Source organism: Rhamphochromis sp. 'chilingali', assembly GCF_963969265.1.
Source record: "Rhamphochromis sp. 'chilingali' genome assembly, chromosome: 4".
In the NCBI taxonomy this organism is placed as follows: domain Eukaryota; kingdom Metazoa; phylum Chordata; class Actinopteri; order Cichliformes; family Cichlidae; genus Rhamphochromis; species Rhamphochromis sp. 'chilingali'.
Window position 1 is genome coordinate 31,304,817 of NC_137948.1, and position 68,620 is coordinate 31,373,436.

At 41.1% G+C, this 68,620-nt stretch overlaps 3 protein-coding genes across 5 annotated transcripts; 1 reads left to right on the forward strand and 2 right to left on the reverse strand.

Moving 5' to 3' along the window:
* Window positions 1-1,567: 1,567 nt before the first annotated feature.
* Window positions 1,568-20,094, forward strand: sh2d3a (SH2 domain containing 3A). Of its 2 annotated transcripts, XM_080880206.1 has the most exons (20): window positions 1,572-1,779; window positions 1,992-2,083; window positions 2,205-2,322; window positions 3,525-3,554; window positions 3,644-3,705; window positions 3,824-3,972; window positions 10,522-10,561; window positions 10,708-10,824; window positions 11,449-11,592; window positions 11,975-12,264; window positions 12,353-12,438; window positions 13,133-13,252; window positions 13,330-13,487; window positions 13,621-13,821; window positions 14,716-14,877; window positions 15,039-15,154; window positions 15,486-15,657; window positions 15,771-15,882; window positions 18,426-18,611; window positions 19,119-20,094. In XM_080880206.1, exons 2-20 carry the CDS (start codon window positions 1,994-1,996, stop codon window positions 19,292-19,294), a joined length of 2,529 nt encoding a protein of 842 aa, XP_080736332.1. In that variant the 5' UTR covers window positions 1,572-1,779; window positions 1,992-1,993; the 3' UTR covers window positions 19,295-20,094. The 2 variants fall into 2 exon arrangements, with proteins under 2 accessions (XP_080736333.1, XP_080736332.1); XM_080880207.1 differs by lacking the exons at window positions 18,426-18,611; window positions 19,119-20,094 and adding an exon at window positions 17,745-18,394 and having other exon boundaries at window positions 1,568-1,779.
* A 16-nt stretch (window positions 20,095-20,110) lies between these two features.
* Window positions 20,111-40,155, reverse strand: trip10b (thyroid hormone receptor interactor 10b). Of its 2 annotated transcripts, XM_080880208.1 has the most exons (15): window positions 39,864-40,155; window positions 33,611-33,726; window positions 33,437-33,490; window positions 32,420-32,567; window positions 32,197-32,259; window positions 31,734-31,838; window positions 31,330-31,458; window positions 31,005-31,151; window positions 30,089-30,250; window positions 28,720-28,743; window positions 23,413-23,522; window positions 22,812-22,944; window positions 22,649-22,716; window positions 22,014-22,135; window positions 20,111-21,925 (listed from the first exon to the last, which is right to left on the reverse strand). In XM_080880208.1, the coding sequence occupies exons 1-15, from the start codon at window positions 39,885-39,887 to the stop codon at window positions 21,780-21,782; spliced, it is 1,551 nt and encodes a 516-aa protein (XP_080736334.1). In that variant the 5' UTR covers window positions 39,888-40,155; the 3' UTR covers window positions 20,111-21,779. The 2 variants fall into 2 exon arrangements, with proteins under 2 accessions (XP_080736334.1, XP_080736335.1); XM_080880209.1 differs by lacking the exon at window positions 28,720-28,743 and having other exon boundaries at window positions 39,864-40,154.
* A 2,990-nt stretch (window positions 40,156-43,145) lies between these two features.
* On the reverse strand, window positions 43,146-46,067 carry LOC308395407 (microfibril-associated glycoprotein 4-like). Its single transcript, XM_080880252.1, has 5 exons — window positions 46,038-46,067; window positions 45,044-45,241; window positions 44,614-44,710; window positions 44,276-44,443; window positions 43,146-43,798 (listed from the first exon to the last, which is right to left on the reverse strand). The coding sequence occupies exons 1-5, from the start codon at window positions 46,044-46,046 to the stop codon at window positions 43,527-43,529; spliced, it is 744 nt and encodes a 247-aa protein (XP_080736378.1). The 5' UTR covers window positions 46,047-46,067; the 3' UTR covers window positions 43,146-43,526.
* Window positions 46,068-68,620: the final 22,553 nt, after the last annotated feature.

Sequence of the window (68,620 nt, forward strand, 5' to 3'; positions counted from 1 at the left end):
TACTATGACCTGGATGACTGAAACTATGGTAAATGATAACCTTTACTCCACTGAAGATTAGGAAGTTTACCACCTAAACAGAATTTAATGCTGTCGAGTCACAAGACTACAACTTTTTCCTGATCCCTGGGGTGTAACCGTATCAGTAATACAATATCGTTAAAACTGAGTTTTTCCTTCCTACTGTCACCATGTGCTTGCTCAAAGGGGCTCATCTGATTGTGGAGGTTTTCTCTGTATTATTGTAGGGTGTTTACCTTAAAATCTCAAAAAGCACTTTGAGATAAATAATTGAACTAAATTCTCACAGGATGTTAAAAGTAAAAAACAACTCACAGGATGATTTCAGCCTGAGGAAATGAACTACTGTGAAGTCTGGTGGTACAGTGGCAGATTGTGGCTCTTGGTATTCTTTGGGCTCACCTCACTAAAAGTCATCCATACTTAAAAGACAGATGTGTTCAATGTAACCCTTTCAGTCTTGGTTCGTACACACGCAACAATAGAGGGGGATGTTTCCTGTCAAGAACCTGGCACTGTACCACCATCATGGAAGATGTTGAAATCCCTTAAGTTCCCCTTTATGAATCAAAAAGCGAGGAGGGTTCTCGATCAAACACTGATACAGCCTCCCTTACATATGCGCCTTTAAACATCCTCGCTGGGAGGAGCTACGGTGAGAGAAAGAGATGAGAGGGAGGGAAACAGGAAGACATGCTGGTTTAATGAAAAGCACCCGGCTCAGCAGGGATTTCAAACCTTTATGTTGAGAGGCCAAACAGCTTCAAAAGTCTTGTTCTAATAAGACATTAATCCTGCACTGTTTACTTTCCCCCTTTGCAGGTAGCCTTTCACTTTCCAACAACTATTCTGGCTCTGTATTGGCCAGCATTGGCCTTGCTGAATGCAATCAGCCTTATCAGCAAACAAGAACACACTCAGTGGTGCCAGTTGCCAAGATAATTATCTGTGCCAAATCAATATTGCACCATATGATGATATAACACGATCACATCAAAGTCATATCAAAAACAAAACAGCATTTTGTATGAAACTTCAAAAATACTTAATGCTCCATAGTGTCTGTAGAAAAAGTAAACACCCAAACTGTCCCCATTTAATTTCCTTAGTTACTGACACTCTTTACTTTCAGATTAACATACTGCGGCTTTACATATGCTGAGCACTTGCCATCAAGTTGAGTAAATTGCCTTTTGTTGTATAAAACTGGCAGGTCTGTGTCACTTTTCACTTCAACACTGGGTGTCACCCTCATGCAAAGCACCAGTATTCCTGCAGGGACTGTATCTCACAACATGCTACCTTAACAGACAGTCAGACAGGTTGGAAGACATACCGCTGGGCCTGCATGCCTATCTCTGACTTGACATGCTGACAGCTGCCTAACATTTAATATCCCCCTTCTTGTTTTTTGGAACTCTGTATCTATCTCACGGCATGTCTCTACCTGCGCTCTCCACCTACCGAGAACTCAAGAGGATTCCTGTGATGTGATTTGCCGTTTTGGGCAGGGTGCTGTGTTCCCAGTGTAAAATCTGATTGGCTTTCTGTTGACCCCGCAGGTTTGAGGGGGAGCGGGCTTCCACTGTTACCACAAACAGAAAGTGAGAGGCAGACTTAATGATATAAGAAACTTTGACAAGGACTACTCAAAGAAGGGAGGAAAAGTAAGGAAAGAAAAAAGCAGAATGAAAGAGAGATATTAAAAAGAGAAGAGAGAGAAGACTCCCAGAGTGAGACGGGGGACCCAGTAAACAGGTAGGCGTTGCATACTGTAGCTGCTGCAAGGCAAACTGGACTGTCTGCTTGTGTTTCTAGCTGGCTGCTTTCTGGAAGTAAGCTGATAATCAGGCTGATCCTTCATTTGTGTTTCTTCTAAAACTCTTATGCACAGAAACATGTGCAAGCATGTGCGTGTTTGCATATGTGCTGGTATGTAATCCGTATCTTCCCCCCAACTTGCTGTTCAGACATGAATAATCGCTCCATCGCCTGGTGGCTGAGACAGATTGGCCTGCCCCAGTACACCAAGATACTTGAAAATGAATATTATGGTCTGGAGGTATGAACAGTAAATATTCAAAATGCATATTTTTTCTTTTTTTTTCTTGTACCCTAATCATTGCCTTTTTTTAAATGATGTTCCCCGGCCTGACTTTGTTTGTTTGTTTACTTGTTTACAGGGTTTGCTGAATGTGACGGACGGAGAGTTGAAGGATGCAGGGATAGAAGATGCAACACACAGAGAAACCATCCTCAACCAGCTTTCAAAACAGAGAGAGCGAATGGACCCACACTACGGTGACATGCATTCGCTAGATGCATTTGCACGTACACACAAGGGCTGGGAAGTTTGGAGATTATGTATAAATATGCTGATTAAATATTGAAACGTACTGGACGACAGCATATAAAGTGGAGCATTATCACATCACAGATTACAGTTTTGTCAGGCTTTCTTTTGGTAAATCATGTATTTCAATAGTTTATCCCACTCCACTTATATCCTGGAAGATTTTGGTTCATACTGACATGACAAAAGTAAATGTGGTCATGGATGTGCAGCCAATAAACATGCAGCACATCCATGACCACATTTCCCGTTTCATCACATCCTACAACATGCTCTATTGGATGCATCCATGCTTGCATCCATGTCTTTTTATGCCAAATTCTGACCTTGCATCCAAGCAAAAATCAAGACTCATCAGACCAGGCAATGTTTTTTCTAATCTCCTACTATCCAATTTTGGTGAATTCAAGCGCACTGTAGGCCTCAGTTTCCTGTTCCTAGCTAAATAGAGTAGCACCCTGTGTGGTCTTGTGCTCTGAAGGGATTTAAGGTTTGACATGTGTGGTCAGAGATGCTCTTCTGAGTACCTCGCCTCTAATGTCTGGTTATTTGAGTTACTGCTGCCTTCCTATCAGCTCAAAGCTGTTTGGCCATTCGCTCGTGACCTCTGACATCAACAAGTCGTTTTCACCCAGAGAACTGCCACTTGTAAATTCTTGAGATAATTGTGTGGAAAAATCCCAGGAAATCAGCAGTTTCTGAAATAATCAGACCAGCCTGGGAGGCAGCGACCACGCCGTGCTATATATGCATCAACATGTGTACCTAACAAAGTGGCCAGTGAGTGTATGTCTCTGTTACGAAAGAACACAGACAGAAAGATAACATCTTATCTTGGGTTGATTCATCCTTAACTTTCAGAGAGCAGAATCTGTTAGAATAATTAACGCAGTGCGTGACGAGTCGGTTTATGAAGTCAAATGTTATCTTTTTGGGGTTTTTTCTGGCTCTTGGTGCTTAGTATAAATGAAAGTAGGTGAAGATCTCTGAACGAATGATGAACTCACAACTTATTTAATATCTGGCACAGTGCATGCTTGGAAATAAACAAATATGCTGAACAGTTCTGTGGATGAAAAGACAAAAACTAACAGACTTTAATCACCAATTAATTTAAATTAACATTGACTATGTTTTTTTTAAATTCCAGCTTCAATTCTAACGGACAGTCAAGACAGCGGTACGGATCTTGTCTTCTTCAACTCTTCTTTAACTCTGTTTTCCAGCATGTCAACCTGTGCCATTAAAAATGTCCTTCTGTCCTCTGAGGTGGGCAAGTCATAAAGCGCAGAGTGAGCCGAAAATATTCGCTGGGATCGTCCATGGATCTGGTGAGCTCGCAAAGTTTGCACTGCAAGCTGTGAACATCACAAAACAGCTGAAGTCCTAACGCAATGCAGACAGCTGCTCCAGAGGCAACACTAACTGGGGATTTGCCTTTGCGTGCAGGAGAGGCCGAAGGATCTGTTTCGTCAGAGTGTTCTGCCCCGCCTCCAGCGCGCTGACAAGAAACATCGCCTGTCGGCCTCCTGCTCGCAGCTCCGCCCCCTGGACGAGGACAACATCAGTAACAACACCTGTCAGGACAGCAAACACAGGTAAAGTGACCCCCGCCTCCACCTTCTGGCTAATGATTACATTTGACCTCACAAAGTCTAACTCAGAGTTTGTAAGGCGGGGCAAACAATCAGTTATCCATAAATGGGCCTGAAAAGACATTACGAATGAAAAGCCTTTATGAATATTAAATGACAGGATGTTACGCTGCACTGAGTCCCACCTCCCACTGACGAAGGTCAAGAACTCAGTGACAAAGTGAAAGTACGCGTCTGCAAGTGTTCAATCCTTACAGTCCAAACAATTACAAAGAAGAAGATTTAGCTCCAGACTATCTCCAGCAACAAAATCCAGTTCATTCAAATTACAAAAAGCATGTATTTTCACTCTATTCCTGGTAAGTGGCAACCTTGACCAAGTCATGTCCTTCCTAAACCCATTGTTCCAGTTTGTTTGAATCATCCAGAGACCTTATGAAGAAGATCTCCATAAAAGAATCAGTTAACTGTTATTTTCTCTCAAAACAGGCAGCGATGGAGTTTTTCAGCAGATCTGAGATGGACAAACAATAGTTTAGCATCCTATGTCTGAGGGCAGCTGTAAATGTGGATATTTGAACATTTGAGCATGTAAAACCAAACCCACCTGCACGGCTAAATACAGCTTCAAGTGTGTGTGAAAAGATAGTTTTATAATGTGTGAAGTGACCGTTTACATATTAGCATATCACCTCCTCTCTATAGGTCTGCTCATCACCTCACCTGTAATCAGTTTTACTGATCCAAAGGCTATTTATATCCAATATATAACATCCAGTCATGCACTTACTTTTTAAATTTTGAGATGCCTGTGTGTAAGGTTTCTGTTGCTCCTCCTCAGTGGATGTGACAGGTCAGGAGCAATTTATCTTTCTATTATCAACATCTGTTAAAGTATAAAGAGGCATAAAACAAACAGCATTTGTTGTGCTGAAGAAAGACTTAGTAAAATCTGTTGATGAGGAAAGCATGTGCAGGAGTGCTACAATAGCAGGGTGATCGGTTTCCAATAAACTGAATGTGGGGCAAACACTGTGTCTGTGTGGGACAAAGTGGGACATGTCAACAATGCTGAGAGACAGACAGGTACATAGACAAGGTATGCTACTCTATCTATCCATAGACTAGCATACCTTGTTTTGAGCAATATCTGACAGTTTTAACCATTTTCATCCAAGAATGAACACATATACTACGTTTACGTTATTTTTTCCCCATCATATTCAACAAAAAAGCTTTTTGGTGACTTGTAGCGTTCCCTGATGGTACTAGACAGGATAAGCTTCTTCTGACTAGAAAAGTGCATGACCTGCAAAAACAAGTCAAAATGAGGGACAATGCTTCATGATGTTCCTAGGACTAGGGACAAACATGTTGTCCACTCCCACATAAAGAGGCAAATCTAGTTACTCCACGTAACACTGGTTACTAAATACTGCTTAGATTATTCATATAAAATATAAACTCAGTAATCATGCCAGATTGTAAAAGGTACCAGCTACTCAGCAGTATATAAAGTAAATAAAACAAACAGCAGCTGCAACATTGTGAACTGCTCTGTTCTTTATACTAACTATGTTTAGGCCATATTTGGATGCTATTGCTTTTCTATGCAGGGACTTTTACTTGTGCAAATATTATAGACTGTAGTGCAGTAATGTGTATGTTTTGGTAAATCGTCTTAACACTTCTTTCACCCCAATTCCAAATTATTGCTTAGGTCATTTTTCATGCAATACTATTAGCAAATTTCCATTTGTTTCTTCTTCTTCTAATAATAATAATAATAATAATAATAATAATAATAATAATAATATCTATTTTCTACTTTAATTTTTTTTTACATTTCTATTCATGGTAACCCCCCAGCCTTCAACTGCTTCTTTTGTTTTTAAATCCTATGCTCGCCCTTGACCGTGTTTTGCCCAATACCGACCTTCAGTTTGTGTGATAAAATAAAATGTTGGCCAAGTTGACATCTAAACCAGCTCCACATGTAGCATATACCCCCATACAGCTCCCCACCTTCCTGTCGTCCCAGGTGCTGCTGTGTCAGCTCACCTTGCGTCGGTATCCGAGGAATGCCAGACAGATAGCGGCGTTTCAGCACCGGGGCCAGGGGCGGGGAGGAGGAGAGCTGAGGGCAACTTGTGGGAACTCGTACTGAGCACGACTCAGGCAGGAGGGAGAAGAGAGGAGGGGGGAGCTGGGAGGGACCGCAGCACAGACGGACACAACGTTAAACTTCCCAGCTGTTGTTTGTTGGTGTGAACTCGGACCGCAAACAGTAAAACATGTCCGCGGAGAGTGAGCTGTGAGTCGGGCTGACAGGTAGGACGGACCGCTGACCGCCGTCAGTGCCGTTTTTTTTAAACAACGAACAACTTTAACTAACGCGAGATGTTGGAGGTTAAGACGGGTGTTTTCTCAACAGTTAATTTACCTTTTATTGCGGATTGTGCAAGGCTTTCTGGACATTTTCTGAACATGCAGTACTCAGAACTCAGCACACGAAGTGGTAAAGCTAGAACCAAAAAGTCGAGAGTGGTTACTTTTGGGTTGTTGTTACCTGTACCTCTGCCAGCGAACTAACGACCTGTTGCACAATTTTAAGGCACTGGCAAGTTTAGACGCTGTCGAAGAATGTTCAGGTTGACAACAAGAGCTGTTAGAGGATATAATGGCAGCTGTCTCCTCTGGTGTGCCAAATTTCCAGAGAACTTTAATAAAATTGTATCAAACATAGAAATATGTGGTGTCAGGTTACATTTCTCAATAGCTGGCTGTCCAGCGCGTTGTACAGGTGTTTCTGCCCAGACCAACGCCCCTCAGACCGGATGTTGAACTAAGAACCACACAGAAAATCTTACAACTGTGATTTATTCGGATGTCCTTCAATTTTAGTTTTTTACCCCCCGGTTTTATTTATATAGCGCCAAATCGCAATAGCAGTCATCTCAAAGCACTTTATATTGTGAGGTAAGGACCTTGCAATAACAAAGAGAAAACCCCAGCAAGTAAACGACCCCCTATGAACAAGCACTTGGCGACAGTGGAAAGGAAAAACTCCCTTATAACAGGAAGAAACCTCCTTCACTCTGTTCAAAATGTCCATTATTATTATTATTGTTGCTGTTGTTGTTTTTATTATCAACATGGGACACCCCTCAACATAACTCGTATATTACACTAAACCTGCTACCTGTACGAAGGCTGTGATGGTGTTACGGTTCTAATGCTTCCCTGACCTGAATCCATTTGAAAGCCTCTGGGATGTCATGTATCGGTGACTCCACCGAATAGACCCACACACCGAGGTTGTTGTGGGTTTGCACAGCCAATACACACTACCGTGACACATTACGACAATACAGGGAGTGCAGAATTATTAGGCAAGTTGTATTTTTGAGGAATAATTTTATTATTGAACAACAAGCATGTTCTCAATGAACCCAAAAAACTCATTAATATCAAAGCTGAATGTTTTTGGAAGTAGTTTTTAGTTTGTTTTTAGTTTTAGCTATTTTAGGGGGATATCTGTGTGTGCAGGTGACTATTACTGTGCATAATTATTAGGCAACTTAACAAAAAACAAATATATACCCATTTCAATTATTTATTTTTACCAGTGAAACCAATATAACATCTCCACATTCACAAATATACATTTCTGACATTCAAAAACAAAACAAAAACAAATCAGCGACCAATATAGCCACCTTTCTTTGCAAGGACACTCGAAAGCCTGCCATCCATGGATTCTGTCAGTGTTTGGATCTGTTCACCATCAACATTGCGTGCAGCAGCAACCACAGCCTCCCAGACACTGTTCAGAGAGGTGTACTGTTTTCCCTCCTTGTAAATCTCACATTTGATGATGGACCACAGGTTCTCAATGGGGTTCAGATCAGGTGAACAAGGAGGCCATGTCATTAGTTTTTCTTCTTTTATACCCTTTCTTGCCAGCCACGCTGTGGAGTACTTGGACGCGTGTGATGGAGCATTGTCCTGCATGAAAATCATGTTTTTCTTGAAGGATGCGGACTTCTTCCTGTACCACTGCTTGAAGAAGGTGTCTTCCAGAAACTGGCAGTAGGACTGGGAGTTGAACTTGACTCCATCCTCAACCCGAAAAGGCCCCACAAGCTCATCTTTGATGATACCAGCCCAAACCAGTACTCCACCTCCACCTTGCTGGCGTCTGAGTCGGACTGGAGCTCTCTGCCCTTTACTAATCCAGCCACGGGCCCATCCATCTGGCCCATCAAGACTCACTCTCATTTCATCAGTCCATAAAACCTTAGAAAAACCAGTCTTGAGATATTTCTTGGCCCAGTCTTGACGTTTCAGCTTGTGTGTCTTGTTCAGTGGTGGTCGTCTTTCAGCCTTTCTTACCTTGGCCATGTCTCTGAGTATTGCACACCTTGTGTGCTTTTGGGCTCTCCAGTGATGTTGCAGCTCTGAAATATGGCCAAACTGGTGGCAAGTGGCATCTTGGCAGCTGCACGCTTGACTTTTCTCAGTTCATGGGCAGTTATTTTGCGCCTTGGTTTTTCCACACGCTTCTTGCGACCCTGTTGACTATTTTGAATGAAACGCTTGATTGTTCGATGATCACGCTTCAGAAGCTTTGCAATTTTGAGACTGCTGCATCCCTCTGCAAGATATCTCACTATTTTTGACTTTTCTGAACCTGTCAAGTCCTTCTTTTGACCCATTTTGCCAAAAGAAAGGACGTTGCCTAATAATTATGCACACCTGATATAGGGTGTTGATGTCATTAGACCACACCCCTTCTCATTACAGAGATGCACATCACCTAATATGCTTAATTGGTAGTAGGCTTTTGAGCCTATACAGCTTGGAGTAAGACAACATGCACGAAGAGGATGATGTGGACAAAATACTCATTTGCCTAATAATTCTGCACTCCCTGTAGTGTGTCAGCCTGTGGTTTCAGTTTTTATCTCAGATTTTTGGTTTGATTGTGGTTCCAACCTTCAAGGGGTTAATGATTAATCGTCCCAACTGACCACTGTGACATCATTTTGTTCTCTTTGAATTACTCAGTGTATGTCAGTAAAGATTTTCAGTTTGAGTATTTCCTTCATCAAACGCTGATGTGTGATTTACAATAGAGAACAGAATGCTTTTATTGTCACCATCCAGATGTGCAATGAGATACAGAGCGTCTCCTCCTCAGTGCAAACATGTGGGAGATTTAAGTGTTTCCTTTCTTTTTTTTTTTAAAGTGTACTTATCCACTGCCACAGGGTTTAGACACAGACTGAAACTACCTCTTAGCACAATTAAAGGCTATTTCTCTGGCCTGTGTTTTGGATTGAGCTTCATACCCAGTTAATTAATTGTTTTTAGATCTTTGCAGCTTCTCAGTTTGGGGGATTTGCTGTTTTGCTTTGTGTTATGTGGAAGTTGGATTTTTGGCTTTAGGAAAGTGTGATTACTATTATTATTATTTTGCCATTTTGTAAAATTTATAGATCAAATGACAGGTGGATTAGTTAATAAGAAGAAAACTCCTGAGTGGAATATTTAAAAGGCATACAGGATGAAGATTTCTGATGTTACAAAATTGTTCAGGGAGCAAGTTTTCAAGGGCTGCTGTCAGTCTGGTGGACGCCTGCTCTTGAATTCAGTGAGGACAAACATGGAAGAGAAAGCTGCTGTCAGGCTTCATTGCTAGTGAAAGCAGGTAGGATGAGCGGCACTGAGGACTCTGAGGTCATGGAGGTCATATGATTTTTTTTTCTGGAAGGTTGGTGGACTTTTTTTTAACAACCGTTGAATAACTCTCGTGTTAAAGACTTAGTTGTCATTTAAAAATATGCATATTCTAGTTTTTTAGATTATATGTCTGAAAAGAACATTTTTGGTGATTTGGGGATATAAAATTATGACTTGTTTGCAAAGGTTTTTGCAAAGGTATAGATCTGAAAATAAAGACTCAGTTTGATGAGGTTAATTTAACAGTAAACTGAACAAACAATTAAAAGACACAAAACAGGACTCATCAGAACAATTGCACTCGTATGATTTGAGGATCCTAAATTTGTTTTTGTAATCAGAATATACTTCTCTGCATAAACCAAAGAAAACCATAAAAAATGTGGCGGGTTTTGTTTAGATGTTGATAGTGGTGATGTCGAGGCTCAAATCACCTTCCATCACTGTTTGTGCACAAGCAATCCCTAAACAGATCATTTGTTCCAGTGACACAGATGGACCTTTTATGGAATAGTTAATATAATCTGTGGGAGGTATCTTTTTCCAGCCCTGTTATAAGTTGTCTGACCTCTTCATCTGCAAGCCTTGTGTATACAGAGGCAGGAAGGTGGAAGCTTGGGGAGGAAGGAAGGAAGAAAATGAAGGCAGGCTGTTAAAAGTTGTTCAGATTTTCTGGTGTTAATCGCACACCCAGACCTTGGACCTTCCATCCTCGTGCTGCTTTTGTTCAGAGGAAAAACATGGCACCATCATCTGTGGCTCTCTGGGGTTCAGACGAGTAACTCCGAATCACTTCTTGTTTTTCAGCAAGAGGAGAAGTGTCGCTGCATACTTCAGCCAGCTGAAGGTAAGAGCTTAAGCAAATGGCCTTTCTGGCTGTTTTCTTTTTCATTCTATAAATTTCCCTTTAAATCCTCGTTCATGCAGAATATGAGCACGAAATCAGCAGTGTATCTCTGGCCTCTGCGGGGGCTGCTGTGTTTTGTGCTGTAGGTGTTTGGAGGTCGAAAAGAGATGGACTCACTGAAGAAGGAGCTGGAAGAAGAGCTGAAGCTTAGCACTGACGACCCAAGGAGCCACGCGTGGTACCACGGACCGCTGAACCGAGAGGTGCACATCAGATCTACACGTTTAAGCAACAGATTTACTTCCCCTCTGGAAATATGGTTATTTGCTGTACTGTGAAAAGTTAGACTTTCATGTTTGTACAAAATAAATATCAAGTTACACCTAGTAGCTCGTTATTGTGTGTCAGCCTAGCATGAAGACTGTAAACAGACAGTGCAGAAATAGACACAAAAAACCAACTTCCTGCAGTTGTGACTTCATCTGGGGTTGTCAGGCATTCAGTGAAACCTCAAGGAAGTTGTTTCTTGTTCTCGCAGTTTTTGGATTTTGCAGATCAAACAAGCAAACAGGATATAATGAGTGTAGCTGCTACTGTTATTACATTTGGATAAAGGTAGCATTGACGTTTTCTTCAGTATACAGACTTATTGCCAGTTTTCATTCAAGTGCCACTTCCTGTTTAAAAACAGGTGAATAAGTAAATGAAGGCTAAGTTTAACAGCATAGCTCACCATAAATATCCTTTACAGTAATCATACATCATTCTTGAACATCTAAAACACTTATCTTTAGCTGACTGGCAACTCATTGTATCTATCACACAGACATGAGAGTGTGTGTGGTAATTGTCTGGCTGTCAAAGCTAACCTGCTGACTCTTCTCCAGGCTGCCGAGTCTCTGCTGGAGAGGGATGGGGACTTTCTGGTCCGAGAATCGAGCTCCTCCGCGGGCGACTATGTTTTGACCTGCTTTTGGAAGAACAGCCCCATGCACTTTAAAGTCATACGAGTGGTCCTCCGACCAAAAAAGGTGTGTCTGTGCTACGTGTGCTCATGCTAACCTGACAACAATCCATGTCTCAAACAACACACACAGCACATACCATATGTCTGGCCGTAGATCAATAGAAAAAACAAATATAAATAAAAATAATTCATAAAAATATTAATGCTGCTAAAGAAGTTTGAGATCTTGTGTGATGTTTGTATATATATACACATATAAATTGTAATTATTATTATTATTTTTTAATCAATACCAACTTAAAAGTAACAGTAATGATTCTGGGTCACCACAGCTGCAAGCTACACTAGCCATTTTTTGTTGTTGTTAACAATACGTCTTTACTGCCTTTGCTTGACACGTTGTGTGTAAGTTTGTGTGTGTGACTGCGCCTCCATCTGTGTGACAGGGCTACTCTCGGGAGCTGTTCCAGTTTGAGGAGGATCGCTTTGACAGCGTTCCCGCTCTCGTTCGTTTCCACGTGGGCGGGCGCCGGCCCATCTCCCAGGGTTCGGGCGCTGTCATCTTTCACCCAATCACACGGACCCTTCCTCTGCGTGTCATCACCGAGCGACAGGCCACGTCCAAAAGCAGCTGTAATAAAGTTGCAGGTGGAGAAAAACAGACCGAGCACGGCAAAAGACGCAGCCTCAGCTCCACACATGCCGACACACTGGAAGTTGCCAATCCGCTGCTGAGGTGCGAGAACGTAATTGGTGTGGTGCACATTCATACACAGAACTGAGATTTAAAGCAAAGTTACTGAGCGTTGTTTGATGTGTGGCAGAAGTGGAAGTCATCCTGCTAACTTGGAGAACGTGGGACGGAGGCCTTCACTTCAGACTGCACAGTCTGACAGCAACCTACGAACTGGTACAGTATTGCAAACATGCAGCGTATTTGCAGAACAGCAACATTAATGTCAGCTGCTTGATGTACCACTCGTGCTGCCAAACCAGTTCTGACCCCCTCAGAAAAAAGGAATATATTTAAATTCTTTTTTGGAATTTAAACATTTGATATGTTTTTGTTTTTCTGTGTTGGATTGTGATAAGGGTTTCAAAGATCATTATACACATACAGTGGTGGGGAAATGATTATTTAATCCCCTGCTGAAGCTGTAAGTGTGCTCGCTTCCAAAGAAATGAACAGTCTCTCGTATTTATGGTAGTTTTATGGAGAGAGGGGGATTTTATCCACAAATCCAGAAAGAACACATTATATAAAAGTTATGAATTGATTTGATGAATTTACGTTAAGTGAAATAAGTATTTGATCCCCGACATGACTTAGTATTTGGTGGCAAGCTCAAAGGTAAGAGGTTCCATGTAGTTGGTCACCATACATTTGGACACACCTCAGGAGGGATCTTGACCCCCTCCTCTGTACAGAAACACTCTAAATCCTTTAGGCCAACTCGAAGCTTCAGCCCCTCCATCACTCCATGGCCTTAATGTGCTTCTTCTTTAGCCACTTCTTTGTTGCCTTGGATATGTTTTGGGTCACTGTCATGCTTGGAGACTCATCCACGCTCCATCTTCAGTGCTCTGTCACCTTCTTCATACAGGTGTTTCACAGAACCTTCAGTCTGAGGACACTAGCCCTGCCCAAATCTCCCCAGTGTTTCGGACAGGCAGCGAGCCCCTTCTGAGCCCACAGCCACGACACGCACGACCTTCCCATCCAGGTAACGTGGAGAGCCACGCGCATGGAGAACTTCTTTATCTAACAAACAAAGCTCATGCTTCCCTCTCTCTGATGCAGGTGGTGGTGCAACTTTAAGAGGTTCAGATGGGCAGCTACACCCCAGAGCTCCTCCTAAGCCTCTCAGGGTTTCTACTGTTTTCTCCAATACTGTACCTCCCCCACCCAGAGACCAGGATGAAGACCCTTCTTCTTTCTACAATGAGCTGGTCATCCGGGTAAAAGAAAAAAATTTCACAGCTGATGTCATCTTTCTGTTGTAACTGTTTATGTTTGCAGAAATGAGGAAGGCCTTTCAAGCTACAACTAAATCCTCCGTGGAGACTTAAGCCCTCCTCTTGTTCTGTTTAGGTGCCACAGAGCCGGCGGAAAGGTCATGTGGATCAGCTGCGTGCGGAAGAAAAGTGGCAGAGCCGTGCCCGCCTCACAGAGACTTCCTTTGGCTTTTTGGAGGCTGAGAAAAGAAAAGCCTCCTCACAGCTGCTGTTTGACAAACAGTTCCAGAAAAAGGCAGAGAAGGAAGTGGAGGACTGGTGCTTTGAACGACCACATGTTTGTATACATAATAATTACCTTCCAGTTTGTAGTTTTCACATTTCCCATTGGTTCTGAGGCTTCTGGAACTATTAAGTTCTTATCTGTACATAAATCTATTTTATGCTCCCCTGGGAGGCTGTTGATTTCCAATTATTTGATTATGATTTATGAAAAGAGTACTCTTTAAATTGTTGGAGTTGTGTAATCCATCACAGTGCTATCAAATCTGCTTTACCTTAGATATAGTTGCATACGTCTACAGGCACAGCAGCTCCAACTTCCACATCAGTGTTTGGTCAGCTACACAGAGCTGACAGTGTCAGAAACTGTATCTGTACCAGTCTTGCCAGTTAAAAGTAATAGGGAACTCCAGGCCTCGAGGGCCGGTGTCCTGCAGGTTTTAGATCGCACCCTGGGTCAACACGCCTGAATCAAATGATTAGTTCATTACCAGGCCTCTGGAGAACTTGAAGACATGTTGAGGGAGAAAATTTAGCCATTTGAATCAGCTGTGTTGGATCAAGGACACATCTAAAACCTGCAGGACACCGGCCCTTGAGGCTTGGAGATCCCCACCCCAGACGTAAGAGGAAGTTTTCCATTGTTCCTAAGATCATGTCAACATTGACCTTGACTGTTATTAAAGGTGACACTTTTTTTGCACTATTGCATGCATATTTCCTGTTGTTTCTCTACTGCAGTTTTAATTACTGACTTACTACCTTTTTGCCACCAGGTGTCAGAATCATATTGTATTTGCCAGTTTGTAAAGCCTGACTCTGCCGTCTTAACTTCATATTCACAATAAATTCAATCCATGCACATTAGTGTGCAGTTATATAGAACTGCACACTAATGTGCATGATGTGTATCATGTGTGTATATGATATTCTTCTGCCTTCATTACAGATGGAGTCACAGTCGTGTTTTCAGTTGGATCAGTTTAAGTCGCTGCTCCTACCTGAGAATAACCGACCTCTGGAGAACAGCGTCCTGGTGACGCTGAAAGAGCTCTTTACCCGATCAGACCCTAAAACCATGGCTTTGCACATGCTCAGCATTGACTGCCAGGTGTCCCTGGTTTTTACTCTTTTCTCATTTAAAACTTTAGCTGTGTTGAATTTAACAGTAGTTTCTAATCTTGAGTAGTTTGATAAACACTTTATGTACACATGAGCTGTTGAAATTCTTGGATCAGGAATCTGACTGGCCATTTATCGCTCATTGTGCAGGTTGCACGCATCATCGGGGTGACCGATGAGCAGAAGAGGCTAATGGGAGTTGGCTCAGGGCTGGAGCTTGTCACTCTGCCACATGGACACCAGTTAAGACAGGATTTATTAGAGAGGTACACGCAGCCTGCACACTATTTTAAAAATCAATCCAATGTTACACTTTGTCAGTCATCCTTGGAGGTGTTGGTTTATCTCGTGGCTGTACACAGAAACTGTAAAAGGATCAGTTTTTATTTGTTTGTTTCTTTGTTTGGGGTTTTTTGCACATCTTTTTTTTTTTAATTCTCTGGGTACCACAAAATTCGTTTCACCTCAACTGTATTTGCTTGGACTCTGGTTGGGTGAAAGCCAGTGTTCAGAAATGAAAAATGTCCCTTACCAGTTACTGCATTCAATCTTCTGTCCACTCAGACGCCTCTAATCCACTCAATGTGAATTTTTTAGGCATCATCTAATAGCACTGGGAGTCGCAGTGGATATCCTGGGCTGCACAGGGAGGGTGGAACAGAGAGCATCTGTTTTACACAAAGTAATCTTATTGGCTAAGGCCCTGAAAGAGCACACCCACAACTTGTACTCTTTCTCAGCTGTGATGAAGGCTCTGGAGATGCCTCAGGTGGAGTATTTATGACAGAGGACTGTGATTGCTGGATGTAAAATTATTCAAAGTAAAATGCGGTTCAAGTTTTCTTGCATATATTGAATATTTGTTTACATACAAATGTGCAGATAACGCGACTGGAGGCGACATGGAAAGAGCTGAGGAGGGAGTACACAGAGAGCGCAGTTTTATTTGAGAAGAATCTCAAACCGTTCATGAAGTCGCTGAATGAGGGAGATGGTGAGTGGCTGTGTTTACATCGTCTATGCAAGTTACTTTTGTTCAGCGCGGTTAGAAATATTTGTTTCTTGTGGTTTGATCAGGCGTTACAAAGATACAGTACTGTGCAAAAGTCTCGAGCACCCTTCATTTCTTTAGATTTGGCTTGTAAAATGGGGAAATAGGTGCAGCAATTTATTGAAACCTGTGCAAACATGCACGGAAATACAGTATGTAAGGCAAAAACAGAATTTGTACATTTCTAATGAGCGTATTCTTCAACCTGGCCTAGACTCTCTTAGGCAGGTTTTCTTGTAACTTCTTTAAGTAGTCTTCAGGAACAGTTCTCCAGGCTTCTTGAAGAACAATCAAAGCTCTTCTTTGGAAGCTTTTTGGTCCCTCTTTTCTTCTCTCTGTCATGATTTTGCTGCAGTATCCCTTCTCCTTATACTAGCAGTTGGCAGTGATTTTCAGTCTACCTCTAGTGTAATTTGGCACACCTCAGCCCTTTCTCCTCATTTCCCTTGCGTAAGAATGGCTTCTTGACAGCTAACTTATTTCTGATGAGGCTTCAGCAAACAGTAAATGGATCAATTCATCACTCAGGTCCTGTCTCAGTCCTCTGCTGTATTTTTTCTGTTTCTTAAGGACATGAATATCAGACTGTTTATCTGCTGTAGACAGTTTTTTTTTATGCCTCCCACTTCTTCTTTTGTCCTCCACTTGCATAGTTTTCCTTCTTTCCTTCCTCCTTTCTTTTTTAAGGAGAGACTGCAGAAAATGCTGAGATATGGCAAGTTTACAGCTAACAGCTCTTTGGGAAAAAACTTGCTGGTGCAAAAATACTACTCTGTGCCTGTCAAACTGTTATCTTTGGCATTTTTCATAGATTCGGCTAAAGAAATAGGAACAATTATCTACTTTTCCCCCACAAGCTGTACAAAGTGCCTAAAGATACAATTTTAAAGTGCATCTTTGCTAAGTTGTCTGTTACATGCAGATACAACACTGATTCATCACATGAGTTAGGTGATGAATCTTAACATTGACAAACAAACAAAAACTCCCATTCATCTGAAAGTGGTCAGGTATAAGGCCTGGACCGAAAATGAGTGAAAAAGCTACCAACGCCCGAAACTTTGAATGAGCATCAGAAAAACCTGGAGAACGATTAATGATGTCTGGCTCCTTAGAGGCAAAATATAAAGAAATGAGTGGTGGCTCAAGACTTTTGCACAGCACTGTAAATTCACAACACAAGGATTTCTGTGTAATATTCAAATTCATTTAAGGTCCAGTTATGCTTGTTATGCTCATATATAACTCTAAGGAGGTTCTGCTTGGTGAGGTCCAGCTAATTAGAAGAAAGTCTCTCAGAGAGAGAAAGAGACTGGAGCTGAGGGCTTTTCTCTGCCTGAACCAGCATGGGATTTTTCCCCCATTTAAAGCTTTTCTAATTTAGTAATAATATTTTTTTTTTAATTATTCAAAGAAAGTATAATATGTCCTCTTGAATGTATAGGTTTATTAATAACAAGACTTTCTCATTATTGTTGCTAAGCATGTATAGGTTAGAAAAAGAAATGAAATAACTTCATGCAGCTGGATAATGAAAACCTGTCTAGAAGCCCTGCAGCATCATTCATTCTCTTCTCTGGACAGTCTTAAGTTTGAAAGCCTACCAAGAAAATGAACTTTATGTAACTCTGCTCAGTACTGTGCACATTTGGTTAAACTTTAATATAATTGGAAATAGTTTATCTGGATTTCAGGAGCAGGACCACGCCTCCATACACTTCCTGTTCTCTGTCTATGACCCTGTGTGAAAGCTGTGCATTTTCATTTTCAGGCCCCACTCACTCTCCCTCCCTTTCTCAATGCAGCCACTCCTCATTACTACATGAGGATCTGCCCGGCCTTCCCCAAACCGCAGCCTCAATTCATGGTCAAGCCGTCTGCCATCATCTACTGGACAAGCTGTCAAACCTAAATGACAATGTGGTCCCAACTAGTGAAATTACATATAGAGCACAATCAAATCAACAATCACAATCAAGACCAATACTAATATTTGGCGATTTGATGTATTTTGGCAAACACACAAAACATAACTTTCACTAAAATTTGACATATGTAATCATTTATCAGTCCTTTCTTAGATAATGTGACAATGCAGTTTTTCCTTTATTGTCGCAACAATTTGTGAATTAGTCATTTACAATCTGCACAGTTCTCCTTGCATCAGCTGGCTGTTTGTGGTGTCCCAAAAACATCAAGTTGCAGAATGCCGTCTCACAGACAAACTATGCAACATCAACATGAATAGCATGGTCAATCGCTTTCCTTTTTTTTCCCCTTTACTAAATTTTCAGTTGCCAGCTAATACAAATATTGGCAAATATCTAATATTGGCTGATACATCAGTCAGGCTTTAATTATATATGTTAAGCTCTTATGAATATGCAGTTGATGTAGTATTCCCTGAAATGTGTAAGCAAACACTGATGTGTAAAATCTTTGCATTACCCCTGTGAGATTAATGGGTGCAGTGCTCTTGTTTGCAGGCTCTGTGGTCCAGGGCCCCATAGCCTTGCCACATCTGGTTCCACTGCTGATGCTAATGGAGGGTGAGGACCCAGTAGAGGACAGTGAAAGAGGCTGTCAGCTACTCTATGATGTCCTCCAATCTGCTCGCAGCGCTGCGTTGCATGCCCATGATTATCAGGAGCACGCACACGCTCTGCTCTCAGGTATGCACGTTCATCCACACAATACAGTACAACATTATCATTAGTGTTATTAAGGAAACAAAAATGTCAGTGCACGTGAGTCCAAATGAGGGGGGAAATAATATTCAGTAAAACGTTTAAGGCAAATACAGCTTGTGTAAAGATGCTGGGAGGCAGCTGTGTTACTGAGCTGAAATTCAAGTCGAGAAAATGTTGAAGCCAAAACTGGCAACCTGGTGATATGGTGAGCAGAATATTCACTGTGCATCAATTTCCTTCAGCTTTATTAAGTAAGTCGAGAGAGTGTTTTGTGAAATATGGAAATGAAGTGGATTGCTCCCACAGGCTACAGATAATTGGTTCATCTGAGTAGCTTTTGCACCGAGCCCATTGTAATATAAAATAAACACTGGCTGAGACAGGAAGTGGAAAAGTAAAAAGCATTATGCTCAAAAACTGTGTACATTGTGAAACTTGTATCTTGGTGGTATCTGATCTGACTAAGTGTCCAACGCACTGTTCCAACAGGAGGCTGGGAGCCGATCCCCGAACTGCTCGAGGCTTTCCGCACAGAGTTCGCCCTGCGGCTGTTCTGGGGTCAGCTGGGCGCAAGAGCAGAGAGGAAGGAGCGATATGAGAAGTTTGATAAGGTTCTTTGTGTCCTCTCAAAAAAACTGGAATCTAAAGACAACCCGAACCTTTAACCTGAGCCTCAGCCCTCCGTTTCTCTGAGCAGAGAGCGAAATCGGCACTTTCTTCACTTGAGGAAAACGAGAAAAGGTTTCAGCCGAGCCTCTGCGTGCTGTGGAGGTAAAGGAAGAGACATTTCTACTGGGAGATAAAATAGAGAAAAAAATGTTTTGTTTTGTTTTTTTCTTCCTGTACTTGCTGAGAAAAGACTGTATGTCGAGCTCGTCAAACAACAGCTTAACAACTTTCTTTTTCTTTTATTTTTTTTTTTAAACAGGAATGTGTGCACAGACCTTTATTGTGAAATAGGCCTGCGCCAGATTTCAAAATTGTTTTTCCAAAAACTGGAATGTGTTTACAAAATGTACATTTCTGATCCTTTTTTTTAAAAATCATTGTTTAAAGAAGCCTGACTGGATACTCTATTTTTCACTTCAGTGTTTCGAAGCATAAATAAATAAATAAGTTTTCCTTTGTCATTTGTTTCTTATGAGTAACACTGCAATAAAACGAGACAAATGTTTTTCCTTTTTTATGATACAAGTAAATACAAACATTTTCTTTTAAAAAATGACAATGATTCCTTTTGAATGTTGAGAAAACATTTACTCGTGCGGGTCAGAGTGCTGGAGAAGACGTGCGTAAACCTTATGTGGCTCATCTTTAAACGTTTCAGATTTGATCTTAGAAATATTTGATAGCTGTTGGGAGGGATTCCAGTGAGGAGGTGAATCATAAAACTCATTTCCTTTCCACTGATGCCGTGATTCTTCATAATATTGGCTGAACGGGGCCATCGGCATTTCAAGTTTAAAGAAAAAAAGAAAAGGAAAGAGTTTTGCTTTTTAAAGGACCTCATTTTAGACAATCTGACCAGGCAAACATTCAGGAAACATGCAGTTTAAACAATTTGAGAATATGAGAAACAGAAAGCAAACAGCTGACCATGAGAGCTGTAACCCTTCCAGCGTGAGTCCGACCACCGCCAAAAACTGCCTGTAGACCACATTTGTATTAACAGATATGATAAAGCCAGTGAAGCTGCACCCTCAAACACAAGCAATTCACAGGGATCAAAAATTAATAAACTCTGCATTTTTTTTTCACAACTTTGATCTTTCATTGCCAGCACTTTTCCTTTCGCTTCGGACAAACCTTTAATTCACAAAAAGCACCGCAAAGCAAGTTCCCTTCCAACCCTCTGTCACAGAGAAACTACAATGTCTGGTGTGAAGACAAAGGATAGGTTCACATGGTTTAAAAAGTCTGTCTTCACAGTACTCAGATCCTGCATAAGCCCCCTTTCAGCCACCTTCCTTTATTCTGACAGCTTCATGGACACTTCTGTAAACGTCACTATGTTAGAATGTGTAACATCACTTTTTACGCGACACGAGCCTGAACGCATGCCACGGGTTAACCGAGGAGCGTGCGCCGAATTAGACCGCGCACAGGCTCTTTGTGAGTTGCTTGACTCACCAGAAAATGCCCCAGACAGCAACAACCATTGTGCTTTCGTTATCTGGCCAAGTCAGTTATTAATTTCCAATAAGATTAAGACAGACCTCTGCAGTTTCCCCATTCCCAATCTAGAAGAGAAATCTCGCTCGCTGTCAGGGCCTGCGTGTGACGGGCAAGCTACAGGTCTCTGAGAGGCACCGTGCAGACAGAGACGCTGTGCTCTGCATGACAATCGCTGCGAGATCTAAATGTTCAAAAGTATAGTTACACTTCCATAGCGTGACTGTCTCCATCATTGTCGCGGCATGTCTGAATCAGGTCAGGAGGAGTCAGCAACAAAGTGAAAGTGTTTGAATAACCGGTTGGTGAAGCCATGGAGAAAAATGACTAATCTTCACATGGAGCCCGAGTTCTGTTCCAAACAGACCATAAACACACGTAAACCTATCCTTTCCTCTCACCGTCTACTGGGAGGGTCATTGTGCACTCCCTACTGAGTAGTGGTTTTCAGTTAAAATAATTAAACATCACATTTCTAAATAATAATAATAATAACAATAATAATAAAAAACCCTCACATTATCCTCTCACATGAAGGAATTGGGTAAATAGTTGGTGTTAAAACAAGAAAAGGTTCAGCAGGTTAATTCAAATCATTAGTGGGAAAGTCAAGTGGATGGATACAAACATTGCCATAAACATATCAAAGTATGTTACAGGAGTGGTCACTTCACACGTGACAAAATGTTCAGGCATACATTCAAAAGTTTTGGGGTTTTTTGTTTTAAAAGAGCTGAGATCTATAAAAGTCAAAGTTTCGTCCGTCTGCGTTTAGAGGCAACGTCTGCCACGGCGAGCAGAGATGGAGTGTATGATATTGCGATCAGCCTCGATAACAAGCTTTATAATCACTCACTTTCATCTCTCCATACACATCACTAGCTGAGATAAAAGATGTAGAGAGCAGCTCCAATTATCTGGAATGACTTTGTGTTCACCTTTGGCTGTTAACTTCCATCACAAGCTCTGTGATGGAAGTTAGGATGCGAGTTTGACATAGGATGAAGGTATATAGCCCTCGTCTCCACTGGCTCTAAGGACTCTCATCCATCCGTCGCCTTTATCCTCTTCCATTATGCTCAATAGCTCTCCCTCTTTAATGGAAACGGTGCCCTCGCTGTTGCCTGCACATAAACACCCAAGTAAGAGATGTATAATAGGCTAAATGGAGACCTATTTATTAACAAGTTTCATGTCAGTCATAAAATTCACCTTCAAAGCTGTACAGAGCCGTGCACTGGCCAATAGGACTTTCTATTTCATCAAACTCTTCATCGAACTCTGCGTAGATGTTCGCATCAGGATCATGTGTTACCCTGCTGGACATGCTCGTCCTCAGATGGAAAAAAAAAAAAGATTACTCATTCTGTTTCACTTTAAATGTTCACACGCTAAGGTAACTGGTATCAGTGTCTAAAAGGCAGACATCAAGCTACAGCCAGCAGTCAGTTGACTCAGGACACAAGGCACCCCTGATTCAGACAACTGTCATGTGATGGCCATGTGACTTTTTAAAATTACATCAAGCAATAGCTCCTAAGGAGGTGCCTTGCTTTTTTGAGAGGGGAAAAAAGTCACATAAACGTCAGACCACCACAGCCAAGTTTAAAATGTGAACATCTTCAGTGGCCCAGCCAAACTTTTTTGTCACAAATCTGATCACCGAACTAGAAAATTATGATTTTCTATAAGCATAAATATGTGATTTCAGTTTTAAACGTGTTTTGGACAGTTTCTTCTCTTTTTATGACAGGTGGTCTACATTTCTTTAGTACTGTGCTATTTACATCAAGCTAAGCTAAGCTAAGCAAACTGAAAGTCTCCTCGTACGTTTCCTTTAAACTTACCCATACTCTGTGTTGTTGTTGACAGGAAATGGAGATTCCTCTCCTCCCAGAGCTTCTGAGAGCCACGTCTGTCAAGAACATGAAGATTTGAAATGTTTATGAAAATTGCCCCAAAATACAGTACGGTATTAGCTTGCGTGTGCATATGTATGTGCGCGATAACCTCGTATTTGGCGAGCTCTCCCCTCAGGCGGCCCATGTCCTTGGTCATTTCCAGGATCCGAGGTTCCAGACTGGAGGGGTCTCCCATCTGTGGATTCTGCTCATACACACCCTTCATCTTCTCCAGGGCTTCACTGACAAAAGTGATGAAACAAGGAGAGAGAGGTGTTAATGTTTGGGGAATGTGATGTTTAAGGAAGTCTTTTTGAGAACACTTGTTGAGCTGCTGTTTTAAATCACTGCAAAGCTGTTGAATGGGGTCGGGGTCAGAGCTTGGTGAAGTTATTTTGTTATCTATTAATGGAGCTGACATGAGCTCTAGGTACTATTACGTTCAAACAGAAAATAACCTTTTTAAGCTTCCACAAAGTTAGAAGTACACATTTATTTAAGATATGAAATGATGACTTTGCATTTCTATCTCTCTTATATATTTGCTGCTGTTTTGGTTTAAACAAGAAGCATGTGTGGGAGATATAGCCTCGGGCAGCCGCGTTTCATTTCAAAGTTAGTTCATGCACAAAGGAGCTCGCACTCGGCTGTCTGTCACAGTCAAAAGCATTTTTCAGAGACGTCTGTCATAGTGTTGCCGACGCTTTCACCTTTGGTCCTGTGCCTTCTGCAGATCTTTGTGGATATCGTCAATCTTCGTCTGCAGCCTCTTCTTCCTCTGCTCCGGAGGAAGGTGAGAGTAATCTTCTGCAGGAGTTTGCTACACAAACACACACACGACACCAACAACAACGGAAACGCACACGCAAACAGTTAAATCTCCTGAGCATCACGTATACAACAATCATATGAATTCTGACCACCGGCTGTCTTCATCTTTCCCACCTCTAGACAGACATCTTCACACACACACACACACACAGGTTAATGCAGCAAATGCAGGTTGTTAGTTAAGGAAACAGAAACGAGGGAGAGACATTTATAGTAAAAACCCAGTAAGTAATAATGCATTTACAGTTTATACTGGATGAACAGTTTACAGACAGAACAAGGCCGACTCTCTCTCCTGTGATGGTATACAAGTACGCATTTAAGTAGCAGAAAAGATTCAATTCATTACACATAGTAAATTTTAAAAGACAATATAACAAAGAGGCACAGCAAACAAGTAAAATATGACACACAATGCAAATGCAAACTACAGAATACTGTTTTATATTATACGTTTTTAGGAATGTGCCTAATTGGGAAAAATATGACCCTGTATGATTTATGATACTGGGACTTTCTTGCTGGTTTTGGTTCTTAGTTTACGAACCAAAAAGTGTTTTACACGAAGAGCGAGGACTTCTGTGAAGGTAGCAGGTGTTGTGTTAAGCTACACTGGAAGGTAAAGTGCCAGCACTACTGATTCTACAGTAAGACAATAATAATAATAATAATATTGGCACACCAGTTTAAAAGAAATATGTTTTAAACTACTAAAAAGTAGGAGAAGGAGCGTAGTTAGAAAAGGTAAGGAGCTCCTTATGCCTACATGCACAAGCATTTAACATTAAACAAATGTTAATCTGGACTTTGGACTCAATAATCTAGTCCAATCTATTTTTGGAAACAGCTGGAGCAGCAACAATCAATGTTGGGTCTTTACTGCTTTATGCGCACTCGTTATACATGATAGTTAATAAAAACCACTTTGGCTGTCTTCACTGTTGTTTTTAATATATTTGTGAAGTGAACCTCCAGGTTAAAATGTCATATTTTGTAACTTTTTATTAAGCTTTTTCCTGGATTGGATGGTCAAGCTATAATATACATATACTGTAAATAGTATGTAAAATAAATCTTTAAATTAAATTGATCTGAATTTACTTCAATGTTTCACCTTAAATGTTACATACCTGTATGTCATCACAGAGAGAGAAAATTCAGAGGACGTCCTCAATAGAACAAAAACAAAAACAGTCGATTTTCCCATGAGATAACAGCATTTGATCGGGGGAATTAAAGAGTAACTGCAACCACACTGAGAACCCTGCGTGCACTGCCCACTAGGCCTTTTTCCACACACCACACCCGACTGTGATTACAGGTGTAATGCCATATCACTTATTTCCTTTCAGATCTCTTATCTAGCATAACCCACGCTGGTGCCACCAGTACTAATGCTGATAACAGCGACTGTGTTTCAAAACTTTCCATGTCCAGAAACAGTAAATGGACAGTAAACGCAGCGAGCTGCTGCTCTTGGAGAATCGCCTACAAAAGCTAAATCTCATTTAGGGTGGAGCATCTAGAAATGCACCAGCAGGTGTAGAAGACGACTGGGATCTGCAGGTTACACAGCATTTTCTGGTTTATATAAAATTATGACATGATGTGCTGTTCAAATGTGCATCCGTCAGCGCTGGGTGGAAGCAAATGACACATGAATACATTTACAATATTGGCAATAAAACAGCCATTCCACCATCAGAGGCGTTCTAATAAAACTGAGAAATATTTTATTGAACTGATGAGACGGGAGCCCAGAAATAAGCTTCACTACCAGCCCAACTCCCACAATGCAGCCCGACCTTTACAGAGCTCTTTATTGTGGCAATTAGTTATTTCATCACTTCCTTACTTGCGCTTTCATTTTAAAACAAGTGTGCTTATTAATTATATAATAAGAACGTCTTTATAATAGCGTAAATTAAATGGCATGTGGCTTTAGGAGCGCGGGGAACTGGTGTTGTTTGAAAATTACCCCACAAAACGAGGCCTTGACGAAAGCGAAGCTTCCTTTCCCACGGTCAGTGATAAATGAAAGCTGCACTCGCGCTGTCTTGCCCTCTCTGTACCTGGATACTGCCTGGAGCTACCAAAGGATTCAAAAGACACGTTTCTATTATGCTAACAGCACCTTTCTTCTCTTCTTCAAACAGGCTACATGCTCACACAATTATAAAGGTACGGCCGTTCCAAGCATCTGGACAATGACAACATTTGTAATTTCTCCTCTGCACGCCACCACAGTGGATTTTACAATCAAACAATCAAGATGTGATTGAAGTGCAGGCTTTCAGTTTTAATTCAAAGGGGTTTAACAAATGTATTCTATTAGATGTTTAGAAATTTTAGTCATATAGTGTTTTTCCATGTAGTTATTTTTGCAGTCAATGATTGCCTGGAGTCTGAAACCCTGTTTCCTCCCTTGAGATGCTCTTTAGTGCAGCCACACTCAGTTGCTGTTTGTTTGTGGGTCTCTGTGCATTCAGTTTTGTCTTCCGTAACTCAAATGCGTTCTCTGTTGCTTTGAGATCACGTACCTGACTTGTGTATTTAGAAATATCCAATTTTTTTGTCTTGAGAAATTCTTGGTTTGCTTTTGCAGTGTGTTGTTGGTTATTAGCTATCTGCTCAGTGAACCTGCTGAATCTGAGCAAAGTATGGCTCTGTATACTTCAGAATTCATGCTGCCACTTCTGTCGGCAGGCACAACATCAATAAACACTAGTTTCCCAGTTCCCCTGGCAGCCTTGCATGCCCATACCATAACACTGCCCCAACATGTTTGAGAGATAATGTGTATGCTTCAGATCATGAGCGATTTCTCTCCGGTAATCTTGGTTTTATCTGTCTAATGATTTTTAAGTTAAATCTTGCCTTTCTGTTGTTGAATGTAACTAGTAGTTTGCGCTATGTTGTAAATGCCCCGTATTTTATTCACGAAGGCGTCTCTTGTTCTTGACTTAGATAAGGCTACTCTGAAGCATATCTAACACATTTGAGAACACCTGGGATTCTGAATGTTCGTGACTTGGTTAGATATCGTAAGATAAAGAGGAAACTGCCCTCCTGTGGCTATGCTTGTCACTCAACAATTGCTTTTGAGCTTTGGGAAAAAAGAAATGTCTGTAATTCGAAAACACTTAATGCCATACTTTTGTTAAAGTAGGGGATTAATTAAGTCTGCATTTCAATCACATCTTGATTTTTTTTTTTTAAATTTAAATCCTCAGCTGCGATGTATCAAGAAAAATGACAACAATTTAGTCACTGTGCAAATAGTTATGGACCTAACTGTAGTTTATATACACATATGACTGGAGGAAATAGTTCCCATCTGTGGAAGGAGCTCTAGTTTACATCTATACTGGTCAAAATATTTAAGGAACACTTTTTAAATGAGAGAAAAGCATCAAGTCATTTAAACTTCTTGGCTAATGACGTGCTCAGTTAACTAGCGGGGGGTGGTGGTGGTGGTGGTGGTGGGGGGGGGGGGGGGGGGTTTAATCAGTTTCAGCTGTTCTGTTTTTAAAGAAGGTAACAACAGGTGCACTAGAGGGGCAACGATGAGATACTACAAAAACAGGAATTGTTTCACAGGTGGAGGACACTGATATTTTCCCCTCATCTTTTCTGACTGCTTTTTTAACTAGTTTTGCATTTGGCTAAGGTCAGTGTCACTACTGGTACCACGAGGTGATACCTGGACGCTACAGAGGTTGCTCAAGTAGTCTCACGATAGCTCATCGGTATGTGCCATTGCGTGAAGGTTTTGCTGTGTTTCCAACCACTGTCTCACAAGCATGAAGGAGATTTCGGCAGACAGGCAGTTACTCTAGGAGAGCTGGACAGGGCTGTAGAAGGTCCTTAACCCATCAGCAGGACCAGTGTCTGCTCCTTTTTGCAAGGAGGAACAGGAGGAGGAGGCCATTGGACTGGAAAGGCCATGACAGTGTTATGCTGCCCATAATATTGTTAAGGATGACCGATTTGGTGGTCTGGACAGGCATATCCATGGAGGGACACAAAGACCCATACAGGCTAAGCAACAACACCCTGACTGCTATTAGATATCCTTGGATCACCTGGCAGACCCTACATCAGTGCAGTGGGTGCTGGGGTCCTCCTGGTGCGAGACCATGCCCGGCTTCATGTGTGAGAGCATGCAGGCAGTTCCTAGAAGTTGAAAGACTTCATACCATTAACTGACTTCCAAGCTCACCTGACCTAAATCCAACAGAACTGGGACATTATGTTTCAGTCCATCCAGTGGTGCTGGGTTGCATCTCAGACTGTCCAGGAGCTCAGCGATGCCTTGGACCAGATCGTGGAGGAGATCCCCCAGGTAATAACCCATCATTAGGATGTTGTCAGGCATACAAACGAACTACTGAGTGCCATTCTGAGCTCTTGCAATTAAATGAAATTGCAATTAAAATGGACTCGCCTGCCACCTCATTTTTTCAGCCCACTGTAGATTGATAATTTTTTATTTCCATCACACAATGTGGCCACCTTTCAGTCCTAACACATTACCTAGTCCATTACAGTATAGATATCCAGTATGACTTTTTCCCCCATTGAGATATGATGTATTTTCAAAGTGTTCCTTAATTATGAGCAGTGTAATGTGTTGCAGCATCCCCCTGCAAGCAGTGACTGGAAGAGTTGGAGGAAGTACAACATCAACCAGCTATCCGGTGACATTTATTTCCTGAATGACATGACTTGGAGCAGATGCCTCCCTGTGTCAGGAATCTAAAGTCAAGCAGGAAGTAAATTCCTTGCTTTGTAGGGGTCAAAGGTACTGAAAGCCAACTGAACTGTAGCTAAGCGCAAGAAAGTGGGGTCAGTCACGAACAGAAGCTGTCAAACGGAAACAGATATGCCCCTCAGCTGCGATGAGCGATCAAAATAGTAAAAACTAAACTTCTTTGCAATTGATTATGTCCTCTTAACAGTTCTCTGTCTCTTTTATTATTGTGGTGGTCTATAGGGGACATTTTTTACTGAGTGGCTACTGGGATAACTTGACAGCAAGGGTGTCTGTGCTTTCTACCCACAAAGGTCAGTGCAGCATTAATTAGTGTGGAGTTACTCCTTATATATCACTTCCCCTTGAAAAGAATCCAGCACCAGATCAAGTTCTACCGGTATACCCTCTATGTAGTGATCATAATTGTTACCATTTGCTTTTGAGCTTGCATTATCTAGACAGAAAGAAACAAAGAGGCAGGTACACATCAAACACATGGCATGGAACGCACAGATACAATATCAACCAAAGCTTGTGTACATGAAACAGATTAGGACAGCAAAACAAGGGCGTGAACACGACAGCAAGCGAGGGGATGGAGGTCAGACGTGAACCAAGACGGGGGCGTCACTCACCAAGCAACATTTGTTTAATGTCTTTAAGGTGGAAATCCTGAGTTTGACAGAGGCTGAGGGTTGGGGTGGAATAAAGAAGGAGGGGAAGATGGAGAACAGAACAAGACAAGGTGGAGGAGCAAGGGAGCGGAGAATAGGAGGGATAAAATAACAATGGTAATGAGAAAAGAAGAAAGGGGAGAGAGCGGGTGAAAGAGGTGCACAGCTTGAAATAATGTGTGTAAAGAGGGACAGTGAGAAATATGTTTGGGGCATGTCTGTGCAGCAGCCTGGAATCAGAATCGGCCCCCTAGGCAATGGGGTAGTGGGGTACGACATGAGTGGAATGTGAGCTGAGTCTGATGTATGCGTGTGTGCGTTTGTTCGAAACTGCTGTTATAAGACTATGACAGGACCGTATTTGCAATTCTCGATAAGGTTGACAGGAGCCAGAGTCCCACACTGCATCGAGCACCTGCAGGTTTTCTGTTTCTAGAGTTTGGAGATTAACTCTGTAAAAGTGTTGAGAGACTGACTAACACTGTATTGTAAATGGACTTTGAATGGGACCTGCTGATGAAAAGAAAATACAGAATGAAGCTCTTCCTGCAGTCTGCTGGATAATAGACCTTTTTCATAACTTGACACGTCACAGCAGGGAAAACACAGATGCCTTAATGATGGCTGCATTCCACTTAAGGGAGGTCCTGCTTTTGTTCCATGCAGTGGCTTAATGGGACACTGAAAGGAAATGGGCTGTGCTTTCTGTATTACAGTATAAAAGGTCATAAAGGTCTGTAGAGAAAAAAAGGTCTTTCATCACAATTTCAGAGACTTGCAACACAAAAACAAACTGCCTGTCAGGTTAAAATTCTCTCTATAATACTAACAACAAGGTTTATGTTACATCCTGATGAGATTTGTAATTTCAAGCTCCATATTTAAATAACTCAAGGCAAAAGAAAAAGAGTGTCTTTGTAAGTTGATTAGCATGCCCAATCGTGAAATCAACTCTGTGTCTTCATTTCAAAATAATGTAAAAACATGTACTATTTTAGGAAAGACTAACAAAACTAACTAAGTTAGCTACACATCTTTTTAAAAATGTTGGGATCATCTTAGCCCAGATTAGAAATGATATTCAGGTTTTTACATGCAGAAGAGGAGAGTGCGGTACAAGTTCACCTTGTGTTTCTTGCTGAACGGCCAGATCAGGCCGCGCACTTTTGGCGGGTTGAGGCTGGACTCTGAGGTTGCCGATTTAATGCCCTGGGAGTAGTCTTCAAAGTCCACATCTGCTGGTGGCTCGAAACCAGATTTGTGCTGCTCGATGACCAGAATAGAGTCCTCCAGAGAACAAAACAAAGAAATAGACTCAGTCACATCAAAGCAACAAACGGAGACCTTAAAAGGGTTGGCAGTGACACTGGATTTTTAAGTGCAGCAATTAGAAGCGTTTAATGTTTTTATTTAATTATTTATTTTATTTTACAAATTTTACAGCTAAAAAGCAACATCAAAGTCAAAAACCACCATTCCTTCCACTAGATGCTGTCTACATACGCTGGTCAGAAGTAAATGCATTTAGGTACATTTTTACCCCTCTGTAAAAACAGTGAAGAGGTGAATTTCTGTATAAGTGACTCATTTCCAATTTGTAGCCTGAGAGTTTTTTTTTTTTTTTTTCACTTAACGTTTTACATGACAGATCTGGATTTTCCAGACGTTAAGAGAAATTCTGTAGCTTAATAATTAGCCGTTATCTGTGTGACAGTCAGACAGTATAAAAGATGGCTGCAGCCTTGATGTCATGACCCCAAACACACTCAGTGGCTAATGGCTTGCGATTGGCCAATCCACTAACCAATATCGATGCAGTTTCATACCACAGATAATCCTGTATTTTGGAATACAGTATGAGAAAAACTAATAAAACTGTTTAATTTTTTAATCAAAATCACCCAAAAACAAGTGACTGAGCCCATAAACTCTGCAGGAAAATGTTAACAGTGACATCTCCAAGTTTTGCTTAAAGTTGTGTTTTCGTGGAGATGACTCTAAACCTGACAGAAAAAAAATATGACAAACATTTCACACTTGCCTGTTTCTCATTAACTTTTGTCCCAGCAGCAGAAATTCCTTCTAGACACTTCGAGATGATGGGCAGCACCTTCTTCTCAATATCTGAAAACTTGCAGTAGCCATCCGCAAGGCTCCGGATCCTCCGCTCATCCATGCCTTGCAATTTCTGTTCACAGCACAAATTAAAGGGCCTCCTTTCACAATCAGACTTGCTGATTTCTACAATGGCCACTCATCAATGTATGAACTCACTGAATTGTTTTGTTTATATTGACATATGTCATATTAGCTTTGTCCACTTGTGCTACATCATCACAGTGTTTTTATGAATACGTTTGCCTTACATTGAGGAGCTGCGGTATGTCGGTGTAATAGTGGTTGTTCTGTTCCTTGTTGTATTTCTGGAGTTCTGCTGCATAGTCGTTCCTGCACTCCTCTGCCGTGTGAGTGCGAGCATGGGCATGCTGCTTGGCCTTTCAGAGTGAAGGGCAGATGGAACAACAGAAACAAGAGATGGGAGGATAAAAGGGTTCAGCAAGAAAAAGAAATGAAGAGAGACAAAACAAAATGCAAAGTGGAATGCAGGAATAGATGCACGGAGGTGATGGGAGGATACACAAGGAGGTGAGCGGGAGACAGAAAGTAAAAGTTCATGGAGGGAAAATATCACAAAATCCAAAAGTGGTAAAAACAAACTAAAAACGAAACACTGCTCAAGTAAAGCTAGCGCGTGCATGTGTGTGTTTACTTTTTCGACATCGACTTTGGTGGCATAGACCTCGCACTCCGCTTTCTCTGCTTGTTGTGAGGCTTTTTCCGCCTCCGCCCACTCCTTGGCATAGCGCTTCTTCGTCTGTAGGCATAAACACACACATATTAAACTTAAACACAAACTTTATTTTTAATAATTTCAGCCCTAGTAGTATTAACAATTTAAAAATGAAAGAACTGAGTTCCACTTGAGATACTAAGAGTAAAGTCATGGCCATATTTTACTGCCCCTCGGGTAATCTGTCACCTGAAGAGTTACCAATAAATTATTAACAGTATGACAGCAAAAATCATAATAACGTAAACTCCAATGATGTCATTGAGATATTGCTGTAACATCTGTAGAATAAGAATTACTACCAAGAATATCTTCATCTTGAGGTACCACTTGAGTGATCTGCTCAGTAACAAACTAAAACCGCGAACAACACAAGACTCACATTTTCTAGGTGCTTAAAGCTGCTCTCTAAATTCTGCTGGGCCTTCTTGACATCAGCCAGGTGCTGAGGAAGGAAGAGGATGCAATAAATGTCAGGCGGTTCAAGATGATGACGGAAAAGTGTGCAAATCAGTCTTTAACCTGCCAAACTTTCCCGTCAGTTCTTCCTTTCTTTTTCTCCCCCTCCCTATCTCCCTCTCACACTCGCTTCCTCCTTCTCTCACCGTTTTCCGTTCTTGTTTAAAATCCTGAAGCTTCTTCAAGAGATCAACACAGATGCCAGTTATCAAGTTTTCAGCAATGAGCTCACGTTGCCCGGCGTAATCGTTGAGCTCGTTGAGGATCTCCTGGAATGAAGCATGGTTGCTGAACCTGCGAGAAGATGGCAAAGGGATAAAGTGTTGGCTCCAAAGGTCAAGATTTAACGTACTATTTGGTAAAAAAACAAAACAAACCCTACTCTGAACAGCAGTTGTAAAAAAAAAAGTAATAAACAAACTATTAAAAAATGGACATAGTGATCATAGCATCACATGTCACATACTGGTTACTGAAGTCCTGTTGGAGTGTTTTTGCATTGCCGTCTGTGTGTTTTTAAACCAGACGTGGCGAGGAGCACGTCTGACTGAGAAACTGAGTTGCGCTACATGCTAATGAGTGAGGTTATAATGGACATCATAGTTTCAGGTATAAGGCACTTCTTCATTTGCTTTGTTTTTCAGACTCAGAATGATATAGTTTCGTATATGGTTTGCATATTCTCTATGTTTGACATGCAGCCTTTATTACTTCAAGCTAACTACCATGCTACCAAGCTATAGCTATCTACTGATTAGCATAGTTTTGGACCATCTGTTCAAAATCTTTTAAGCCTCCAAACCACAGTTAGCACAATTTTTAGTATCATATATAATTATGTGCCATGCTACTCCACTAGCTCAAGCTTTTTATCCGAATGTGTGAATGCAAAGAAGAAAAAAAAGATGCTAAACGTGAAACTTGAAAATGTTAGCCCACATGATCACAGCATTCTCTTACATACAATCTTCAGTCATTTCTGCAAAAACTTTGCACCATTTGCAACTTATCTGCAGTCATTAAAGTATATAGTTAAAGGTTATATCAGAAAAACCTCAAAAACCAAGAAAATGTTATATACAAATAAAAAAATAAGAGCTGAAATGGAGAAATGTAACAATGCAACTCAAACTGGAGCTGGAAACGAGTTTTTGTTTTCTTACTTGCAGTCTTGATCTTCCCTGTTTCCTCGTTTGGCATATTTCTTTGTGAGATTTCTGTTGGAAAAGTGTAAAAACATCCACTTGACTAGCATGCATAGGGTAAGAGCACACACAAAAAATAAATTCAAGATCCCATTTCATATAAAAATGAATAAACATTCAGAAGGACCACACCTGAGCTGCTTGGCGTAATTTTGTTCTATCTCCGACCGCTCCTTCACAAATTTGATGTAGCGGTCCAGCAGGTCAAGGCCCGACTGTGTATGCTTGTCGATGACATCATACTGATCCTGAAAGAAGAACAGCACAGAGAAACATGTTTTATATCAAAATATCACCTTTGGTTTCTGGACAATTTCAATGGAAACTTCTCCTTCCATTGAAATTGTCCTTCCTTCCTCATCCTGTTACTTCCCTAACTATACAAATGCCATAGCATGTCAGTAGGTCAGATTGCCTTTTAAAACTCTGTAAGCTGACCATGCACAAGCAAAAACACGGCTTCAGCAAACTATGACACAGGACTTAAAAGAGTTTTTCACCAACAGCCACTCTGATAAAGCAAACATCCACAGCGCCGTGTGCTGCAGGGCTGCAAAAAATTATTGTTTTTATCATTGCTGCTGAGTATTTTCTCAGTGAGACGACTTGGTCTTGAAAATGTCAGGAAATACTTTTAAATGCCCACGAGAATTTTCCGAAGCCATAACAGATGTTATGAAATTGTTTCTTTTGTCTGACACAAGGTCACGAAAGCCCAGAATACACAGTTTGCAATCACAAAAGGAAGCAAAAGTTCTCACAGCGCAGACATTGGAGAATATTTGGCCTTTTTGCTTGACTTACACAATTAGTTCACAAAATGAGACTCATTGCTCAACCCGGGATGTATTTCACAAGGCGCATATTCTGCATTTAATTTAGGGTTGCAGTTAACTTAATATTCTCATTATTGATTGTTCTTCTTAATTTTTCTTCTTCTATCAAGCTAATATTAGGTCTTTTTCTCAATGTAAGTTGGGCTGTAAGTTCCCACAGTCCAACATGCCTTCATGTAACTCATTTTTTGCCCATTAAAATTTTTAAAAACAAAATTATTTCCTTCATAAAACAATAAGCAGAAAACATTCACTTGTGCCATTTTGCATTAAAAAAATAATTAAAACAACAAAAATTGATCCCTTATTAAGACGAACACTGATTAATTTCCTGTGGCTCAGCTAATCGTTTGAGCTTTAATTAAATTGCCTTTCGCAACTCATTTAATCAGGCTGTCGATCTGCCACAAATAGAAAATGGAGGCCTAAGAATAACTCACTGCACACGGATACACACAAGTATGAAGGTGTAGTAGAGAATAAAAGCGCTCCAACAGTACTCTCCTGTCAGCATTCCTCCCTCGCTTTAGACACATCTGTGCAAATCAATCCACACACACACAAAAACCTGTTGGACCGGTAAGGGAGCCCTGCTGGCTTTTATTTACACTGTTTAATGACATACAGTGAGAAGCACCTCGGAGGAGAAAACAATCTGATTACATGGAAACATGAGAGTCTGGGACACGTAATAAAGCCCCACGGGTGGGTCCCTTGTTGTGTCTCTTGTGAAGCACAAAGGAGGGCTCCACCTTTTTCTTTGTTGTGGTGTGTGTGTGTGGTTAAGTGCATGCGTTGGTGCTGGAGGGCCTTCTGGGACCAGAGACACAGATACAGAGTCCTCAGAGGAGGGGGAATCTAAATGGAGATCACACAGTAACACAGTTTGATATGAGAGGCCATGAAGGAGGCGAACGGGATAAGAAAATAGGAAAGTATGATAAAGCAACATAGTTTATGCCAGGAAGTAAAATGACCGTGGAAATCAGATTGAATTATTTAATGCAGGTTTCGATGCAAGAGATTAAAGAGTGTATGACGAGTTCTTGACACAGATTAATGCGTGCATTTCCCACTTCTGTTGCACTACCTCACTTTTACTGGAATACATGTGCATGCTTGTGTGACAAAAGGAAACTGATTGTAAGACAAAGAGCGTTCAAGAATGAGATAATGATTAGCTCAGCGTGAACCTCCGCCCTGTGACTGACGCTCCCAGGGGCCTATCTAAACCCTGGAACCAGTCTGACTGGTCCTGCCCTCACAGTACTGCCAGCAGCAGCCGTGCTTCCTGACTGCAGCTGATCTGGTGTCAGGTTTTTACCTCATCTACTCATAAAAGCCACCCAACAACATTTACTGTAATAACTACTTGTAAGTCAGCTTCTAAGTTATTAATAGCTTTTGTCAGAGTGGTAATTTACTCAAATGGGTTGTACGACTCGTGTTTAAAGACCACGTCCAGGCAGGTTTACTACGCATTACTATGAATTCTATTACTTACTTTGCAATTATTTTTTTTTAAATCATACAACTTTTGAATGTGAATTTCATGTTAAATTGTCCGTGCAAATAAAGCTAATTATCTAAATGTTATACCCATTTTCAGAAAACTGAATACACTGTCACTGAAATATTAGATACATGTTGAATTTAATTGACATATTGGAGTCAAAGATTTTCAAAGAGGCTCTTTTAGAATTGTTTTTGTTGTTATTTTTACAAAATACGATAAATGTAAATTTAGAATATGGACAGCAAAGAATTAAAGAAAAAGCTGAAAGCTTAGTGGATGTCAATTTTGCCAAAGTGGAAATCTGTCACTTAAAGCATGACTTATAGAAATCACCCTTTAAAGATATGCAGTGTGGGATTCTGTGTATTTACTGGAAAACGTAATGCACAGTTAAATAAGTTAAGTTAAATATTTTAGCAAATTGCAGTCAATGTAACTGAGCATTTGCAGAGGAATCTTTTTCGTTTGTTAAGCCACTTAAATACTGTTCTCTAAATCATTCAAAGATTAAAAAAAAGGCCCCTAACTCAAAAGATGAACCAGTGCTGTGTTTACATATAACAGGCAACTCAACCAAAGAAACCATTTAAAACAGACTTTGCTTTGCAACGAATTTGTTCCCATTTCGTTAGTTGAAAGATAACCTACTTTGACAGGTGTAAAATTGGTCAAGCATGTCATGGTTCGGGGCTGCATTTCAGCCAGTGGTGTTGGGCATCTTCCAAAACTCCAAAAGTGATGGAATTATGAACACAAAAAAGTATAGTGAGATTTTGATTGACCATGCAATACCATCTGGAAAGCATCTTATTGCCAAATGCTTAATTTGTCAAATCTCAAACACACGGCCAAGGCACTAAAATCATATCAGGATAGAGAAAACACACAATGAAACACTATCAGTGATGGATTGGCCTCGCCAGAGACCTCAACCAGCAGTGTGGGCTCATCCTGACAGAGAGCAGAATAAAAGAGAGCCAGAATACCAAAGAACAGCTTTGAAAGTCCTTTAAGAAGCCTGGAGAACTATTCCTGAAAACTGCTGAAAGAAATGACAAGAAAGCTGCCTGCAATACCTTCTCTACTACGCCTTCATACTTGTGTGTATCCGTTCAGGCGGTGTTAAAAAAAATGTAGTCAAACCACATATTGACTTTCAAGCTTGTTAGAATTGTACAAACTCTGCTTTTGCTTTATATACTGTATTTCCATTCATGTTTGCACATTAATAAATCGCTGCACCCATTTGCAACTTTCATAGTAGAATATAAAGAAATGAGTGGTGTCCTAAAACACTGTACTACACTGCTCTGTGTGCAAAATAGGCGTTACATCAATAAACATGCCATAATTTCCAGAAATGCATAACATACAATTAATATTTCTTATACAACCACCATTGCTTTACATGCCAATACAACTTGGGATCAAGATAAAGGAGAAATTGGGCACAATGGAGGAAGCAGTGATGTAGCTGATTTATATCTAGGTCCCTGAATTACATATCAGCAGGATGCAGGCAGGTCAACAAAGAGAGACCATTCCACAGCAACATCATTCTTTAAGTTTGATTACCTGCTCTGTGCAAACATGTACAATATTTGTTATCAAAATGACCTAAATGAACGAGTCAGTTTCCACTATTTTCCACAGTTAGCTTGTTTTAGTGTCATCATGTGATCAGGGAGATTTCTTCCAACTGAACTGGCAAAAAGCAAAACGCACGTACACGGACACACAATCATCCTGATTGCGAAGTAGATGGTTTTCAATGTGACAGAGCTGCATGTCCTCAAGCAAGAGTTTAAATCCACATGACCTGAGATGTTTCACTTCTATTAATGGGATAACTCATGCTTTAAATAATCAAAATCTTTGATAGGACAATAGAAATGCTGAACCTTCTGCACAAAGTACGCTGCTTACATCAGGCGTTCTTGTTACAAATTGCAAGATTTTTTTCTCTTTTGAACAACATGCGATTGACTTGGCTCCGCGGTGATTCGACACCTTCTGGATTGCGTCATATTTAATAAGAACTGGTGGTGGTTTTAACTAAGCAGCCAGTAAGTCGGTCATTACAAAGCTATGCCGTGCAACAAAATATTGTCTAAACCCACAGGACTTTATTTTGACATCAAGCACAGAGTCGAACGCTCACCAAAGACAATTAATATGTCTGAGCGTATTTTAGAGGGCATGTGTCTGAAATCAGGCCCAATAAATCTTTTATGATTTAATTTGATGAGATGGTGACGATGCACAACCAAGAAGCCGGAACAGCTGAAGGTTCTTCCAGAATTAAAACAGCACTATTAAATCAGCTGAAAAAGAAATGCATGACGTGTTTCCAGGGTTTGTCTCTCCTCATCCCCAAGATATTCAGTTTACACAAACAGAGAGAGAGCATGTTAACCTAAAACTGGATCAATCCATCTATCTTCTCTTGTTTATCCAAATCAGGGGGAGGGCTTCAACCTCTCCAAGCTATCATAGGGCAAGAGGTGAGGTACACCATGGAAAAGTCCCCAGTCTATTGCAGAGATAACACACAGAGACAGATATCTACTGATGCTCACATTCACACCAAGAGCCAATTTAGAATCACCAGCATGTCTTTGGACTGTGGGAGGAAGCTGGGACACCTGGACAGAAAGCATACTGCTACAGGGAGAGCATGCAAACTCCACCCAGAAAGGCTCAGGACACTTCTTGCTATGAGTCAGCAGTGCTAACCACTGCACTGTGCAGGCTCAATTTCATATTTCAGTACCGCTTATCTCAATTTTAATGCAAAAAAGCTATGGTTTCAAATCCTCGAACGTGAGAATCATACCTGTTTCTATGTTCCATGACAAACCAAATATCTTCTGATTTTGGAAAGAATTCTCAAATGTCACATCATGCTTTTGTCTACAAGACATTTACTCACTAAACTAATAAATAAATAACGCTTTTCTCATCGTTTCAGGTCTAGGCCTCTAACTCTTGCTCCAGTATCAATGAAGCCTCATACACCCAAGTTTATGGTATGCAGCCAAACCCACTGCAAGCAATTGAATGCAGTTGAATGACTTTCAACTCTTTTGGAACAGACACACATTAGATTCAGGCCATCAGCCTCACTAAGTCTAACTCTATCTGTGCAATCATTTCAGATCGCTGTGCCCAAATGTTTTCATTTTCTTTGACCTAAAATACAACAATGTGTAGTCAAAGGCACATGCAGCCACCTTCACTCATCTGATTAACTAGGAACTACTCTGATAATCAATGAACTGTTCAAGAAGCAGAGATGGTGAACGATCTCTATCTGGAGCTTTCCAGATGGGAGGATTTCCTGTCGTTCTGTGACACCGGGCAGGACAGAACTTTGCTTTAGGATTTTGGGGAAGAGGATTTCTGATCTTTAGAGCCAAACGCTGAGAGAGATCTTTATCAGTCAGTGCCTTAGATCTTGTGGCTTGTAGCCACAGTCCCTTAAATGCCCTGTCACCCAACTGAAGGCGCTGGTGTTGGTGTGCCGTGACTGATGAGGGAGCTGACTGTACTGATGATTCAACAACTGAGACACGGGCAAGAGCAAGGAGGTTATACTTTCCTAAACATTGCACTGTTTGTATCTGCAGCCAGGACACTTCCTGTCACAAAGGAAAATTTCAGGTTTGAGCTCATATGAAAGAAGAGGATAAAACAAACAGTGTGTGTGGTGGAGCACACCCTAAGCTCACTGTGTGTACACAAAAGTGCACCAGAAAAGAGTAATAAACCTCTCCTTTCCCCTCTGCTTATGATAAGGTATGCAGCAGGAGTTGCGAAATCCTGTCGCTGCAGGCTTTACAGATAGACTCCTGCTGTTGTCTTGCTTAGCCAAGGCCAGCTACTGAAAAACCACCGTGTGCTACGGTGAATGTCGACGAAAACAATTAAGAGGGCACCGCACTTAAAGAAACAGTGAAAAGGCGGAACGCTGTCCTCTAAGGACTTATCCCAGAAGGCTCCTCCGCTTCTTCTGAGCCAGCTGTCAACTTACCCAGAGCTGTGTTCCCCAGTCCATGTCGCCAAAAAAGTTCAGATGCGAGAAGATTCGCAGAGCAGGACTCTTCGGTGTGTTAAAGCAAAGGCAAAAGGCGATCAGGCAGAGATTGTTTTTTAATTATTAGTATGTTCTTTAAAGTAAAACTCTTCTCGGAACAAAACTTTGAGGCACGAAAGCGGAGATGGTAGAGGAAATGTTTGAAGGAAGTCTACGCCTTCTCCTTGGCACGGACGCGACTGTCCTGTTTCTTCCAGCAGGCAGCGAGCGCAAAAAAAAAGTGTTCCTGAAACAACTCTGGGTCCGAGAGAGGGAGGAGGAGGAGGAAGCGGCCTTTCTGTTTGTTTTATCTTAAAGAAGCAGCTTGAGGTTGTTGTTTTTTTCATAATAAAAGCTGGTGTTGGGCTCCAAACTTTAACCCAATGATGTATCCAGTGCTCGTCAGATAACTCACAACATTACACATAAGATTAAACCAAATAAACTAATTAACTTTTCCCCCCACAGCACTGATAGAGGAAGTAAGAACATTCTTTAAGCTACTTAAAACTTTTTTTTTTACCCTCGTTGTAACATAAAACAGCACCTTCCTTGTGGGGCCCTTTTTTGTGTTTAAAAAGTATAAAAGTTTTTTAATGGCCAGTAGGGGGCGACCTCAAGGAGCGCCCTTGTATAGCCCATTTTGGGGAAAAAAATTCTCCAGCTGTGTTGTTCTATGACATCAGTGCACACGTTCCAGATGTGTTTATGATCTCACTAGTTTCTGATAATGTAACGTGGTGTTAATTTTGTAAATTATAGTCAAATTTAAAGAAAAACAGATGATATAGCAGTCTAAACCTGTGACTTCTGGGGTTTTTTTAAAAATAAGAGTCACTTCACTAACTAGTGGGCAGTGTCACTCGGGCTCTTCTTTTTATACCACTGCAAAAGTCTTTAGACATTCCTCTATGTTTTGCTATGAAAACGCAAAATAGGTGCAGTGATTTACCGAAATATGTAAATGAACATGGAAATACACCATATAAGGCACAAACAGAGTTTGTGCAATTCTAATGAGCTTCAGAGTCAAATCTAGTATGACCACCTTTATTCTTCAACACAGCCTGAACTCTTCCTGACATACATGACTGATAGTGTTACATCCAGGTATGCTTTCACTGCATTGGCAGTCAGTTTGGGATCATTTTCATGATGAAAGTGAAGCATTTGCCATTCAGATGCTTTCTAAATAATATTGCTTAATGGACCAAAACCTGACGGTACTTTTCTGAGTTCATAATTCCATCAATTTTGGAGATCTCTCTAATACCACAGGCTGAAATTTCGCCCTAAACCATGACAGAGCGTCCACCATGTTTAACAGATGTCTACCTCTCTCCCAAACTTCCCCGTTTGTCCCCAAAATTTTTAACTTTGATTTGTAAGCTCTGTCACAATGCAAACTGAGCGATCTATTATTTTGTAATGATTTTAACGGAATTAAGGCCCTTTGTACAAATCCTGTAACAATCAACACCCTAAAAGCGTGGCGAATTGTCCGCCGTCTTGAGGGAAGATCGATAATAACATCAACCTTTACCCCTATAATGAATAACCCTGCTTTCCCTCCGGGTTCTTTGGACCCCGGCTTTCAACGATGGTCTGATAAGAATATTAAGTCTCTTGGTGACCTTTTCTCGGGTGGTGAACTCATGTCGTTTGAACAGCTTACCAACAGTTACGGCTTGCCTAGACAGGATTTCTTTCGTTTTTTGCAAATACGACACTATATCACTCACAATACAACCCTTGCTGAGCACCCTGAAGTATCTGATGTTGAGAGGGTTTTGTTTGGGCAACAGCTGACGGTGTCTCTGAGTTCATTTTACCATGTGCTTAATGCTTTGACTACCACTGATGCGCAGGGGATTAGAGGTGTGTGGGAGAGGGAACTGTCGGTAACCATAGATGAAGATAAGTGGGATACCGTTTGGTCTCTCGCAAAAAGGATTTCAATTTGTACTCGGACAAGAGCAATCCAATTTAAGATTTTACACAGATTACACGTATCCCCTCACCGCAGACACCTCTTCAGCCGCTCTCTTTCCCCTGTGTGTCTTAAGTGCAAAACTGATGTAGGGACTTTAACTCACTGTTTTTGGTCCTGTTATAAGCTTCAAGAATACTGGGCTGACATTACAGGTGAACTGGGGAAAATCTTCCACGTTGATATAGAGATGGACCCTTTGTCCCTGATTCTAGGTCTTCCAAGTGACCGCCTAAAAGCGGCGGCCAACAAAAGATTGTATAACACTCTAACATTTGCAGCCAGGAAAAATATCCTCTTACAATGGATCAACGATAGGACTCCCACTGTCTGTGGCTGGCGCAAAATAGTTTTTGAACTGATTCCTCTGGAATACCTCACACACGTTATACACCACAGTGTGGGTCAGTTCTATGGGATGTGGCACCCCTTTTTGGACTATATTGGACCGGACCTTTCCGCTATCTTATTCAAAGGACTACTACACACGTGATCACCACCCGGGCGCTGTAAGACTGACTCACCACCTCTTGTATGTTATATTTTGTATTTTGTATCTTGTATTATGCCTTATTTAAGAGCTGTTGTGTACGTTTTGTGTTTGTACTGTTTTGTTGTTCTGTGTCTACTGTCGAGACACTGTCGTGTTAAAGGAAAATCTGCAATAAAAACAATGATGAGAAAAAAAAACAACAACTTTGATTTGTAACTCCATAGGGCAATTTACACTTGGGAATATTAATAAATATTGCTAATATAATATTTAATACCTGTCTAACTGGGTTATCTTTGGCAGATTCAACTAAAAATTGGGAACATATAATGTGCTTTGTGAGAGGCCGCTACTAATAGTAAGTAAATGAAAATGGTGAAGTACAAGGTATGGACTTTAAATGAGTGTGAAAACAGCGAATATCAAAATAAGAATTAAAAAAACCATCAGAAAGCCATCGACGAACATGCTAGCATTATCCCTGTTAGCTAGTTAGCCAGATGAAATTAGCTTTAAGCTCAAAGCTCTGCTGCCCCTGATGTTAGTCTCCTGGCAAGCATGTAGACTCTTTGAAAAATGACAGAAGTCAAGAACAGAGATAGTTTAAAAAAAAACACCATTTATTATATTTATGAAAGAGCTAGCACAATGAAAATGCCTTTCACCTTTTCCAGTAGCATATCATTGGGTTTCTAATAGGAGCTGAATGGCACCTCCTTCTCCTCCTCCTACTAACTGCAACTTTTAAACTTAGTCTACTCTATCTTAGAGGATAGAGAGAAAGCACCAGTCCTGTAGCGCTAGTATCGATCAGATGCCATTACCAGCGTTAGTATCAATACTACTGATATTTGGGTCGATATGTTATTAAATAACATAATATTGTAATAAGAAATTTCAAAAGTAGATGTATGCAGATTTAAACTATTATTACAGTTTGTATTTTTGAAACAAGGCACTAAACTAAAAAAAAAAAAAAGGAAATAAATGGGTGTTTTAACTGTTTCTTTATTGCTTGTAAATTAATTTCAGCAAGAACAACTTGGGTGTTAGAGATGGTGTCCCCACACATCCCAGCTCTTCTCGTGCAATGGAGGGTGGGTACTATCATAATCTTGTTTATCTTTAGAAAATCAGGTTAATTTCTGCATGAACACTTAGGTCTTAATCGAATTTTCATGGCAATGGTCTTGAGGGAGTAGTTCCAGCCCTTCCATGTATGCCAAATCACGTGGACGTTATCATACCCAATGGCACCATGAGGCGCATACATGCCGTTTGGGTTAGTGATGTGACACTGATTGTACCAGAACCCACCCAAATAATGCTGAGCGCAGTTTTTATCCCACAGATCCTGATCTTTGTCGTACGTGGTGAACTTCATGGAGTTGTGTTCAGATAAACTGTCCCCTAGAAGAAGAAAACAGGGAAAATGTGAGTGCAGTCAAGACTAAGAAGGTTCTATGGTCTTTTTTACTTTTCTCACGCGGGTTTGTATTTGTTATTTGGCTTTTTGTGTTTGACAGAAGTAGTTAATTTACTTGGAGATAATATGTAGAGGAAAATAGTTTGGAACTTTTCCTCAGCCTTTATTTTCAGCAGTTAATTCCTAATTATTATCTTAACAATTGTCTCTTTAGCTGTTTTTCCTTTCAAAGGAAGAGAATGACTCTGTACAGACCAAATACTGCACTTTGCAAACCATTAAGATAAAAAAAAAAAAAAAACATTATTCAAATTAATAAGCTACACTGGCATATCTCTTTAATAGGATTTTTCCACTTAAACAAAATTTTAAAAATCAGTATGTTCTTTCATTATTATAATTTTATTTTTGGCCAGGTTTAAAAATGATCCACAGTCTCTTGTGCTCGACACACTCCTCACCTGCTGCACCGCCAGTGAAGCTGCCCAGGTGAAGCTGATACCCAACAGTCTCAGACTCAATTGAGAAAGAGGAGTACTGTGCGGACCTCCTTTCTCCGTTCCAGTCCTCCATGTCGACCCGCAGCTCGTTCTCCTTCCTCATAGTCAGCAGGAAGATGTTTTCCAGACCTGGAAAGACACACACACACAGCTCTGTTTCACTTTGCATCGTGCACCAGCATCCTATTTCTGACACTGTTTCTTTCCCAGGCTCCATCATTTCATCTCGCCACACCAAGTTTAGATTAAAAGCAGCACAAGCGCCTTGTATTTAATGCACTTCTCCTTCCTGCACTCACCCAGCCAATATTCTCCAGCCACATTCCCAAACCCTGTCTTATAGTGCCTCCAGGGCCTGAAGAAGCTTTCTGTCCCATCGATCCTCCTCTGAAATACCTGAGAGGGAAAATACGAAACAAACTGAGACCTTTAATGTTTACTAACATTAAATGCTATATATTTATCTAACATTATTACTTGGTCACATCTGCATTCTCCACTGATGCCAAAAACATATATCATAATTAAAGATGTAATTTTTCATTTTTGCCCAGGTGCCACCACTCCAGAGGGTTTCGTGAAATTCAGCTTGGTATTTTTGTGCTGACAAACAGACATGTTTGTCAGCACAAAAATACATGTTTTATTCTGCAGCACGGTGACACCCCCCCACCCCCCAAAAAACTTTGACATTTATTTGAAAATATGATGATAGGATTTGATACTGACAGTCCATCTCCCTCCATCAGTGTCCATGTCGCAGTAGACATGCAGGGGAGTAGTGGGACCTCCTGGGTAGATTTTGTAGACTCCACTGGAGCTTGTGTTGTCATTGCGATATATGTCATCACAGTCAATGGGAAGGTAAAACTGGGAGCTGGAGTGGACTGAGGCCACAAGAACGAGCAGAGCTACGAGGAATGTCTCCTAGAGGAGAGGAAAGAGATTATAGCACCTCCAGTATCTACACTGGTTTCCTGTACCCTAGAAAAATGTTTGTCTTATTTATCACGGAAAATCATGCAGATATTTTGTTCTTTTGATCGCCTCTTAAAAATACTTATATTTCAGAGTCTGTACTTTTTCACTTGTACCTGAGAAAAGAAGATCCTTCAGTACCAGCTTTTACTGGTATATTTTTTAACACATGTTCCTGTACTTCTACTTCAGTAAGCAATGTGTGTAATTTTGCCACCTCTGCTATGATACCACCAGTATCCAGCAGTGATGACATTTGGGGTTTCCCTGCAGGATGACTCTGATGTTTGCCATAAAGTTTTGCAATTATTTGTGTAACTTCTCTGGAGAACAGGGTGTTACACGGGCTCAGTGAAGCAAAATCTGTTTTATTCCCCCACATTTGTTCTGTGCATGCGTCACAGAGAGTGAGGTCACAGGTCAGGCGTCTGTAAACTGATGACACGTTGTCAGCGGAACTGGGAGTGCCTGCTAATGGTTAACTAAAAATATCAGGTAACAGGATAAAGTCAACAGTAGAAAGAGATTACAGGCAGCACACGTAGGTTGTCTGTTAGGACGAGGTAGTCTGGCATTTTTGTTGATGTCTGCAGCCTTCAACCCCAATATTGAAGTATATATGGTATATTCTGTCAGATGCAGAATATACCATACCCTATCATCATATCATTTTAAATTTAACATTTTTTTTTGGGGGGGGGGGGGGGGGGGGGTGTCGTTAATGTGTAGCTTGCATTATTCTTACCTGCATCATCGTAATGTGGAGGTGGGTCTCCTGTTCAGGTCAGTCTATGGTAAAGGATCTCAGAGGAGGGACAGTTTTAAATAGTCCAAGCAGGGTCTGTCTGTGGAGTCATGTGACATGGGCGTTTGTCTGTAGACACCCACAGTCTGATAAAATATACTGGTCAATTTTTGTTACATACATATCTAACTCTGATTTATTTTTTTAATGAGACAAACCAAAACATTCTGGGTAGCACTTTTTTTTCAGCACAGCACAATTGTTAAAAAGTGGTAATAGCACGGTAACAAGTTAGAATCAAGAAGGAAATAATGTGGAAATTTCTAAATTATTAATTAATTATCAGTAATAACATGGTAGGAACAGTGATTACAGTTGACTCCACTGAAATGTGGCCAGAAACTGGGGGTGATAATGTGAAAATAAAGATTTGGTAACAAGGCAAAACCAGTTAGTAATAGTAGCAACAATGCTGATGTTTTAGCATACTTGGATAGTATTACTATACTATAGTGCTTAAATTATACCTTTGGCTCCCAGCATTCTGCTTTAGTTTAAAGAAAATATGTAAATATTATGTTTAATACTCTGAATTATTAAACAGATATTTGACATTATCAAATCAATATTCTGAAATGTGTCCCTTATACTATGAAGACGTTACTAAGACCATTTGAAAATGTAGGAAGAAAAAGATCCAAGGATTTTTACTGAATTTTGACTCTTTGCCCTGAAGATGCCCAGAGAGCTTTCTCTTTTACTTGCTGAAGGAAAAAACTCTTTTTATAGTGTAATTTGAAAAACTCGAATCAAACAGGCATCCAATCAGCCTTGTGTGAAGTCTTTTAGCCATCAAAGCTAGAAAGGAAGAAGGTTATTTGTAAGTGAAAAATGACAAACCTTCACTGTGCAGGCAAACAAAGGCAGAGGAATACGTTACAATTAGTGCTGTCAATAGATTAAAAAAAATGAACTAACTAATCTCACAATTTTCTGTTATTAATTGCGATTAATCTCAATTACTTTATTAATAGCCTGGCTCCAATTACATTTTTTTATTCTTTATATTTTAAGTAATTATCGTTGTTCACCGAAGTCCAGTGGTCTCCGGTGAGAGCGACATTCCTTACTTGCACAAGCTTGCTGGACTGCTGAGCCCTCTGGTCCCCATACAAAGTGTGCAGTCTCGACACAATGGTTCCTCTCGAGGGCAGATTGTAACACTCATCTCCTGATGCAGCACGAATGACTTCTCTCAGTCCATCATCTTCTACTATGCTAACTGGTCGGCAGTTTTTAGCTATCCAAACAACCAAGGAATTGGTTACCTTTTCTCTCACATTTTTTGTTATTCGTCCACAAGCACCATACTCCTGAAGCGTAGACTGGCGAGGTCCCGTAGAGGTGGATTCAGTTGGGTGTTTTGCTCTCAGGTGATACGCCAGTGATGAACTGCTTCTGTGGTACTTGAATTCAGCGTTGCAAATTGTGCATCTTACTCTCGTTTTGTCCAACAAGCCATCAGGCAACTTCTTAAAGAGAAACTTTCCACCCAAAAGTCCGCCCTCGTCCATGCTTGCGTGTGTTAGCTAGTGTTAGCTAGATAGTAGCATGGTGTCACTTCTTCTTCTTCTAATCATTTCTGTCAGGCCAAACGCCAGCATAGCACACTGTTGCCCCCTCCTCCAGAGGTGCTCATGAATTTAAAGGTCTTAGATTACAGGAAATTAATAAAAAAACAAAATCAGCGTTAAATTTTTTTAATGCATTAAACATTTCGCGTTGATCTTAACAATTAACGCGATAATTTTGACAGCACTAGTTACAATCCTAGTTTTTCTACAGGCTATACTGCTGACTATAGAAGCTTGCTTCTGCCACTGGAAAAAAATGCTGCCCTTGAAAAATTAGATTTTGCAATTTTCAGTTGCTTTTTCAGAACTGAGAGCTTGTAAGTAAAAGTTTGGGGAAACCTAACTCAAACTTTTAAGACACTAACATGAGCTTTCTTAATTGACTTCTGAATGCAAAGCAAATTTTCACCTCTGTGAAATTAAAAGTTAAGTTTTTACCAAGTGTTAATGTGAAAGTAACTAAGATTAGTGAGAAACAAAAAACAAAGTCACATTAGCTTTGTAGGAAACAGTTCCATCACTTTGGGAAAGTGCCCTGAACCGCTTTTCATTAAATTTTGAAACGGTCTGGCTACTGCCTACCTGGCACATCTTCTGCACATATCTCTCGGATCCTCTGTCCGGTCATTTCTTGTTGTGAAGACTGAAGCACCCACGGGACGAGCGTTTCCTGTTGTGGTTACAAATAATGGAATGAACTGCCTCTCTATATTAAGCTGGCTCCTACACTTGACATTTTAAAATCCCTTTTGAAAACAAACATGTTCTCCACGGGATTAGAGTTAGCTTCTACTCAGTTATTTGACACTTAATAATCTTTTTTTCAGACTTTTTTAGTTTTATTTATTCTAAATTGCTCTAAAAATGAACTTGAATTGGACTGGATGGTCTGGCTCTTCTGTTGGACTCGTATTTTCTCGGCTGTGATCTGTGCACAGCTTGACATTTGAGTCCATCATTCTCATGTTGATGTTTAGCGATGTTGTTGGATCTTGGGTATTTCATAAACAGTAGAGTGTGTCACATGTGGCTCAGCAGAGCATTGCTCATTAGTTTTATGTTTTAATTGACTAAAGGAAAAGGATCACAGACACAGGGACCTAATTTATTTTCCTTTGCAGAATTTCACGAGTAATTAAACCAATCTCAAACTGTTGAAACTTTTTCCTTCAGTTGTAAATCTGCTCCCTCGGCTTCTGTTCTCTTCGCTGGCAAGGCGTTTCACTTCTGCCAAGCTCATCAGCAGGCTTCCAGGAGGATTGGGATCTACCTGAAGGACCTGGCAGCCGTTGATTTCCTCTGCGTCTGTCTCCTTATGTATAATACCAATTTTGCCAACAGCTCTGTTGCTATCCCCATATTCGACCGTAGCTTTGGTGCCTCGGCCTTCCTCCTCATCACGCTAGCATGGTGTTCCCGGTCTGCATCCTTGCTTACAGGTAGGCAGCAGTGTCACACTGTGTAAGTGTAAATGGTTTGTACTGGTCTGGGATTTTCCCCTAATATAAATAAAAAATAAAAATTAATTAATAAATAAAATCCACATGATGAAAATGATAAAAATAAACACACTTGATCAAATTCCATGTTATTATTAAGGTTTCTCAAGATTGTCAGCCTTTTTGGAATTCACATCCTGCAGACAGTGCAGGGCGCGCACATCATCTGTACAGTAAACTTGTTTTTTCTTTCCTGCTCCAAAGAGGCAAACCTGGCAACCTTTGATCCCCAACGTCATGATCTGAAGTCAGCTCACCCAGTTCTGCAAAATCTTAACATATTACCTTCCAGCATATCCCAGTCTCCCTGATCTGCTCCCTGAAGCAGTGACTGGTCACACAGAAACACCTGGTGCTTTATATACAAAATATCTACAGAACATCTGTCTCATCTACTTCACTGTCTGCAAGGTTTTCAGGACCCAGTTCAACCTGAGAATAATTTGTACAAATATATCTTCCAATCATACAATTCAAAATATATAAATCATCCATTCGTTTTCTTCTGCTCGTCTAATTCAAGTTTGCAATGGGGCTGGAGCCTATTCCAGCTGTCATAGGGAGAAAGGCTAGTTACACCATGGTTTTAACAGCTGTTCAGTCTAATGCAAGGCTAACACACAGAGAGAAAGACAATCATTCACTCTCACATTCATACCAGTTAGCTACAAATGCATGTCTGTGGGAATATGGTAAAGAAATGTAATTTTTAAATGTATTATCAAACTTATCAACGTCATACCATACATAAACATTTATACATTATTCTTTCATTTACAATATTGTGGTTTCAAATACAGATAATGTAGTAATGCTAATAAATATCTATTTATTTATAATAGTAAAGTAAAACAAATTAACTGCTTATAAAACAAAACAGCTTAACATTACATTAACAAACATTTCTAAAATATTTGCAGGAAACAGGATGTTAAAATTTCATGGAATATATTTCATGGAATGTACAGTAGTAAATGTGAATATTATTATTCCTCACATAGTCTTGTTATAGTGACAAAAATGTAACTGTAACTGATTATATGTAAAAAATGTTGGGCATGTAATGTACCAGTGTGTCATGTTGTCACGTTTACTGACTGATTTTACAGTCCTGTTTCCCTGGCAACATTCCTAATTTTCTGACCAAAATCAACTGCAGTGGAACTGAAACTGTTACATCACTCGTAGGACGTACAGCAGCAGGTGTGGTGAATAAAGGGATCGATATTGTCTTATACTGTACAAATGCCAGTGCTTTCTGGATGTGGCTCCTTTTTATTTGATTTCCTGCACAGTTCAAACACTGGAGTTGTGATCCAGCTTTTGTGGTGCTTGGGTTACTAGACAGCTAGCTGCTCTCTCTTTTTTCCTTCCTATCTGCCTACCAGAGGAAGTCAGGTCAGCGGTGGCTTGACATTAACGACACAGTTATTGATGGCTAATCTCAAACACAGAGATGCAATCAAACCCAGAATGATGTTCCAAGAAAAGGTCAATGAAAAAGTGGATTCTTTCTGCTGTTCTCACATGTCTCTCTGTCTTTCTTTCATTTTATCTCAGTCTTGCTGCGGGGCTTCTGGTGGTGTATTGGCTCAGAGAAAAGGGGTGGGGATGATTTGACAAATAATCCATGTTAATAAATGGCCCTTGAGGATGTCAAATGCGGCTGGAGGAAAAGGGGAGATAGAAAGGAAGGAAGAAAAGGAGTGTTTGTGTTAAATTAAGAGTGTTCACATATTGTCCAAAATGTTGTATCCAGCTAGAGATATTGGTTGAAAGTGCACCTAAAAGAGCCTTTAAGTTTGAGCTCCACAAGATTTTGAGGGATTCCCATTACCTGGTTGCTCTTTGAGTAACTGTTGTAGTTTATACAGAGGCATGTTTCAGATGGAGCACATACAGTATTTCCTTGTTGCTGTTTAGTAAGCAACTTAAGTAAGCTACTGTGTCAGGGCTCTGTGTGCGGGCAGACGGAAAGGAGGATCCAAACGCAGGACTCAGACACTAACTTGAAACTCAAAAACCTCGGCTTTATTGCTGGTACGAAAACAAAACATGAAGTGAACACGGACTATGGAGAACAGAAACACACAGGCATAATCTGATGGTACGACGCGACACCGAGCATGGGAAAACACAGGGCTTAAATACACAGGGTAGTAATGAGGGAATGGGCAACAGAAGGGAGACACAGTTGGGGGAGATCAGGGCTAACGAGACGGGGGAGCTAAGCTGCACACACTAACATAAGACAAAGACTTTCACAATAAGACAGGAAACAAGAATTACTAAACCAGATGCAGACATGACACTGAGAGACAGACTAGACACTGAACAGAAACTGCAACACACATGAGAACCCAAAACCCAAGAACTGATCCCTCACCAAGAATAACAGAAACAGATCCATAATGATAATAATAAACAAAGCACCAGAACATCAGAAAACAATCCATAATGCAAAAATAAACCAAAACATAATAAACTCAAAATACTGGGTCCAACGGACCCAGAACCGTGACATACTGTGAGCAAACAAGTTCTTTATTTCCATTCTTAGTTGATAACGCAACACTTTTCCAGGTTTAACCCAGTGAGATCCGAGTCATCACCTCTGATGACCCCAACCTGTACTTTCAGAATACATAGAGTGCTTAAAAGAAATTTATCACACCACCACCTAAAGTAAGGTTTAAGCCAGCATTGGTAATTCAGTTTAATTTATGTTTATATAATGGTTAATCATCTAGTTTGTTCAAGCTATTAAATCTAATTGCTAAAACTGTTGTTGTCCAAAAGCAGAAAAAATAGTAAAGTAAATTATTATTATTTTGATTGAGATGAAAAATTATAGTTATTTACTTACTGGAGAGGAAAAATCATTTCAGTGATTGGATGTTATGCTTGATTAGTTTCTGTTAGTCCAGTGTGGCGGCTCAGATTTGAGCATAAAAATGTGAGTTCTGTGAATATTCCATAATTTTTAGTTTTAAACAAGTTTTTGACAGATTTCTAAAATATTTGTGTTTTTCGGTTTTTCAAAGTCTTGAGAGTTACCGGAACATGACCATAGTTCTCAGTTAAACACTTCAGAAAGTTATATCCATAGACAGTATTAGCCAACGCTCAGAAGTTTTGTGATGTATCTGTCCAAAATTACAGATCGTAAATCATTGTGATGGCACAAAAGACCAGTGAAAATATCAGCTTTCATCTTTAATAGTTGTTGACATATTCATGTTCAAACGTTGCCACAGATTTCAAAGTGTAAAAAATAATTTGCAAGTGGGTCAAAGGATCATTTTTCAGAAATATATATTTTGAAAACTATTTGATATATGAAGCTAAAATCTCACAGGACTCTTTGTATATGTTCAGACCTTATACCATATTGCAAATTGAAGATATTTGAGCTGAAAATGTCCTAAAAATTGGCTGCATAACATGGAATTACCCACATATCGAAAACCCTTTAAAAAACTCATCTCAAAATAGTCCAGCTTGTCCAAAAAAACCCAACAAAACAAACAAAAAACACACATGTAAGGGTTGTTATCACTCAGGATGACTTAGCTCTGTGATAAAAAGGTAAAAGGTAGTGCAAATATGGTAAGCAACCTGCCTTTTGTCACTGTTAATGTTTTAAATGTTCTATATCAATGTTAGTTATGTTTTATGTCCTATGATGATTTATGTTGATTTTGCAGACAGTATAATAAAAAAATCCTTATGTTGATCCCTTTTTCTATAACTGGGCCTCTTTTTTAGCATCAGAAAACACACTTGAGGCAGCTGCAATAGTAAAGTGTGGTTGGGGTTAATCAACAGCACACTTCCAGGTATTTCCAGGAGTTCCAGGTACCTCCAGGTAGTACCTGGACCCTGCATGTAGTCTCACCTCCTAAGCAATGCTGATATTCAGGTCTAGAAATTCATTCTCAGAGCGAATGATCTGATGATGGCTGCACTTTACATTTTAACTTTAGTGGCCAAAACCCATTACCTTATAAAACTGTCATGGTGGAATGTCGAGCAAGCAGCTGCTTAATTATGCATTCAGTAGATGTGGAGCAGCATTACAATTCATCTGGAGTTTCAAGCCTGCAGATCAATACAAATTCTCTTTTTACTTCTGTTTTTAAACTCTGTCAACTTTTAATGGTAATATCTGAATATAGACCGACTTAATGCTCCAATAGGTTCACCAGCTAGTCTTTGACTGTGTTAGCTGGGCAGGTAACATACATGTAGCTTACAACTGAAGATGCAAATGAGTGAAACTGGAGGCAGCAATGTGACTGAAATATACCATTCACACAGATAGCTCCACTCTAAGTAAACATATGCAGCACTAAGTGTTGTGTTAACAAATGTGACAAAAATGAGCAAAATTCAAAGTGAAGACACATTTCCTGTATGCTTTTTGAGTTATTTTGACACACAGTGTTGTTTCAGATATATTTTTGTGCAAGTTTTTGTGCCAGCAAACTAAATAGTTTTTTCCACAGTTAATTTCAGAAGTTATTTTAGTGTTATTTAACTGCAGTGACCTTGGTGCTTTTCCAAGTGTACACCACTGTATTGTATTATACAGTACTTTTTTATTCTTTCTAAGTCACACTCGAGTCCTCTTTTGCTTGAGTCCACCCATAACTCATCTGTGTGAAATCACGTTATATCAAGTTCCTTGACCTTGTTTAACAAGTGATCTTTAAAAAGCTGTAAAATGACAAAGTGAACTGCAGAGGCTGTCCCTCAGGTCTGCAGTGGCAAAAGTAGTGACTGATGCCAGTGTAAATGCTCGGGCTCTAAAGTACTGTATTTGTTATGGGTGCGTAATGTGGTCTCTAATGTTTGTGTGGCAGAGAGTGTGTGGGGACGTGTGTGGATGTGGGGACATCAACACTCTGGCTGAATAACTACATGTAGTCAGCCAGTCAGCGTTCTTTTGCAGAGCGGTCACTTGAACACTAACTAAGCTGCACCCCTGTGGGAAATGTAAACGCACAGGATTTGCCACGGAAGCTGTGATTTTGTCTTCGCTCAAGAAAAAGAATAAGTTAAATAATGTGCAGAAAACCAAGGAAACAAACAAGTGAGAAAGTGCATGAAAACAGTTTAAACACATTAAAACACCTGCGATATCTGACAGTATTTTACTGTGTTTAATGGGACAAATTGTGTATCTCAACGTGTATTTGTGTCTACATAATGCCACACATGTCGCCCTACATTTAAAGCATGTTGAACTCTTGTAGCTCCTTCTGTGCTGAGGGGAAAGGAGGTGATATGTTCGAGTGTTTGATCACGGCATTACGAATAGGCACCTCTCAATGTTGACGAAACATTACCACGAGCACTATCACGTGTATGATAATGACATAATAAGAAACCCTGAGTGCAGGGTTTCTCTGAACCACTGGATGGCACTGCTCCTCCTCCCACAGTTTCATTTCACCCACCACTCCCTCCCACCATGTAGTCTGTTTCTCTCTCTCTCCCTCTCTCTCTTGCCCTTTCCTTACGTCTCCTTATCTTGTGTAGGAGGAAGATTAGAATCGCCAGAGAGCACAACGAGGATTACCAGATCAATATCGGGGACAATCTTTCTCTCCCATCTCTTTTACATGGTCTATCCCTCTGTTTCCTTCTCCTCTCAGGCTCTGTCACTCACTCGCTCTCTGTGGTTAATTCCTATTTTCACCCTCTGCCCTTCAAGTCACTCATTGCTTCTGGGTGAGAGAGAGAGGCAGAGAGAAATAGAAGGAGAGAGGGATAGCAGGGGGTTGGGGGTGAGGATGGGGGGAGCACCGATAATAAAGGAGACAGATACAGCTGAGTGAGATGGGGACAGAGATGAGAGATTTAGTTTCCTTTCACTCCACGGATGCTATTGATCCACTCTAACCTGCTTGCACACACACTCATAATGGGCAGCACTCTTAATTCATTACACAATGCTAAACAGGCTGAGCTGAGGCTCGGTGAGGCAGCATATAACCCATTTTATACACAGATAGGTGAGTGGCGCTGATGAAAAACACCTAAAGGTATTTTCTGTCCTCTCAGACCGACTTGGGGCCTGAAGGAGGGGAGAGGAAAACGGAGAGGAGAGACGGAAAAGTCGGAAATAAACGCACAGGTGCACAGATCCATACAGGTTTAAAATAACAAGTGGAACGGAGGAACCTTGTTTGTCCACTTCCAGGGTACACGGAGAGGTGGTAAATGAAATCCCACGAAAAGGAGATTAGTCAATAGACTCAGGTAAACACTTATAGATATAGTGCAGCGCGTGTATGTGTGTATGTCGTGGGGAGGGCGGTGGGGTTGGGGGACTCATCTTTTATGTATGAGTGTTTGTTTAGCTGCACTTGCAGCTGTGCCTGGGTTGCTTCCCATTCTCGGTCAGACACGACTTTCTCTTGCCATAATTAAACACAGTGCTCCATTTAAAACTGTCTGACTGTCAACACGCAATGTTTACATTATAAAATGTCCCAACAACACATTCACAAACAGAGGAACATGACATTTGGTGAAATGACAGTAAAAAAAACCAACAAACAGGAAATTATCTCATTACTTTTGCTGGGGCTCAGAGTTAATCGCATGAATGGACTTGCACACTTGTCTGTTTGCTTGCGTGTTTGCACATGGGTTTGCATGTGTGAACACCGTGTGTGTGTGTGTGTGTGTGTGTGTGTGTGTGTGTGTGTGTGTGTGTGTGTGTGTGTGTGTGTGTGTGTGTGTGTGTGTGTGAGACCAGCTTGCATCTCAGTTGGGCACAGGAAATGGGTGTTTGTTTGGGAACAGTTGATGGTGAACCACTCTGTCCCAGGCAGAACTATATACCAGGAGGTGACCAGCGAGCACACACACACACACACACACACACACACACACACACACACACACACACACACACACACACACACACACACACACACACTTCCTTTCCTACTTGCATAATGAACCAAAGAAAGGTCTGTCTAAACTAATGGCCATATCAGCAAGTTCAAATAGTCAAAAAGACTGATGTGAGTCACACTCGCAGATCCACACACACAGACACAAATGAAATGTGGCTTTGCAGATGTGCATGTGTCTCTACGTGTGTGAGAAACTCATTGATATGTGTGAGCAAAGGCGTGTTATTGGTTCCCACGGGCTCGTTTGGGGCTAATTAGAGAGAGTAATGAGATAAGAGGAGTGGGAGAGGGAGGCGATGCTCTGATGGATGTGGGGAAGGGGACGGCATCTCAATGAAGAGAGACTCTGTGGGAGGGAGAGAGATCAAATTAGAGGATGAAAGGGGAACAAGAGGCAAGGTAGCGAGGATGGAATAATGCAGGGAATCAATAATGTGGGCTGAGCGGGAACCTCGCCTGTAGTGGTTCAGTGAAGGGGAGGTCCCGGACAAAGGACACAGTATATTCCAGGAGCTCAGGGTTAAAGTCCAGTACCAGGTAATAAGTCAGAAAAGCAAACATTTCCTGCATCTGGTGATATACACACTGAAGTACCTCTCTGAAGACCGAGAACTGTGAAAAAATAAAAAATAAAATAAAACAAAACAAATACAGCCAAGCGTTGAGTAGCTTATAGAACAGCTTTTAGCGGCAATAATTTAAGTAATTGCTTTCTGTTATCTCTTTATCAGTTTCTGTGGAGGAATTCTGGCCCATCTTCTTTACATAAAGAAAATAAAAGAGACTGCGGTCATTTGTTTATGCACAGCTCTCTTCACATCACAGGGTTTCAGGTTGACGTCTGGACTTTGCCTGGGTCATTGCAACACCTTGATTCTTTTCTTTTTCAGCCATGCTGTTGTAGATTTGCTGCTGTATCTGGGATCGTAAACCTGCAGCATGACCCAGTTATACCCACATCTTACCTATCAGACGGATTTCATGGTCGACTCATTGACTGAAGCTTGTGCCCACGCTACAAAACAAATCACACCTCCACCACCGTGCTCTGCAGTTAGTATGAGGTGTTTGTGTTTATGAGCTGTGTTCGGTTTTCTTCTGTTACTTTCCATCCAAGTATGAACAAAGTGGATAAAATCATCTCTGCTGCAGAAATACTTTGCTTCTTCATTTTAAGTGGCTTAATATGAGGTGAGTCACTAATATGAGTACTGTGAAAAAATAAAAATAAAGAGTTTGAAGACAGCAGAGTTTGTTTATAACAGACCTTCCCAAAGTTTGGGGCCCATGGCAGGGGGGGCGTGGCATGAAAAGGGGGGAAAAAAAACAAAACACTTGGACACTGCTAGCACGGGCGCCTACAGAAACGCAAAGCAGGAGATGAGGCATCACTGAATATGTTTCCAAACCAACTTCATTCTAAGCCAAAGACTATAAAATATGGTGAAGCATATCTGCCCTTTGGTTTCACCTGCACAAGTGCCGAGGTAGGTCTCCCTGCAGAATTGGTTTTCCCTTCATCAGGAGCAGCGCTGGGCTGTTTAAATCACGGACAAACAGTATCCCACATTCGTGATTTTTAGTTCACAAACACTTCTTGTAATGACTACTCCTGACATTTTGGAGATATACATACTATACTATACTTTGTACAGTAAAGTTACAGCAGGATACAAATGATATCAGGCTGATCCTGCCACGATTTGTTCCCCTGGTTCAAATCACGGACAAACAGTATCCCACAGCTGTTTATGTTTTTAAACCCATTTTGCACAGAGAGGCATTTTTTGAAAAATGTATTGCTAGCAATGTTGAATTTTATTACACAGGGAAAAAAAACTACACGTAAAATAATCACACCGTGACGCCTCTGCCTTTGTAAATAGAGGGACAGTAACTGCGTGTAAAAACTGCAGATAGTCAGATTAACAGTATTTTGTCTCTATCTGCCATTCTGCAATTCATCTCATGTAAACAATAACGTGGCGCACAGCGTGACATGAAAAAAGGCACATACCTTTGATGTTGTGTGACGAACTCTGTATTCCTCGTCCACATGTAAACGCAAAACAGGAGTTTTTAAAAAATCTCAGTTTTGCTGATTCCAAACGCTGTTTACGTGTAGACGAAACAGCTGCGTTTTCAAAGATACCCGTGTAGGTGCTGACGTAGCGTAAAAGAGTTAGTAGTTTATTTTATTATTACCTGTAATTTATTGCAGATTACTTGTATTTGCTTAATTGTTTACTAAATGTTTGAGGTGTGAAATAAACTGCAATGAAGCAAAATATGGGGGTGTGTGGTTGGAGGATGTGTGAACCACTGAAGTTTATGATAAGAAAAACTATATTCCTCTCCTTAGACGAGGCTGAAGAGTCAGGAGAATAGAAGAGTGCAGAGGTCCTTCCTTGTTACACTGTGAGGCAGAGCCATAGGTGTGAGGTCAGTGAGACTCTGTAGCTGAGAGACAGAGTGACTCATGCATCCAAGCACTGTTTTCCAACTACCCTGATGCATGTAGTAGGCCTGTGTATTATTCCAATAGTACACTTGTTTGGCACAGATAACCTACACCTTCCATGTAGTTCCTTTTTTCCCTTCTGGTATTGTAATACATGTGACCAGTGCTATCTATCTATCTATCTATCTATCTATCTATCTATCTATCTAGATGAGAAAAATTCCATCCATGTTAAACATGGAGCTGGTAGATATTTTTAACCTATACTGCAACCAGCCACCAGGGGACGACTGAACAGGACGTGGTCATGTTATCCATCTTTATATACAGTCTATGGTTTCAGCTTTCAAATTCACTTGAATGAAGCGAGGCGATATTTCGAGCTTAAGAGCTGGGTTCTTGCCAAGACAACAACAGCGATGAACTGTCCTGCTTTATGTGAGCTGATATTTTTAGACTTTTAATGTTACACAGCAAGTGGAACTGTATTACATGCAAATTGGTGGACTCTCTTCGCAGTTCGTGCAGAATACGCATATTGTTACGCAGGACACAATCAAGCTTGAAAACTCTGTCATCATAACTCATACGAAAGGCGACTGCTGCTGTCAGCACGAGGTTTATGTTTCCCCAGTGATTCTACAGTGTTGTCTGTGTGGACTTTATTTCTTGCATGCCTGTCATTTATATTGTCATTCAAGTACAAATAAATTTAAATATAGAGGCTTTGGTGTTCAGTGTAATTTAATTTAACCCTGAACTATTCAAAACCATTAGATTAAATTACACCTAGACCTATTTAATTGTATTTTAAAAAGTTTTCTTTTCTCAGATGTCTGACTTGAATTAAATAAAAAGTTCTCGGGAGCAGGTCCAGATATGTCTGACAACTACAGAGGCGTGACAAACATGAATAACTTGAATAAATGATTTGTGAAGCATAACAAATGCTTCCCTAAAGGGCAAAGAAGCTCACTGAATGGTTTGATGAGTATGAAAGTGATGTGAGTCATGCCTTCGCTGTATATACAGTGGGGCAAAAAAGTATTTAGTCAGCCACCGATTGTGCAAGTTCCCCCACTTAAAATGATGACAGAGGTCAGTAATTTGCACCAGAGGTACACTTCAACTGTGAGAGACAGAATGTGAAAAAAAAATCCATGAATCCACATGGTAGGATTTGTAAAGAATTTATTCGTAAATCAGGGTGGAAAATAAGTATTTGGTCACCTCAAACAAGGAAAATCTCTGGCTCTCACAGACCTGTAATGTCTTCTGTAAGAAGCTTTTCTGTCCCCCACTCGTTACCTGTATGAATGGCACCTGTTTGAACTCATCATCTGTATAAAAGACACCTGTCCACAGCCTCAAACAGTCAGACTCCAAACTCCGCCATGGCCAAGACCAAAGAGCTTTCGAAGGACACCAGGAAAAGTATTGTAGACCTGCACCAGACTGGGAAGAGTGAATCTACAATAGGCAAGCAGCTTGGTGTGAAAAAATCAACTGTGGGAGCAATCATCAGAAAATGGAAGACATACAAGACCACTGATAATCTCCCTCGATCTGGGGCTCCACGCAAGATCTCATCCCGTGGGGTCAAAATGATCATGAGAACGGTGAGCAAAGATCCCAGAACCACACGGGGGGACCTGGTGAATGACCTGCAGAGAGCTGGGACCAAAGTAACAAAGGTCACCATCAGTAACACACTACAACGGCAGGGAATCAAATCCCGCAGTGCCAGACGTGTTCCGCTGCTGAAGCCAGTGCATGTCCAGGCCTGTCTGAAGTTTGCCAGAGAGCACATGGATGATACAGCAGAGGATTGGGAGAATGTCATGTGGTCAGATGAAACCAAAGTAGAACTTTTTGGTATAAACTCAACTCGTCGTGTTTGGAGGAAGAAGAATACTGAGTTGCGTCCCAAGAACACCATACCTACTGTGAAGCATGGGGGTGGAAACATCATGCTATGGGGCTGTTTTTCTGCCAAGGGGACAGGACGACTGATCCGTGTTAAGGACAGAATGAATGGGGCCATGTATCGTGAGATTTTGAGCCAAAACCTCCTTCCATCAGTGAGAACTTTGAAGATGAAACGAGGCTGGGTCTTCCAACATGACAATGATCCAAAACACACCGCCCGGGCAACAAAGGAGTAAGAAGCATTTGAAAGTCCTGGAGTGGCCTAGCCAGTCTCCAGACCTCAACCCCATAGAAAATCTGTGGCGGGAGTTGAAAGTCCGTGTTGCTCGGCGACAGCCCCAAAACATCACTGCTCTCGAGAAGATCTGCATGGAGGAATGGGCCAAAATACCAGCTACTGTGTGTGCAAACCTGGTAAAGACCTATAGTAAACGTTTGACCTCTGTTATTGCCAACAAAGGTTATGTTACAAAGTATTGAGTTGTATTTTTGTTATTGACCAAATACTTATTTTCCACCCTGATTTACGAATAAATTCTTTACAAATCCTACCATGTGGATTCATGGATTTTTTTTTCACATTCTGTCTCTCACAGTTGAAGTGTACCTCTGGTGCAAATTACTGACCTCTGTCATCATTTTAGGTGGGGGAACTTGCACAATCGGTGGCTGACTAAATACTTTTTTGCCCCACTGTACATTGGTTAGTTCAGACCGAATTATAGGCAGCAAGTGTTCACTTTTCATCTCAGCCTCGAGTCTGTGGAACAAATGAGATGTGCTGGATTCCTGACTACGGTATGAGAGATGATGTCTCCAACTTGGCATGTCAACAAGCTGCATGAAGCACAGCTGCAAAGATCAGAAACGCATAAACCCTACAGTCATTGACCCTTCATCTCAGTAAAGATACAGTATGTGATACCAAAACAAACCAACGCAGTTAAATCATCCAAAGTCAGTTTAACAGAATTAAACAGATCTGCAGCTCTAAAAGGGGGACTTTTGCATCCAAATTAGGCTTTTGGATAACTGAGTCAGAAAATTTATAATTAAACTTTTCCAACTTGTCACAAACTAAATGTTTTGCTACTTTCAACTGAAAAGAAAAGCAACATAAAATCATTTGCATTATACAGTGTTCACTTGTATCTAATGCTGTACGGTGTCAAACATAAGGCCTGGTGGCCGTAATCGGCCTGGCAAAGACTCCAAACTGGCCCACTGGACGTCTTTGGAAAATGGTTGGGCCCATGGTAAAGAAACAAAAAAAAGAAAGAAAGAAAAAGAAAACTAATGTTCGTTACTGTTGATTAACAGAAACTATCTGTTACAGCACAGTCTGACAGCACTTTTTCTGCAGTTCTACTCATTTATTTCTTACAGCATAAGCCAAAAGAGTCATGCTGACACATTTCTTTCATTTAGTGCGGCAGAATTTCTTTATCATGTAGAGAAACTAAGAAATACAGCTGAAATAACATCTCCGCTAAATGTGCCGTTAAACTTCTTTTCACTGACAGAAAGGACAGTTTCGCTGTTGTGGCCTACTTAAGATCAAAATGAACTGCATGTGGCCCACGATGTAAAATGAGTTTATAGAGAATATGATCAAAGATCACTGGCATATTCTTGAAGTGAACCATTATCTGTAGATAAAACACGGGCATACCTCTGGAGCACAAAACTGAAGCCAACAGCTGAATATATTTAGTAATGGCAGCAGGGGGCGACCTCTGTGGGTGAAAAATAGTCACAAGTTGATCTATAACAATGGAATATGCCCTTTAAATTTCCTGATCAATAATTGTGCTTAATCACTGGCTTCACATCTTGTTGAAGACAACATGATGCTAATTTTGTAAATTGTATCGCTCATAACTGTTTTGAAGAAGGATAAAGAAACATTTGTTTTACCCCATATGGTGAAACTATATTCCTGGTTTCTTTGCTGAATTTTCTTAATACTTCCAAAAGCAAATGAAACATTTACATGAACAAAGATTTATGTAATGTAAAATTATTATAAAATCAGTTTTTCTTCAGGCTTTGTTGATATATTTCAGCAGAGCATCATTGCTGTTGCCTTATTTATGCAGTTTGGTGTAAACGATCATCCTGTAACCTCAACATCATATAATATTCAGTCATTCCTACAACTCTAATATTAACTATGAATTCAAACCTGGGATTGTGGGATTCTTCTGATTTCTCAAAAACAAAGTAGGTATATTCTCATGTTGTTGCGGCCTATAACAAGGTGGTGGCTTACATCCTGATCCCGAGGAGCTGAACCTTGGCTGCACCTTGCTTCTTATACTTTTGATATATAATATGCAAAGCTGGAGCGTCTCTGCCTGGATCAATGAAGATATATTTCATGCCCATCTTAGTTGCAGTAGTAGTAGCATTTATTATTTAGCAGCATTTCTTATAGTGACACAAGTGACTGCAGACAACACGCCTCCATGTGTCACAATTTGGCAGCTTCTTCTTAGGTTGCAGTTTTGTGAATGAAAATTCCCCCCACTTTTCCTGGAGAGCAAACACACACCTCCTTATGAACGAATTGTTGTAAACAGACCGAAACAATTCGGAAAGCAACGTCCTTGTGTGCGAACCAAGGACATGATTGTGTGATTGGCAGACAGCCTTGTCTGCCTATCAAAAATAATTGCCTTTTTTCATTAGGCTCTCCTCATTGAAAACCTATACGGTTTGAAGTGTAATCTCCAAACACCATTCAGCATCTAGTGTTTACTGGCTAACGGATATAAATAAAGACATTTTTAGACTAATTGAAAATGAGATGTTGCATTTCAAGGGGATGATCTAGATAAAATAAATTTCCTAGTCTATTGCCTCTGTATAGTAATTATGCTTACACAAAACAAATTCATAGCTTGTGTATCAATTGCTGCAACTCCTAATTTAGATCACCATTACTTTCAAAATTCCCCAAAACCAGCACAGCATCACATAATCAGACCTGTGAATTTCAACCATTTCTTGTGATGTTCCTTCTCACAACACAACCAACCAAACATCGGTGAGGGGACATCATTAGTGTTCTTGGTGGAAAGCTTCCCACGGAGGTCCCTGAAGAGAAGATCCAGTTGACAATAAGTGACAAAGACAACGCAGCTGACATCTCTATGAATGTTCGAGAGAGAGACTGAGTAAGGGGTTTACCGCTGGTACTGGAGCTTGATTCTAATTGGCTGGATTTCCCTCCCCAATGTGCAAGGGCTTCTATTAATAGAACAGCAGACGAGCCCGGGTGGAACCTTATGCCTCTCTTTTCTCTCTCAGACCCCAGCATCCTCTTCATTGCTCATTTACACCCAAGCAGGAAAACTTCCCTGACCTCTTCCTCCCACCAGCCCATGCTTTCCTCTCAGGCTAGTCTTTCAGCCTGTGTCCTTGTTAAATAGGCTGATCTCTCCATTATTAATTAAACATGATCATGTCTCTCTGTGTGCTTTGCTTTGCATCGGTGTGCCCCACTATCTCCCAAATCGGGATTGCGTTTCTCTTCCAAAGGTCTCTCTTTTTGTCTTTCCTTCCTCACTTTAACTCTCCTTATTCTGTTTCCTTCTCTCCCCCTTCTGTTCCCCTCAGGTGGTCTCTTTTTAACAGCACTAAATTATTCAACAGGCTGATTTCCGCCCAGGAGACAAAAAGCCAGGGGATACTTGGACAGATAGAGATGAATAAATAAAAAGATAAAAATGATATATCCACCTGTCTATTCCTTGCGGAGCAGCATTTTGTCCAAGTCGTGATTGTGTGTCTAAATGAACAGTGTGTGTGTGTGTGTGTGTGTGTGTGTGTGTGTGTGTGTGGGCGTGTGAGACTGCATCGCTGTGTGGAATTCCGGCAGGTCTTCCGGAGAGGTGCTTCCACTATGCAGAAAATCTGAGCCAATGATGGTGATAGATGGGGAGAAGGGAACCTTGCAGCAGGGACCATGCCAGACTGACTGGGGCCCTGCCAAAGACAGCAGGGAGGTGGCCAAACAAAGGAGCAAGAGATAGATGGTAAAAGTGAGACATAAAGGTGGAGGTGCACAAAGCAACTGGAGTAAATTTTCCAGGAGTCTGTCTGCCTGCAGTCTATCACTGAGATGTGCATTCAACAATATGTTCACTTGTCTCAGAAAGCGGAATAAAAACCTGCAATACCAGACAACGACCGTGGTTTACTGCATGCAATAGGCAGCAGTGACACAATACTGACACAAGAATCCACACATATATATGTGTGTGTGTGTGTGTGTGTGTGTGTGTGTGTGTGTGTGTGTGTGTGTGTGTGTGTGTGTGTGTGTGTGTGTGTGTGTGTGTGTGTGTGTGTGTTTGAAAAACCTCCTGCTACCTGTGTTTTTAAAAAGTGCAACCATTATTGGATGTGAAGATGACACTAAATTATGGGTTGGTAATTTCCTGTGTGGCTGCCAGGAAAGAGCTGCGCAATTTGGTACTAATTATAGGGGAAATAAAAGCAGTGTCCATTAGGTACAGTTACTTGCTAATTTTACTGGATAGATAAAAGCCTGATATTTCCCTGTTATTAGTGCCAAATTAGTTTTACATGGAAATTCTTGAAAATTAGAACCTTAACCAGCTTTTCTTTGGAGGGTAACATAGGAGCACACAAACATTTTCTGTTAAACTATTTGAGATAATAGCGTCTGCAAAGAAGATGACTCACACCTCACTTATGCTGTTCCCTCTTATTTTCTTAGAAACTTGAATGTAAATGATAAATATAAGAAGGATTCTGACCTTCAGGTCTGAGAAAGGTCTGAAGCCTGGTTGTACATAAATCTGTGGAAAAATAACTATAGGACTCACTTTTTGTAAATAGAAACCTTTTTTCGTGAGTTTAGTGTAATATTCACTAAATGCAACTTAATGTTTGCTTTGTTGGTTAAATTTAAGATCAAATAAATGTTTTAGAGTATACTTAATTTGTGCTTGACAAACATCTGAGAGTCCAGTGTTCTTGGTTCCTCACTCAGATTCATCTCTCACTTGCTATGTCCAGTTTCAAAAAACAAGATAGTAATGGGCAAAAAGGTCAACTCAAGATTTCAGAACTGGTTTGAGGCTATTTTTGCACAAATCATGGTGGTGGCATTCATCTTTAGAAAAAAAGGCTAATTTTAATTCAAATATTCTAATTCTCAGTTTAAAATGCGGCGTTCCTCAAGACTCTATCCTTGGCCCACTCTTGTTTTTTAATATATATGTTTCCTGATCAGATCAGTCATAATCATGACATTGCCGTTACAGCTATGCAGATGACACATGTCCCTCTCCAATCCCAGTAGCCTTGACAATTTATTTACCTGCACTTTTCCCTGACAGTAAATCCAATGTATTAGTTACCTTTCTAAAAGTTCTACTGCCTGAGCCTACAGGAAAATTAACTCACTGACCAAAATGTCAAGCCTTGCACTCATGACAGGGGAGTGACAGATAGAGATGAATAAATAAAAAGATAAAAATGATATATCCACCTGTCTATTCCTTGCGGAGCAGCATTTTGTCCAAGTCGTGATTGTGTGTCTAAATGAACAGTGTGTGTGTGTGTGTGTGTGTGTGTGTGTGTGTGTGTGTGTGTGTGTGTGCGTGTGTGTGATTTTGTTTTTTGTTCTTTTTTAGCCACAAATGACCCTTTGGTTCGCTTATTTCAGAGCCAGCTTTTAAAAAGCAAAAACACTCTAAACTACATGCCCATATCCAAGCACCAGACAAAGCTAATTGGCATTCACATCATGACACAGTAAAAGCAAACAGGACTTAGTTTGGATATGAGAGTGATCAAGATGGCGCCGAGTATGGCAGCCTCGTCGCGAGCTCCCCCAAGCAACGGCTTTCTTCTGTGTTTAATTTTACTTTTCCTTTATTTTTTCACGAGCAGCACTTGTCTCCTTGGGTACGACCGACAAACCTTACTGGACATAAAAGACGGTCTTTCTTATAACTTTCCGGAGTTCAAGTTTTGCAACACGGACGCTCCGTTTGCAGACCCCCCATTCATCTCACCTGAGACGCCTTTGTTCTCTGGCCCTGGAGGCCGCAAACGCCGACGCAGAGGGAGAAGATCTGGCGTTCTGGTTCGACTGAGACGGCGCACTTACAGACCACCGTTACCCAGTTTATTACTGGCTAATATGCAGTCTCTGGAGAACAAGCTGTGCGAGCTTCGGGCACGGATCTCATTCCAGCGAGAGATGCGGGACTGCTGCGTGATCTGCCTCACAGGATCTTACTGGGAAAAGCAGAGGCGGGGGTGTGTGTTTCATGATCAACAACAGCTGGTGTGATTATGCGAACGTGCACCCGGTCAAATCCTTCTGCTCACCGGACCTGGAGTACCTGATGATTAAGTGCCGGCCATTCTGGCTACCGAGGGAATTTACAGCAGTGATTATTACGGCTGTTTACATTCCCCCACAAGCCGACACTGACCGTGCACTCAGGGAACTGTACAGCGCGATCAGCAGCGAGGAAACCGCACACCCAGAGGCAGCGTTTATCACAGCCGGAGACTTTAATAAGGGAAACCTGAAGAAAGTCTCACCAAAACTCCATCAACACATCCTTTTCAACACACGTGGAAACCGGCAACTCGACCACTGTTACACCTCTTTCCGGGATGCGTACAAAGCCCTCCCCCGCGCCCCATTCGGCCAATCAGATCACTGCTCCATCCTGCTCCTGCCCGCCTACAGGCAGAAGCTGAAACAGGAAGCTCCAACCCGGAGGGCGGTGCACTGTTGGACGGACCAATCGGAGTCTGCGCTGCGGGACTGTTTTGATCACGCGGATTGGGAAATGTTTCACGTGGCCGCCAGAGACATTGATGAATACACAGACTCAGTCTGTGGATTTATCAGGAAATGCGTGGAAGATGTCGTCCCATCCAGAACAGTCAAATCCTTCCCAAATCAAAAACCCTGGATTAACGGAGATGTTCGCGCGGCACTGGCGGCACGGAACACCGCCTTTGCCTCCGCGAACACATCGGACTACAAACACGCACATTACCAACTCCGAAAGACGATCAAAGCAGCCAAACGTGAGTACAGGGACAGGGTGGAGCAACAGTTTGACAACCCTCGGAGTATGTGGCAGGGACTAAACACGATCACAGACTTTAGAGGGAAAACCAGCACACCGCAGACCACGGCCTCTCTGTGTGAGGATCTAAACGTATTCTACGCTAGATTCGACACAGCGAACACCATGAGACCGGACAGTGTGCGCACCGCGGATGACGTCAGTGCGCACACTGTGTCTGAGGAGGATGTGCGGAAGTGCTTCAGGAAGGTGAACGCACGCAAAGCTACTGGTCCGGACGGGATTCCCGGCCGCGTCCTCAGGTCATGCGCGGCTCAGCTGGCTGGAGTGTTCACACACATCTTCAACCTTTCCCTCTCTCTGTCTGTAGTCCCAGCCTGCTTCAAAATGGCCACCATCGTCCCTGTACCCAAATCCTCCACCATCTCCTCATTGAACGACTGGCGACCTGTAGCCCTGACCCCCATCGTAAGCAAATGCTTCGAGAAGCTGGTCAGGGACTTCATCTGCTCTGCACTACCCGACTCACTGGACCCTCTACAGTTTGCATACCGCCACAACAGGTCCACTGATGATGCCATAGCCCTGACACTACACACTGCCCTGTCACACCTGGAGAAGAGAGACACGTATGTGAGGATGCTGTTTGTAGATTACAGCTCAGCATTCAATACCATCGTTCCCTCGAAGCTGGACAGGAAACTGCAGGATCTAGGACTGAGCAGCTCCCTCTGCAGCTGGATCCTTAGCTTCCTGTCTGACAGACGCCAAGTGGTCAGACTGGGCAGCATCACCTCATCCCCCATCACACTGAACACTGGTGCTCCACAGGGGTGTGTACTGAGCCCTCTCCTGTACTCACTCTACACCTACGACTGCACAGCCACTAACAGCTCCAACATCATTGTGAAGTTTGCGGACGACACTACAGTGGTGGGTCTTATCACCAACAGTGATGAGACAGTTTACAGGGAGGAGGTCAGCGCCCTGACCCACTGGTGTCAAGACAACCATCTCACCCTCAACGTCGCAAAGACAAA

What these genes read in the sequence shown, in the direction of transcription:
- sh2d3a (XM_080880206.1), top strand. Translation starts at nt 1,994, where the DNA reads ATGAATAATCGCTCCATCGCCTGGTGGCTGAGACAGATTGGCCTGCCC. An exon ending in CGCACGACCTTCCCATCCAG is followed by an intron (nt 13,253 to 13,329) that starts GTAACGTGGAGA and finishes TCTCTGATGCAG; the next exon opens with GTGGTGGTGCAACTTTAAGA. An exon ending in AGACAGGATTTATTAGAGAG is followed by an intron (nt 15,155 to 15,485) that starts GTACACGCAGCC and finishes TGAATTTTTTAG; the next exon opens with GCATCATCTAATAGCACTGG.
- trip10b (XM_080880208.1), bottom strand. Translation starts at nt 39,887, where the DNA reads ATGGACTGGGGAACACAGCTCTGG. An exon ending in TGCAAGCTCAAAAGCAAATG is followed by an intron (nt 23,523 to 28,719) that starts GTAACAATTATG and finishes GTGTTTGTGTAG; the next exon opens with CAAACTCCTGCAGAAGATTA. An exon ending in CAGAAGGCACAGGACCAAAG is followed by an intron (nt 22,945 to 23,412) that starts GTGAAAGCGTCG and finishes CACTTTTGTCAG; the next exon opens with TGAAGCCCTGGAGAAGATGA.
- LOC308395407 (XM_080880252.1), bottom strand. An exon ending in CTGATGGAGGGAGATGGACT is followed by an intron (nt 44,711 to 45,043) that starts GTCAGTATCAAA and finishes TTTCCCTCTCAG; the next exon opens with GTATTTCAGAGGAGGATCGA. An exon ending in CTTCACTGGCGGTGCAGCAG is followed by an intron (nt 43,799 to 44,275) that starts GTGAGGAGTGTG and finishes TTCTTCTTCTAG; the next exon opens with GGGACAGTTTATCTGAACAC.